We start from the raw sequence: 71,680 nt of genomic DNA on the forward strand, positions 1-71,680 counted from the left end.
TTCAACATTTTCTTTCGGGCATAGTCCTTGTGCTTGGAACTTTTGATTTTTAGCTTGTTTCTGAGTCACCTTGAATGTAATGGCAAACTCAGAAAGTCATGAAGGTCACACTCACATACTTATATTTTTATTATTATTATTATATATATATATATATATATATATATATATATATATATATATATTTTTGGAGAACATATTTTAATTTTTTAAAAAAAAAACATTCTTTAAAAATCACTAGAATCCAATAAAGTCAATGGTAGACTTGTAGTCTCCTCACCACCAAAGTTCCTCATTATTTAAATGCTACTTATTATGAGAAAGTCTTGAAAAACTTGTATCTTTACCAAATACAACTGTACAAGTGGAAGGAGGAAGATGGTCAAATTTAGAAGCTAGCAAGTCTAGGTGCTCCCGTGAAAGAATGTTGAAAAACCTTGTACATATATAGAAAAGATTAATATGTATGACTGTATTAGCTGTGTCACATGAACTTTTCTCTTTATATTATAATATTGTTTTCCCTATAAATTATGGTCCAATCTTGCTTAGCTAGCTAAAATTGTACCATGATGAAAACATCTATCATCGCTTTTCTTCTCCTGCATACCATTTTGCTCCATCCTCTCGTTCTTGCTCGACAGCTAATTGAGCTTGGTGAGTGCATTTCTTTCCATTTGCTTGTGTTAATTTCCAGTATTCAGGTTCTTTATTTTGATGCGGTGGGCATGTTGATCATGTTGCAGAAGGAAAAGGTGGCCTCAGGCATGAAATTACTAACGTTGAGGGCAATGATGGGAGCAATGGCAGGATTTGGATGCCTCCAATAAGACGCTGCTTTGGCGGAATCGGCCGTGGATGCGTGCTGCCACCCCCATCACCGGTGACTAATTGCGGAGCCAACCAACGCTGCTATCCTCCACCAACAAATTAAGGATTAGTGCTGTGTAGTCTCGCAATGAAATTGTAATCAGCTGCTGGTGGAATTAATTTTGAAGTTAATCTAAAAAACTCATTTTGTTTTTCGAAGTGCTCGTATAATGTATTAATATTATAATTATTCCAAGTCTTTAGATACAAATTCAAGAATTTTCTCACTAATTGGGTTCAAATTAAGAGATCATTTAATTCTCAAGAATGTGCTAATATAAAACATCATCAACTATTGAAATCCTTAGTGCTCCGTGAAGAGGCTTACAGTGCCAAACGTCAGAGGAAAATACCAAGGAGATTTAGTTGTTGTTTTTTTTTTTTTAATTATTGTGATTGTGAATCTTGAGGATGTCTTTGGACATGGAGAATTATTTACATCTTGGCATATCCACTGTCTATCCAATAGAGTTAAGGCATTGTCTTTTTCCTTACATTGTCTTTGTCTTTGTCTTTGTCGTTCTTGCATGGACTCGGAGTCAAGTCCGTACATCAACATTACTGTTTAATTTTCTTTTATATATATATATATATATATATATATATATATATATATATATATATATAAAAAGAAGTGTTCCATATATACATAAAGAGAAGGGACTAGCTTGACTAGTAAAGTAATTTAAATTGGAAAAACTCCAATGCCTGAGGAGTATTCACATTTGATAATCTACTGGAGAGGTGTATGTGCTGAGTCTCGGGCTAATCTAATTTTTTTTTATTAAGGCGATGCAAGCATTTTTTATATATAAAAAAATTAAGTTATTGACTTGAATTTAAGTTATTAATTTGATTGATTTTAGTAAATTTGATTAATTTAAATAATACCAATAAAAAAATAAATGATAATAAAGAAACTAACAACAAAAATTGATAATGTAAGGAAAAACTTGATTTAAGATCATTCAAGTTAGCATGTTAACTCTGCAACTAGATCGCGATATCCAAGTAACCTCATCAAAAACAAATTGAATAAAATTATGAATCTTAATTATTAAACAACCAAATATTGAAGGGGAAAACCAAAAAAATAATTTAATAAAAAAAACCATATAAAACAAAATATTCAGGTCAACCCGCTGAACATTTGACCATAGATATAGAATTGGGATAACCCCATAAAAAAAGTGAAATAAAGCACGGCGATCAATTCTGAATAAATGAAATGTTAAAAGTATAAAATTGAAAAAAAAATACAAAAAAATCAAAGTCAACCCGTGTTAACTTTTGAAACTTGTGATCTTAGTTATCAACTCAGGGCTAACCCTAGAGACAGCAAGCCCTAAAAAATAATGAAGCAAAATTCTAAATCAATAAAATTTTAAGTAATGAAATTAAAAAAAAATGCAATGAGATAAAAGATAAAAAAATAACAATAAAAAACATGGACTAAATTTTTTGACAACCTTGATTTTTTGGACTTCAAATCAAGTCCAAAAACCTGATAGAAACCTTTAGTTCTCGAGCATATGCATCTATTAAAGACCATCAACCGAAAGAAAATCACAAACAAGGATGCAATTGCAAAAAAAAGAAAAGGTTAGCTTACAAAAACAAATTAATAGAGCACTATTGAGTGGTTCGTGAAGAGGGTTACCTTGCCAGACACCACAGTAAAAATACCTCGGCGATTCAGTTTTTATTTTATTTTATTTTTGTTAATATCACCAAGTCTATTTTACTTATTTTGATTGTTAATCTTGAGAAACATTGAGAATTATTTACCCCTTGGCATCTCCACTACTGTCTTTCAGGGGTAATATTTATTTGAAGGCCCTTCTGTTTCGAGGGTCGCTTTACGGGAGGTTACATTGTCTTTGTCGTTCCTACACTGACTTGGAGTCGAGTCCATGCATCAATATTAATTCTTGTTTAATTAATTTATTTATTTTAAATGCTTTCAAATAATATACCAATCAGTGCTGTAAATGCAAAATATATTTGTTGCGGTTTGAATAATCATATTTGTCTTTTTATTTTTGGCACCACAAGGAAAGAGAGATCAAAGGAATTTTCTTCGAAGGTACGTACCGAAACGAAAGATATAGGTTTTGTCATCTACAGACTTGTTCAGAGGGTGTAGAATTTCTAGAAATCTTTTCCTAGGGTTAGGTTTTCGTATTATCCAAGAAGCATCTTTTTTTTCTTTCTCAAACCTTAAGGTTCTCATCTCCTGACTTATTAGACAAGTGGAAGTTCGATTGTAAGTGTTGTAACTATCCAAGCTTTCCAGCCAATAACAACTTCGTAAATACAACAATATCCAAGGATGTTTTAGACAACCTCAATATCGGTATCTGTATTAAGAGTATTGGCTATAAATAAAAAGGGTATAGGAGAGGCAATGGCCATGTAAAACACAATATTTTTCAGTATGAAAGCTTTAGTGATAGCTATTCTTATAGCTACCATTGCCTTCTCTCCTTTATCCATGGCAGCTCGAGAATTGGTCGGCTATGGTATGACCATCTTCTATCGGCTCGTATATATTACCATATATATTAGTACCTTTAATAAGTCATTCATGTCTGTATGAAAGCTTTTTTTTATAAAGATCTTGGTTTATTATCGTCAAACATGGATTGACTTCGTCATTTAATTTTCACATTTTAAATCAACAATATCTGTATTGTAGATCCATCCTAATACTGTTATGCAGATCATAACGTGTTTAAACGTGCGTTGACGTTGCAGGAAAAGATAGCGTTACCGTCAATATCCCATCAACCGGCGATGCATCATCTAGAAACCTGCCTCCTACCTATGATCCAGGAACTGGCAGGAGATGTCGCAGTCGCCAACGAGATTGTCCTCCCTAAAAGAAAAAAGCTTGTATCCCTTGCGAGCGTGGCTGCCGTCGCCCTTGAAAATGAAAGAGTAGTTTGATTTGGGTCCATCTAGTGGTAAAAGCTGTGAGCTCAAAGCTATCTATTACTTTCATTTCCATTACCGATGTAATTATATGGTCGTTGGAAATTAAATAAAAGCTCCGAGGGAGCCATGGCAGATATGCATATGCTACAGGTTTCCTCTAGTACTCTTGCAATCCTGTAAATGTTACTTATGTACGTTGTAGTCTTTTATTCGGAATTATGTAATCTCTGTATGCACAATAAAATTCTCAATTAGTCTACAAGCATGTTTATGAACATGGTTTGCATCATATTTCTAAAAATTTTAAATATTTTTTTGTTTAAAATAATTTTTTTATATATGTTTTTATATATTGTTTTGATGTGCTGATGTTAAAAATAATTTTTTAAAAACAAAAAACATTTATTTTAATATATATCTAAGCGAAATATATTTTGAACCGTCACCGTAAAAGAGAAGACAAAAGTTTTGAATTTTGCTTAATTACATTCAAACTGCAGAACATAATATATATACAAGATATAGAGTGCTAAGTATGGAAGGCTTATAAAGGAAAGAATAAAAATCGAATCCCTGATTCTAGTTGATCCCTGATTCTAGCTATAGTAAATATAAGAAATCGATCCTAGCTTTACATCAACTAATCCTTGATTGTAGCTTGCAATGATTATTGATTTATACTGTCATGAATCCTGTCGTTGCATGAGTTGAACATGCAATAATAATTCACATGAGTTGGCAGTGTAATCTTTTTCGATGTTGTCATGAATCCTGCAATAATAGCTTACATGAGGTGGCAATGTGATTTTTCTTGATACGCCCCCGCAAAAACGGGCTCCCATCAGTGAGATCGATCTTGTGCTTGAGAAAATTTGTGCGCTGCTTGGAGAGTGGTTTGGTAAGCAGGTCCGCAAGTTGATCATTCGTGTGAACATGGTGAACAGTAAGAAAAATTTTCTGAACAAGATCATGAACAAAGTGTAAGTCAATTTGGATGTGCTTCATGCGTGCTGCCACCCCATCACCAGTGACTAATTGCGGACCCACCGAACGCTGCAAGCGTCGGCCACCAACAAATTACTGATCAGTGTTGTAGTCTCGCAAATGAAATTGTAATCAGCTGCTGGTGGAATGAATTTTAAAGTTTATCTAAAAAACTCATTTAGTTTTTCTAAGCGCTCGTATAATGTATTAATATTATAATTATTCCAAGTCTTTTGAATTATTTCTAGTATAAATATATTTGTTAAAAGCGTTGTAATCTAAGTACATGTCAAAGGGTCTTCATCTCTTGAAAAAGTAATATGATAATGGAATATGTTTCCATCGTATTTCCCTCGACATATCATTGCTTCCCAACATAATAGCATCAAACTTGGCTTGGTCTAATAGGGCTTTTAAAGGGTTAGATCATGTGTGTTTAGAAGAAAGAAGTCTCAAGAGTGAGTGGATAAACAAATGAGATTCAAAAAGGAAAAAAAATAGAGGTGAAAAATGATAGAACCCAACAAGAGAATTAGAGATTAAGTGTAAGTTGACAACTCCATGTATAAGAGATGGTATATTACAACAAGAATCACTCACGAAGAAAGGATACACAAGAAAAACATGAGAGAGAACTTTCTTAAAAAAATAAGAAAGGGATATATGAAAAATGACTTGGAGGTTTAACAATCACTCCCTTGGTATCCTGATCTACTTAATTTGGGAAGAGCGAAACAAGAGGATATTTGATAATACCTGCAAGCTTGTTTCATTTGTCTTTCGCAAGTTTCAGGTTATGTTCTTCACGGTTCTGCATTTCCATGAAAATAATCATTTCACTCTCCAATTTGGGGGCTGATGGCTTTCTGCTTTTTTTGTTGGGCCTTCCTGCTCTGGCTGGCTTTGTTTCCTCTGTCTTCTAGGAAGCTCTCAGGTACAGCATCTCAGTGAGATCTTCAAAGCGTTGAGTAGTCCTCATTTGCTGCTGGTGATGGCCTATTTTGATTTGGATGTAGTTGTTACTGCTATCTTTTTAGCCCTCTCAGTCTTGCTTCTCTTTTGTTGTGGCTTCTTGTGTTAGGTTTCCTTGTGGACTTCATCTGTGCTGGTTGTCAGGTCTCTGCTATGTGGGACATGTTTAATGTATTTGATCTTCTCGGCTAGTTGGAATCTTTTGCCGTAACGGCCTGGCCAACATGTTGTATATTGTACACTTTGGGCCTTCCAGTTTACTTAATTCTAGAGTTTTCACCCAGGTCCTCTTTACGGTTTTATTCTTAGCAACCTCGTATGGTCTCAAAACGCGTACAACATGTTAGCAACCAGCATCATTAATAAAGCATTGGCTCTAGACGCTCGCTTTCGATGTGGGATATCACAATCCCCCCACCTTAAAACGAGTCGTTCTCGACGCTGATACCAAATGTAACGGCCTGACCCAACATGCTGTATATTGTCCACTTTAGGCCTCCCAGTCCATCCAATTCCAAGGCTTTCACCCAGATTCCCCTCACGGTTTTATTCTTGGCCACCACGCATGGCCCCAAAACGCGTACAACATGTTAGCAACCAGCACCACTAATAAAGCTCTAACTCTAGACGCTCGTTTCCGATATGGGATATCACATTTCCTATCTCTCTACTTGGTTTTTTTATTGTGCATGCTGAATGTTGTGGTTTCCTTGATGTATGATTTGATGCATCATGTACTCATTTGGATTTTATATGTTGTAGCCTTCCAGCTATGTTAGTTTGCTTTCTATTTTCCTTTTGTATTTTGTATTTTGGTTAGGTTTGGCACCTTATTGCCGATTAGGTTTCTAATCTAACAAAGCTCAGTTTCTGCTTGGTTGTTAATCTATTTTTATGGGCATGGATGTTTATGCCTAGTTAGGGAGCCTGTTTCCTTTTTATATATTTATGTATATTGAACTTGTTGGTTCTTGTATATTTTTTATCTTTAATATATTCTTACATTTCGGAAAAAAAAAAAAAGACTTGGAGGCAGGCAAATATAATTGCTAAATCAGTGAACATGTATGTTCTCCCGCACATTTATTTGTATGGCTTGTTCTAAATTGGTTATGGTAAAAAAAGTCTTCCCTTCACTTTTAAAGTTTTGGGTTGGGATATCTATTTCAAAGGCATATACATATAATTCACATTATTTTTACTAATCTTATACAAGTTTTCTTTTTCCAAATCTCTAGTATCTATATCATATTATCAAGGCTTACCAAATATTAGACTATATGCATTCATATCTATAGTATATCTAACCTTATATTTTTCAAATGGAAAAAGGCATTTTGCAATTTTATATCAATTTTATTTAACTAATTGCCTTTATTCGCCCTATCTTGTATGGTTCAAGGTTGATTCTAATGGCAACCTTAATTTTCAGTAGTATGTTTTTATATTATATTCTTACAACTACTACTGTTAATAATCAAATCAAACAAGTTATTATTTATGGTGAATCAAGCATAAAATAACTTCTATCACTACAAATCCTCATTAACTTTTAGCATTAAGAACATCTTCCTAACCACTTATGTCTGATTCTCGTCATCATATTTATACAAATTTTTCTCATCTCCATCAAGCTTTTACAACTTATCAACATCTTTGAAATGTTTTTGCTTGAACTACCTTCAATCATGTTGATCGATTTCGATCCCCTACAATCACTAAAATGATGTCTTAGTTCTCCATATTTAAAGCACTTGCCCACCATTATTCAGGGGATTACTTGGCTTGTTCATTTCAGCTTGGCTTCACGTAGTTCCGTCAGGTTTAGTGGCATCTTGTTTAGCAGGGGGTTGTTTCATCATTTGTAATGCTTTTTCCTTATCGGCAATACTAACTCTACACAACTCGTTGTATATTATCCTAAAAGGATCACATCTGCTGCTACTACTAGTTTTTTTTAGTATCACCTCAACCTTTAATGTTATATTTCTTGCCTTTATAAGCATAAATAGCATACGTACCCCAATCTTGTCTTGAATTGTAGGTCTTTACCACCTTAAAAATATCATGACTTGTTATTCTTGTATTTCATATAAGTGGTTATGTTCTGCTAGCCTTTAAAACTCAACACTATACTCATTAACAAATCTATTTTTTGAGGAAAAATCCTAATATCACTAAAATAAGTATTGTTTGTAATTTATGAGGAATGAATTGCTTAGAAAATAATTAAGGTAAATATTATTGATTATTTTTTAATCAATAGAAGAGATCAAGGAATTGAACAAATCTAAGCAATAAAGAAATTATTTCAGTCATTTAATCAAAGGTTTATTCTTGATCATTTATTACTCTAAATATTAGCTTCTGTTTTTTCAGTGAGGTAGATTTATATCGTTCATTTGACCACTATAAAGCGATGTAAAATTCACACTTATCAAATTCCCTAACACTTGCCTTTTACAAGTCCTCGAGCAAAACTAAAACATAAAAAAAAAATACTAACATTCCAACATTTTGTCTTAGAAAAAAACATTCGCCATGTATTTTTATATTATAAATAATAAAAGAAAAATGTATTGATCTTTTCACTTAACTAAAGTTTTCATGACTTCTTCATCAAAACTTGTAATTTAGTAGTATCTAGAATAATTAATGACTTGGTTTACACATAGAAAAAATTGAATTGGAAAAATGTGTACTCTAAGTTACATTTGGTAAATGTCTCCCTAACTCCTTATATATTTGCCATGAATTTGTATATTATAAATAATAAAAGAAAATGTATTGATCTTTTCATTGAAGTGCACATGAGTTTTTTTTTTGTTTTTTTTTTTTGTATGAAAGTGAAAAATCAAGTTTTTAACATATTTATTGAATTAACCTACTTATGATGGTACTAGATAGGTAGTTTGAGTTACGCTATAGGTAGTCTTAATTTTTTCCTAACATAAAAAAAAAAAAGATGTTCAAATGACTCCAATATTTTTAAAGAAATAAGAAAAATCTAAGACTCGAGTTATTGACTTGACAGGATTCAGTAAATTCGATTAACTTAATAATATGATTTTTAAAAGGAGGCATCGACGGTAAATAAAGCGACAAAAAAATAGCAATAATTAACTATAAAAATGAGTTGTCAATATCATACTCGAGAAGAAATAAAAGAATAGCCCATTGGAGACTCATCATCGCTCCACCATGGACACTTCTCCACCACTAAAAAAAGCTCACTAAGATGATTCTAATGCTATTGTGAAAGGTAGCACGATGACATTAAAAGGGATCGCACATGCTGTCAGAGCCACAACCCGGAAAGCAAACCATACAAAATATCATGAAGTGATCATCCCATGATTATATTTAACAAATTAATTTAATTTAATTTAATTCAAAAATATTAAAAACAAAAGGCTAAATTTAATGAAAAAACAATAAAAAAAACCTGAGATAACTCAGGTTATTTTTAAAATTAGTGAAAATTCTATAGAAAGCAAATAAAAAAAATAATTGAGCTCAATCTCCAATTAAATAAATGTTGAATGATGAAACTAAAAAAAAATAAACTTAAAAAAAAAACAAGCAAACACAGGCAAACCTCCTAAACCTAGGTTAATCTCCCAAACTCGAAATTTGTGAAATCCTAGAGCCGATCTCAATTAAAAAGCTCAATTCCCAACTAATTTAATATTGGAAAATAAAACTAATAAAAAAATCAATTTAAAAAATTTATCAAAGTAAAAATAAAAAAGAAATCAAAAGAATGAGGATCAAATTTGATAGGAAAAAAAATTAAAAGATGATGAAATCATAACAAAAAAATCAATTTTATCAATTATCTCAAATAAAACAAATAAAAAAATAAGAATCAAATCTGATAAATAAAAAAATTGAAGGAGGATAAAATTAAATAAAAAATCTAATTTTATAAATTATTTGAAATAAAATAAATAGTAATCGAAAGAACATAGATCAAATTTGAAGGAAAAACAGATTGAAGGGTTGCTTTGGAAATTTTTGACAATCAGCGCGAAAGTCAAGAAGAAGAGAGAAAAAAAAAAGTTATTGGCGCTAAATTGATGATCAAAAGCCATATGCGCCATTTGGTTATAGAGGAGCCACTGAGATGGTTTGAATGCCATTCTGGAAGCCACTATTTGGCCATCGTATGACCCCGCACATGCAACCTGAATGGCCCGGCCACGACCCACGTGCTGACACAAGTATACATGTGTCATCCATTTTTTTAAAAATTCTATTTATGTTTATTAAATTACTAAATCACCCCTTAGTTAACTTGAAAATAACAAAAACAAATAGGATAAAAAATAAGAAAAAGCCCTTGGATACAAGTTAAAGAAAATTTTCTTTTATGGGTATTTTTGTTATTTGACTATGTTTTTAAAAAATAAAAATACAAAAAAGTCCTTGAATTCCAATTTAAAGCGTGGTGAAGGAAGAAGGACAAAACTTGAAGGATTTATGGCTAGCTAACTTGTGGAGTACATATTATTGCTAGGTAAAGTGTTTAAAACTTATATGATCAAGTTATCAAAAAAATTAAATTGAGTGTTTTGATAAGAATTGATAGTGATATTTAGGTCAAGTATTGACAAGGAATATCTCAATTGTTAAACCGCAGAGCGAAGAAGGTGTTGAGACATCACAGACAATAGATAGGTGTCCAACGTCTATGTTTCTAATTCATTTCATTATTATATATGCAAGTTCCTTGTGATTCTGTACACCTTGTTGGGTTGATAATGAATAATATAAAGGAAAGAAAATATTATAACAGACTTGATTAGCTATTCCGAGTTAGGAATAATTAATGATATCAGTGGATTTTCATTGATATCAACATTGTTTAAATTTAAATAGCTACTCCGGGTATGAAAGCTAATGATATCAAAGGATCCTTAACATTGGCATTTCCAAAAGTGAAATTAAGATATTAAAATGGACTTAATTAGCTACTCTGGGTTAGGAATACTTAATGATATTAGTGGGTTTTCATTGATGTCAACATTACTTAAATTTGATTAGCTACTCTTGGTATAGAGGCTAATGATGTCAATGGAACCTTGACATCGACACTTTCAAGGGGTGAGTCTAAATATTATAATAGATTTGATTAACTATTTCTGGTTGGGAATCGTTAACAATACTAATGGGATGCACTAATATCAGCAATTTCAATAAAATTGATTAGTCAATCCATGTAAGAGAGACTAATGATACTAATAGGATCCTTCTAAAGAATTGGTAGAGAGAAAGAGTATTTGATTAGTTATTTACAAAGAAAAGGGAAGAGCTAATGTCGTTAATGAGAATACCTTGGTATCTGTATTTATTTGAGGATCATCCTTAGGTGATGGGTTATGACTTTAAATGGGAATAGTTAATGATATAGAGAGTATCGTTGAATGAGGTAGAAATTGATAAAGAGAAATGAATGAATATCAGTAAAGGCTTTATTATGTTATTGTCATAAAAGAAGTGAAAAATCTAATAATGCTTCCATTTTCATTGTTATTATTATTTTAATATTTACATCACATTTTTTATTTCTCCAGGTCCATGGTATTCATGTTAGTAGTGATTCCTGTTTTATTCCATCTTTTGTTAACTAAAGTATTTTGAAAAACATGTAACCTTTTGGTAACTTGTAATTTAATGATAAGCTTTTGGTATGTATATAAATGTATTTAGCCTTCTTTTGATGTAAATTTATGTTGTGTATTGTTGTATGGAATTTATAATACGGAAATGATAAATATTGTGTTTAAGGTCTATAATAATTAGATCAGAATTGAGGAAAGATTCATAGGAATAAAACAGGTTGATGTCGATAATTTGGGACCTCCCAGTATAGGGGAGTCTCTGCTAGAATTTTAGTAGATTTTTTTTATGGACTTACATAAAAAAAAAAAAAAGAATTCTCATGTTTTCCGTAATATTGTTTTAGATGTTGTCCTATAAATTGAACTGTCACAAAATACATTATTGACCTTAGAAAAGATAAAAGAAAAATAAGGTTTTTATTTGGGGGTATTTTTGTACTTTCACATAGTTTTTTTTTGTAACTACACAGGTCATGGGAGTGTTTTGGTGTTTTTTATGTTTATTTTTTAATTTTTTATTCAAGAAAGTTGTTGGCATGTCCCCATTATGTGTCAACGAGTGGGTGGCGTCTACATCATTTAGGTAACGTGTGTGATGTCATCTGGTTCCCAAACATGACCTTCTATTGTATTTTTAAAAGTGTTATCATGTCCTCTTCCTCATGGTGTGGCGCGTGATGATGTATGGTGGTTGGATTGTCGTCGATGGTCGTTTCCTTCTTCTTCTACTTTTTTTTCTTTTTCCTGCCGGACAAAGTGCTTGATTGTTGTCTTTGTTTTTGCTTTTTCAATTTCAGTCCTCATTCTTTTTATTTCTTATTTAATTCTTATTCCTTTTTATAAAACTTCTATTTGTTTTCAATTTAGACCCTCAATTACAATTTCTCATATATATTTTTTTATTTTGGTCCTTATTCTTTTTACTTTTGATTTTTTTTCCTTGACCCTTTTATTAAAGTTTTATTGGCTTTCAATTTCATCTTTCAATCAAATTTTATGTTGTTTTATTTTTTTTAATTTTATTTTTTTTAATTTGACCCTCATTCTTTTAATTTGTTTTTCCTTTTGTTAAAGCTATTTTTCAATTCAATTTAACCATCCAATTGAAAAATTTTGTTTACCCTCTAATTAATTTATTTTTAACTTCCACCTTCATTCTTTTAATTAAATTCTTTTCTTGGATTCTTTTGTGTAATTGATTTTTTTTCTTAGTTTCTTCTTTCGACATTTGATTTGTTGGAAATTCAGCTTCGTATTTTTTCATTTATAGCGATTCTGATCTAATGACCTGATCCATGAGTTTGAAAGGTTAATGTCGTTTGACTATTTTTTTCTTGCTTATTTTTTTTACGATCTTATTGTTCTATAATTTTTTTTTAATATTGGTTTTTAATTTGATTATCTTTGATTTCTTTTCTACAGGTTTATCATAGTTTCATGACTCAGGTCACGGGTTTTGTATGCCTTTGTTGGACAGAAGTTTTTTTCTGAAAATGTTTTTGTTTTATGTTTGGTTTTTGAAGATATTATTATAATTCATCTATAATTTCTTTTTATTTTATACAAAATAACTTTATTTTTTAAAATAAAAAATATTCATTTTTAAATAATATTTCTTATATGTTTGACGTTGTGTAATATTTTTTTATGGTATGGGTTTATTCAATAAATTTTATTTTGTGTTTCTATTTCTATTATCTTTTATTAATTTAAATAAACAAGTTCAGTAAACACAATCAGATAAATGTCTTATTGTATGTGATTGATTATCTTGATCTACATTAATCTCTCAAATTTTTCAAATTTTTTTTATTATTGTTAACAATTTTTTTTCGCTTATTTACATAGAATATTATTGGTGTATTTAAATAGATGTTTACATAGAATTTTCGATTTATACTTTGATTTTTTTAATGTAAAAAAGCATATTAAAATAGCTTGCTTACCTGGTATTTTTTGAAGAAAAAATTTACAACTCATAATAGAACGCAGGTTAAATAGCTAGTATATTGCTTAAAATAAGTAGATGGCATCCCAATATTTACTTTACAGAGCTCTTAAAAAAGCTCAAACACAAAATGCCATTTGGTTGTGAAGTTGCGAACATAAATAATAAAGCACCATGTTAAATTTATGAGTCGGGAAAATACAAAATTCTGGTTTGTCAAAACTTCATATACAATCCATGGCAAAAAAAAAAAAAAAATCCAAATGAGAAGCAGGCGCAATCATGTATACACTGAGACAAAAGTTTTTCTTCATAGTTCGTGCCACTGAACAATTGCTGGAAAAAGTTGTGATCTGTTGCCATCTTTTCTTCTTCTTCTTCTTCTTCTTCTTCTTCTTCTTCTTTCTTTGTATCTCACACCAAGAAAAAAAAAATCCCTTTTCAGTTCCTAGAAATTTACAGTTAATAGGCTTAGTGAGATTTCCTGCGTTATATGCCCTTCACCTTTTCTTTTTCCCTCCCAAGGCTCATGACATTTGCCTTAGAAGCACGATTTTTTAATATGGTATCAGAGTCTTGATGACCAAGCAGTCACGAATTCGAATCTTATCATCTTCATTTATTTGATAAAAATTAAGCAAAAGATAATGTGAGTTTGTACAAGTTTCAAGCTCAAATGGCTTTTCCTTGAGGTAATGTGTTAGAGAATAATATAAATCATATCTTAATATCTTATCTAACAGCTTAAACTATTGAGTTGAGATAGTTCTTTGACAATATTATGTATATTAAATGATAAATATTATCTAAATATGTGTGTTTTATGTCAATATTAAGTTATGTATATATTATATTATATTAAAAAAAATCTAAATATTCTACAAATATATTTATGTAATATAAATATATATTTCAAGTTTGATTGATCAAGTTTTAAATCGGGTTTGATAACCCTATATATTATCCATCAAGTTTAGAAAACACTCCCCTATTCAAGTTAGAATATAAGAGGTTTCCTAATTGAAAACCAACCTCGATAAATTACAAATAAAAGACATAAGAAATTGATTAAAACAATAAAATATATATATATATATATATATATATATACACACACACACACACACCTAATATGAAAGGATAACTGAGAAGAGAAGAAAATGACTGCAAATTTTTTATTTAAAACAATTAGCATTATTTATCTAAAAAAATATGGGATAATTTTGAAATTAAAAGATTTTTATAAGGATATTTTAAGGATAAAAAATAATATATATTATTTTTAGAAACATGTTCATTTTATATTTTTATTTTGAAAATACAGAAATTCACTCTATAATTATTTTCTTGATAATTTTATTTTTTATATATTTTTATCTTTACCTCTATTCCTACAATTAAAAATATTTTTATCTTTATCTTTTATGTGGGTTAGTAACCAAACATAAACTGAGAGATATTAAATTGCTTGAAAGATATGCTACCATCAAATATAGAATAAGCATCAAATATAGAATAAGCACAGAAAAACAGGGCTCAAATTAGATTCGATAACTACTCTTTTTTATCTATTATGAGGTATTTGGATTCAAATATCCATAAATTTATTATTTATATATTCAGACTCGAAGAGCCCGGTATTAATTGTTATTTATTGTTATTATCTCTCCGTGTCAGGAATGGATAATTTACACACCTACTGCGCTTTATAATTCAAAAACATCATGAATTAGTTTCTATCTTCAAAAAAAAATCCCAATTATTGTGTGTGTGTGAATCCTTGTTAATAAAATCTCTTATCATGCATTGTATCATATCTAGGTTATATAGGTTTTTTTAAAATTCAGATATTACCATCAATAGTTTTTTTTTAACAATAAAATAATATTATTTTAATAAAAATAATCCGCCAAGTTGATACAATATACATAGATTGACTTGATAACCTAATATTTTTTTTTCATGTTATTCCTACACAACTATGTTTATTTGTCACACTCTTTATTTTTTTAGAACATGTTTGGGAACGCGGTACAAATCGCGTTTCCAAAAAAGTTTTTTTTATTAAAATTTAATATGATTTGTATGTTTTGGATCGTTTTGATGTGCTGATGTCAAAAATAATTTTTAAAAAATAAAAAATATATTATTAGCATGCATTTCGATACAAAAAATTATTTAAAAAGCAATCATTACCACAATATCAAGCACTCCGATAAAAAAAAATGAATAAAAGGGATGAATTTAAAGATTTTGAAGACTTGGGAAACGTGGCACGTTCCAAGACATCTCATTTGGGAGAAAACCGGCCGGTTGTGCTGTTCCCGCCACAAACCCAGCAGTTATGTAACCGTTATTTTTGTAGGCGACCATAGAAATTAGAACCATAAAATAAATTCAATTTCTCTCTATCCCTCTCAGCAATCTCTTCAATGGCAGTTGAAACTCTTCTCTTCTTGCTGCTAGTTATCGCTTCAGTTTTCACAGAATCACAAAATTACCCTCGTGAGTATTCTGTCTTCCCCCTCTAATTTATGTCTCGAAAACATGTTCAAATTGTTATTTTCTAATTGTTTGCGTTAAATTGATGTTTGGTTGCCTAGAAAGAAAAATGGGACAAGTTAAAAGGTTTCAAGTATGATAAACTGCACAACCCTTGTTTGAGTTTTTTTTTTTTTTTAATAATTTTGGGTTCTTGAGTTAATGTGCCAAGTACAATCTCCATATGTCAAGATTCGGTGATCATCAAATAATTACGTTGTTGCTATGCTCCAAGGAGATATATTAGAGCAATAGTTTGATGAAACACGATGATGCTTGTGATTGATTTCTTGGTAAATGGTTGCCATTGTATTACTGGAGAAAATACTTTCTAATGCGAAACCTAATTGTTTTTTCAGGTGAAGGGCCTTTAGTAAGAACTGATTTAAGGCTTTCAAGACCTCTTATTGGAGAGGATGGAAGGATTTACATTTGTAGTGAAAAGACTTTGTATGCGTTTGAAAGTAATGGGTCTATTGCTTGGACCTCATATTTGAGTTATGCTTGCAATGCAAGCATGGCTCCAGTTCATGGAACTGTAGGAAAGGTAAGCAGTTTTCCTGAATTTTAGAGGGCATGTTTAGAAATCACAGATAAAACTTTGGTTGTTTTTAGGTTTCTGCCTATGATTGTTTTGTAGAGAGGTGCAACATAGACGCAATGTTTTAAAAGCCTTAGTGTTCTATGTCTGTTGATTTGTGAATTTTATTGGCAGCTATATTTGGTTGCAGAGAACAGAGTTTTGAGTATCAATTTTAGTGATGTTAGATCTTCTCCACCAGCAGTAGAAGTTTTCTTTGGCCCAGAAAAAGGTCAAGCAGGAGCAGGCGATATCATCGGGCTTGCAGCGAGTACATTGAGTTCGTCTGTATTTATCAATATTAAGAACCGAGGACTATTTGCTTATAAGATGCATGGGAAGCTACACTGGAGTGCTGGAGCTGTGCTTTACCAGTATGGATACAGTTTAGGTTGTAGAAAAGGTGTAAAAGATTGTTCTTTCAGTTCATCTCCCGTGGTTGATCGATGTGAGGCTAGTCTATATGTAAGGTTTAATACAGCTTTGAGCAACGTTTCTCCATAATGTTTGCACTGATAGTGCTTTGCTTCACAATGCTTACACTGATATATACTGCATGCTCTTGTTCAACATAACAATTTCCTTGCCGAAGTAACTTGCTAATTTTTCTAGCCGAATTGCATGTGAATGTTAAGTTTCAGGCTTCTTTGATTCCAAGCACTCTCCAAGCTTTCTTTCTTTCTTTCTTTCTTTTATAATGCATGAATCAGGATTAGTCCTTTTTGCGCACATCTTAAGCTTATGGACATGAATTTTGTTTTGCACTTGCAGATTTCAAATAATGCAGGAGAATTATATTCATTGTCTCTTCGTAGCCCTCACTTTAATTGGGTTCAGGATCTAAGCTCATTTGACAAAAACTTCACTGTTACACCTGGAAACAATGGCCGGTTGTATGTGACAGTACCCCCACTGTCACTTGTGTTGACTCTAGATGTCTTGAAGGGTAATATTTTGTGGCAGACGAGTATTGGACCGTTAGGTTCAGCAGAATGCGAACCGGTTGTGGACTCCAATGGTAAATCTGTAGTTTTCCTTTTTTCTCTTTACATAAAATTGAAGAGTTGTTCTAACTGTTATATCAGTCTTAATTTGAGATCAATTAGATGCCAAAATTGATCAAAAGCAGAGTTTATGCGCGGTGTGCCGACATATTTAAGGACTGATTGCTGCTAGATAAAGATCAGAATGACTTTGTGCCACAAATAGGTAAATATTATGGGGTTGGATTAGGCAGCAGTGGCAGGGGAAATACAAAGAAGTTAGTGATAGTGCTAATACAGGACAAGTTTAGATTAAAAATATTCGGTGTAAAGCCAGAAATTCCAGTTTCTTGGATCACATGCTGAAGCACTTTTATCATCCAAGTCTATCTACAGTTTCCTATTAACACATCCATTCTTTTGCTTCTGTCTGTTTTCTGTTCATTCTAAGACCTATTCACCTCCTAATATGAATTTGTGCCTCTTGGTGGTAAAAACATAGTCTTAGTTTCACTTAATCTGAGATAACGTTGGACATTCCAACATGAGTATCATGCTTCTGTTTTCAGTCATCAGTCGAGTGAATACCTTGAATATGATTGGTACACTGGTATCAAACAAATGTCTAGTTTGGATTCCAGTCATCAGTAATCCTCGGGGAAATTGATATGAACTTCGTCAAAATTTTGGACGGCTGTCATAACTGACAACATCAATTTGTTTGTTGCATAAATGCCATGACAGGTTGGGTATCTATCGGTTCACTGGATGGATTCCTGTACTCAATCTCACCAACCGGAGCCCTAAAGAAATACTCAAAAGCATCTGAACAAGATTATGTTATTCAAGTAAGCCCTCATTTAGATTGCTCCGGCAATGCTGTTTATATGTCCCAGACTGAGATGGAAGGAAAAGTTGTCCACACAGTTGGTGAATCTACTTGTGTCTCAGCAATGAAACCAAAAGGTGTACTGTTCACTATGTTGGTTCCTGCAACTGGTGTGATCCACTGGTCTGAAAGCTATCCTGGTAATTTTAGTCTTCATGTGGCATAATTTATTCCTGCTTCTTAGAATTTCATCTAGCTTCAATGTTATCTTATAATGATCTATTTCTTAGTAGCTCCAAATGCTTTTATATTTTGATTGTCAGGTAAAGTCTCATCCATGCTTTCTCAAAGTGATCTGAAAAACTTTGTACTGGATGAGGGACTTCTTCTTTCTTTTATAGCTGCTTCAAGTAAGTTTCTATTCACAGAGCATATGTGCCAATCTGATGGCCTTGTGAATATGTAATTAATCTGTTGTTTCAAAAGAAAAGGGAAATCCAGATCATCATTTTATTAACACTTTCTACAAGAACGTGTCACCCTTTTAAGAGAACTGAGCATCTGATGGTTTAAAGCCCACTTCTTGATCTTGTAGTCCACATCATTTTTCTATTTAATCCTAAAATCTGAAGTGTTTGTTTATGAGTGTTGTGACTGAAGTGGAACTAGTTACAAAATGTATATAGACATTTGCATAAAATAAGTTTTTTAAACTTGATAATAAGCTCTTATATGAGTCATGTCTCAGCTTTTGTGATTGTGAATGTTGCAGGGACTGGCAAACCACTGCCTTGCCGTAGCAAACGTAATTGTTCTTGCAACTCTCTTTTCAATTTTTATCATTCATGATGTGAATAGCATGTAATCTTTTATTTGTTTCCAGATCAGAAGCTTTTATCTACTTGCTCACAAGCAAGGCCCAGGCATCATAGTATCTACACAGGCAAGACGCAAATTCTTCCGAGTAGAAACACAACACTTGAAAAAAGCTAATATTACTCGTTCTTTCAGGTAATGAAAGGACAATACTTCTGTTCTTGTTACTTGAATCCATACTCTTGGTAATTTTAGCTGGACTTGTACGATTCTGCTGCATATTTTGGACGAAAAAGAAGCTTCAAGATCAAGGCTTGGGAAGTTTCCTTGAAAAGAGAGTAAGATCAATCACTCCCTTCTATCCTTTTCTGACTTCTTTCATGTTATTATGTTGTTGACCTTTTTTATTCCTATCAGCGTTCTCTCCAACTTAAGAAGAAAGAATTTGATAGGACAATCACGCAACTCGAGAAGAAGGCTGCAAACGAAGCAGTGGCTCATGAAGTCATTGAAGAAATAGGGGATTTGGTACGAGAAAGAGAGAGCATATCAAGGAAGCTCTCAACAACATACAGTTTAGGCAGGGATGGAAAGGGCTTGCGGTCAGAGTCTCTCCTTCCAGTATATGATGGGAAATCAAGGAGCTATTCTTTTCAAAGTGCAAGGAAAGAAAGCGTCACTATTTTTCACACACTAAGTAATACATCTTCTGGAGAAAGCAGCAAAGAGAAAGATTCCGACCGGGACTTTCACGAAGAGAACCAGTCCTCAGCTAAGGGAAAGGGAAAGGCAAGAGCACCTGTTGAAACAGAAAGTTCAAGTGATGATGATATCTTTGAGAAAGGCTACCATAGAAGTTCATCAGAGCCAACATCAAGCTCAAAAGGGTATGCCAATCAATTTTTTATGGAGCAAGAGCTGACAGAAGAGGAGTTGAATGATGAGGGGAAAGTGGTGGAATCAGCAACAGGCAGTGGCAGAACTAGAAGCATGTGGTTAAAGAGAAGAAAGACGTTGTCTTCAACTAACTAGATTGCAGACAGGTGTGCAATATGCCAACAGTGAAGTTTATACACGTGTAAGGCTAGACAGCCTTTGATAGTCCTGCAACATCTGTAGTGATTGTCTTCAGAGGTTAATGCAGACATGTTAAGCAAATTCGTGTTTATTGTAAGTGAGAATAGGTGAAATTAATGTTCACTTCAAGCTTGAAAACTGTTGGTTTTGATTTTGCTAGTCCAAGTGATTCGTCTTTCGCTCTTGAAAGAGCAGCTTATAGCTGCTGCACTTGCATATAAAGAGTTCTACGTTTTGAATTCTAGACCTCTTCCAACAGAGTCTTGGAGATCTTACTTTATGCCCATCAGGGCAGCTAAATCTTGAGATCTACTTGTAGGATCCTTTGCTAGGTTCCTTGCTTGCCTTCTCAACTCAGCAAACAGTCCTCCTTTACTTCTTTCTTGTTTCCATCAAAAGTTAGTCCTAAATCCTCTTTTTTATTTTAAATTCATCCTTGAAAGGACACAGAACAACTTCATTTCTTAAGTTGGACAGCAATGATGGATTCTAGTATTTAAGAAAAAATATATATATATATATAACAAAGGCATGCTGTTCATATCTGTCGGCTTCCTAATAATGCATCACAAGTCCATGCTACCACACAGCCAAAGATAGCAGCTACTTTGGATTTGGATTGGACTGAATAAAACTCCTACACAGAATTTTGAGTTAGATTGTAGGTAGGCTCGATTTTTTATTTCACTAATATTCTGTTTGGGAAAACATCTCCGATACTCTATAAGTACTTCGCGGTGTATATATGTTTTACTAGTTTAGTTATCTGTGTTATGTTATGGTTAGATCAATATTTTTTAAACAATGTGAAAGAAAATGTGCGGTTCATGTGAATTTATTTGGTATTGTTATTAAATTTGACTCGGTAGGTCAACTTTCGAACTTCTAAATCCAAATTCTTACCTGGTTTGAGCTTAAAACTAATTTGTATGAGAATTGTTTTGACATAACTTAATAGACTTAATAGGTCTGAAAGCAACATAAATAATTAATAAAGATCATTGTTTAGCTTAAAGATAAATTAAAGATATCACTTTTTTACTTAAATATTAAAATAATAATATATTAGGTCAACTTGAGTTTCATATCTTAACATTTTAAACTTACAACCCGAGTCATGAACTCCATCAGATTTAACAATTTTATTTTTAAAAAACTATTTTATACTTAATGATATAATAATAAATTTAGATACCCACAAAATTGAGTTTTAAAACTATTTTTTTTAGATTGCAATAATCTCATAAAAAATAAACTAAAACAAATTATGAAGATCAATTTAAAATCAATCAAATATTAAAGATAAAATTTAAAAGAAAATAAGACAAGGGATTCAATCATAGGAGAAAATTTGGAAGATGGATTTAAAAAAAAAAGAAAAAAAAGGTCTAACCCAATGAGTCAATCTTAAAACCATTCAACCTAACTCCTAGTCTAGCCTGGGTTTAAAATTTAATTTGCATAGGAGTTACCGTGATGTGACCTAATTAACTTTGTAGATTCAAAGACAACTTAGACAATGGATAAAAAATATGATTTGGCTTTTAAAAAAAATGTTAAAATGATATTTTTTTTTTAATATTGAGACAGTGATATATTAAATCGACTCGGGTTTCAAGCTTAACTTACTACACTCGTGATACAAATCGTGGGCTCTACTAAATTTAACAACTTTGTTTTTTTAACTATTTTTTTACTTAATAATATGATAGCAAAAATAGATGCTTATAAAATTAAGCATCAACTAAATATTGAATGTGTTACTTAAAACTGTGATAATATCATAAAAAATAAACTGAAAAAAATTATGAAAACTAATTTAAAATCAATATAATATTGAAGGATAAAATTTTAAAAAACAAACTAAAAGGAATTCAATAAAAATAAAAATAAGAGTAGCAAAAAAATGGTTCATATAAATAGTGAAAGAGATAGGTTCACCCCATTTTTTTTAGGAGGACAGGTAATATGATTTTCAAAACAAAAACAAACAACATATAAAAATAAAAATAGAGATCGCCTCTACTAATATGTATAATTGTTTATGGATTTATATAATTGTTTGTGGTAGTAATTTTTGTAGTATGTGCAATGGAGTGTGTTTTTGTAAAAAAATAATTTAATTAAAAATATATTAAAATGATAATATTTTACTGTTTTTTATATTAATATATCAAAATTATAGAAAACACTTAAAAAGCATCAGTTTAATACTTTTTAAGAGAAAAATAATTTGAAAAATAAGTTGAATAACATTACCAAGCAATGCTAAAATATATTTTTCCCTAAAACACTCATTTTTCATCTTTTTAGTATAGTAAAATAATCTAATTGCCACCATAATCAATAGAATATAAACTAGTTAAAAGGGGTATAAATGTATTTTCATTTAATCATGTACAATAAATTGATAGGTATGCCATTGAGATCAAAAAATTAAACCGTAGGTTCAAGGGTCTTTTAATCTTTTTATTTAGGTTTTTTTTTGTAATTATCAGGGTAATTAAGGATTTTTTTTTCTTTTAGCATCAATTAAATATTAATTAATTTGAAACAACTTCTAGTGTGTGCAGTGCACGCACCAAGGCGTGAGAGGCATGCACGCTTTTTGAGTGGCACATGAGATACCTTCCAGTAAAAAAAAATGCTATTCCACCTTGTTGTTGGATGAGTCACCACTTTCTCTTCCTCCCGATATGGCACTTGTAGGTAGCAATGGGATCGTTTGTCGTCGATTGACCTTTTTTTCTCTCTCTCTCTTATCCTGAAAAATATAGGTTGGTCCTGTTTGTTCTTGATATACCAACTTAGGTCCTTATTCTTTAGATTTTTAATTTTTATCATTGACTCTTTTGTTAAGGTTTTATTTATTTTCAATTCTAATTTGTCATATATAGTTTTTTTTTTCAATGTCATTCTATTTATTTTAATATCTAATTTTTTTCTTAGCGCTTTTCTAAAAAAATTTATTGTTTTTGACTTCATCATTCAATCCAAAATTTATTGTTTTTGACTTCATCATTCAATCCTCTCTCTCTTTTTTTTCTTGTTATTATTTTTTTCTTTTCAATTTAACCCTCCAATTAAAAAATTGTTCTTGCCCTCTGATTTATTTTTTATTTTTATTTTCACTCTTATTTTTTTAATTGCTATTTTTTATTTTAGATATTTTTGTGCATTTGATTTTTTTTTTCGATTTCATCCTCTTGCATTTGATTTGTTAGTGATTGAGTTTCATGGTTTTTTCATATATGTTTCTTTTGGTCTAGTGACCTAAGTCACAAGATTCTAAAGTTAATGTAGTTTAACATTCTTTTCCTTGTATTATTTTCTTTTTTGATTTTATCATTCAACATTAGTTTTTTTTTTAATAAATTGATTTTGTCATTTTCTTCAAATTTTTTATACCGAGTTATCTTGATCTCATAATTTAGGCCACATATTTTATGGGTTAAACCTGATTAGTTCGCCTCTTATTATCCAAGTTATATCTATCACGCTATCTAGAGTTGACTTGTGCTGAGTTTTTTTATTTTCTTTTTTTATCTAATTATATACTTCTAAAGGTTTTTTTTCCAAGTTGTTATGGTCTTTTTTTAAAAAAAAAAACTTGTTCATGTATTATCATTGTCAATTTCTTTATCATCTAATTAGAATAAAATTAATTTATTAAACTTGATTAGGATTGTAATTTGAGTCTTTTTTTTTAATTTCTTTAAAACATGTTTACGGAATTTTATATATATATATATATATATATATATATATTATGAGATGTGTTTGAGTCATGATTAGATAGGTTAATAAAAAAAAGATTTGTTCTTAGAAAAATCAAAATAAACTTTTTATATATATATATATAAAAAAAAAACTAGTTTTAAGATTGTCACAAGTTAATCCATGTTTTTAACTAGATTACAATAAATTAATTCTCTTTATTTTTTTATGAAACCTAACCCAGGTCTCAGGTTGAGCAACCATGCTGGTCCGGTTTCATAACACCGATCCAAACATGTGATTTCAGGAGTATTTAAAAGTATGATAATAGTTGATTTTCAAAGTATTTTTCACTCGAAAATATATTAAAAAAATATTTTTTTATTTAAAAAAATATTTTTGATATCAGTATATTAAAATGATCTAAAAATAAAAAATAATTAATTTAAATTATAGAAAAAAATAAAAATAAAATTTAAATTTTTTTAAAAAATATTTTTAAAACATAAAAACAAATGGTTTTTTTTTTTTTTTGGAAATCATAAAGTCCCTCGTCACGCGGACAGCTAGGATTTCACAAGAAGGCAACATCTTTCCCGAATACCAGAAAATAAAAAGCCTAATATACACCGCGTTGCAGCATACCATCGTCTCTCTCTATATCCCTCTCCGTGTCAAATAATTAGGTAATAGAAGAGGAAAAAAAAAAGGCCGCTCATTTCGTAGAAACCGAAAATTAAAAAATAAAATCAAAAACAGATCCAAAAAATTGGGTAGCCTCAGCTTCTGCCTTCTTCTGTTAAGTTATGCGCTCGTGTGTGCAAGTGTAACTGTAACTATAACTGAACCAAACCTCACTTCCAAAACCCTAACACTCTCTCTCTCTCTCTCACTGTATTTTCTGATTGGTTTCTGAGAAAATTCAGGTAAATCATAAGAAAACAACTATTACTCCCTCTCTCTCTCTCTCTCTCTCTCTCTCTCCAGCCTGTTTTTCTCTATTTTTCCTCTTGTTCTTAAATTTGCGAGTTAATTTCTTGTTAAGATGGTTAATTTGACTGAGTTATAGTTTGTTTGACATTAATTATTGAGTTCATTGGAGCATTGTTGTTTATGTTGTAGAAATTAGAAATTTATTGATTGGTAACTGCAAGTATTTATTTTCTTTTAGTGACTATAGTTTTTTTATAAATTTAGTGACTATAGTTTTTTATAAATTTAGTGACTAATGCTATTTTTTTAGCTACTGGAATCAAGAATTCTTTTTTTTTAATTGGTAAATTTTAGACTATTATTGGCTTAGATTAGTTGAGATGAACCATTTTTGGTGTTTATTTGTTTTCCGTTTCCAAATCTTCCGGCTTTACTGCGGTTTCTTTGTTTTGTTTTGTTGTTTTAGATTCAATTGTTATTTTATATAGTGCAAATACAAGACTGATATTTATTGATATAAATATTAATATGTGCTTCTGTGAATACTCAATTAGGGTTTCATTCTTAATTTCTTTTCAGTTAAAAGTCAAATAATGAGTCTTTTTATTGCAAGAGTTTGTTACACAGGCACACACACAGAGGCATAGGTGATAGATATTGGTTTTCATTTTAAGTAAATAGGTTTTGTCTCATGCAGGATATTTGTGGAGATTTGGTCTGTGGATTTGCTAGAAGTGAAGCTGCTTTTAAATTCAAGTATGGGGACTGGGAATGATGAGCTTTTGAAATCTGATTTAGGGCTAAGTGATTCTCACTCCCAACTAGGTAGTAATGAGACTAAAGAAAGTAAGGATGACGAGGAGAGTGTGGAGCTCAATGAAGATGCTGTTGGAAATGATGAACGAATGAAAAATGGGGAGAGTGTGGAGCTCAATGAAGGTGCTGTTGGAAACAATGAAGGTACAAAAAATGGGGAGGGTTTTGAGCTCAATGTAGGTGTTATTGGAAATGATGAAGTTATAGTCGATCCAGGGTATTCTGCGCTTAAAGTAGGTAATACTGGAACTGAAGAAGCTGCAACAGATCAGAGTAATTTGGTGCTTGAGGAACGTGGCATTGGATCTGAAGAAGTCCACTTTGCAGTGGAAACAGAAGTTGACATGGATTTGGTTGATTCACCTGTTAGGCAAGTGAATATTGAAGTTGTTGATGCTGATATAGTTTCTAAGAAACCAAATATTTCAAGCATCACAGGGAATGTTGAGGATTGTTTCCTTGATACACAAAATAAAAGTCTTATCCAGCAAGAGAAGGTTGATGGCAGTCGTATCCTTTCTTAACCTCTGATAACTTAATCCTTTTATTTGTATTTTATCCAACTCAACTCTAGATGGACCCATTAGTTTTGAGGACCATAATTCCAGAAAAAAACTTATCTTCCAGAATTATATGCTGCAAATAACCTTAATAATTGAAAGTCAATGTGAGGAATGTTATATCCATGAAAATCACTTTTACAGTTGCAGTTTAATCTGATTGCTCCCTTTTTGGTCATGTTTTCCCTAATCCAATATGCCAGATGTATCAGGTGTTAAGAGAAAAAGGATAACATATAATGAAGAGCAACCTTCAGTGCATGTCATGTATAACTCCTTAACAAGGTCAGGGTGGAAGTGTTCATAATAACTTTGCAAATTCAAGAATTTAAAACTTTATGTTTAGATTTCTTGTTGAATAGCTGTGACTGTTATCATTCTGGAATTATTGGAGCCATTATGTCATATTATTAGAGTTAGCTTGGATTCTCATTTGTTGAATTCCTTGGTGATTGTTTTGCTCTTCCCAGAGCTAGCAAGAAAAAGCTTGAGGAACTGTTACAACAGTGGTCAGAGTGGCATGCTCAACAGAACTCTTCGTCTCGTGTAAGGCTTGATATTCTCTGCTATTTAAAATTGCGGTAATATGTAAAATTTCACCTTTTTATCTTTTCTAGTTTAGGTGGCTTGGTTTGGCTTGACCACTGAAAAGTTAGGAAAGTATTTCCACCACATGATCCAGAGTGGACTGGTAGAAAATCTAGTGTAAATATTCTTACATTTCCATTAGAAAGAGAATTTTTCAGATATCCTATTGTGAATGCTGACAATCTGTTGCTATTTTCTCTGATGCTTCATATTCTTTATCAAACCAATGACTTATCTAAACTACGTATCTCATTCTTTCAGGATTCTGACGAGATGCTACAATCTGGTGAAGACACTTACTTTCCCGCTTTACGTATTGGCATGGTGAAGTCCTCTGCAGTGGTAATTTCCTTCTTCTTTTTTTTCCTTTGATCCTGCATGCATATAGTTTTTAAGTTAAAGGACTAGCCAAGTATTAATCATGAAGAACTTTTTGTTCTCGCAACATTAGATGCTTCAGGATGTATTTTCTGTGATGCAATTAACCCGTTGCATTATTAATAAAGCTAGTTGGATTACAACTATATACCTTTGTTAAAGGAAAAAATATAGCAAAGATATTTTCCATCATAAATTTTCTAGTTTCATTTTCTTGTGAATGGGATTCTGTTTTGGTATATGGCCTGAACCCTGGTCGAGCTCTTTGTTGAAGGACCTTAAAAAAATAAAAGAAAGGCCCTTCAATTTTGATATGGAATCCTAAAGTTTGGAAGTGGATAATGTGGTTCTTAGATAATCTCTGGCATGTGTTACTGCACCTTCAATGCACTGGTGTGCAATTATTTGAGCTATTTCTTAATTCTAAAATCTAAAAGGCACATATTGAGCTTGTTTATATTCTAAACAATGACCACAGAGCTTTCGTAGTGTAAGATTTTAATAGGCATATATTAGCCAACCATGCTCTACTTGGAACACTGTTATCACTCTGTAGGTAATTTCATTATCCATTACCATGGAAAATTACATGCACGAAAGTACAAATATTTTCTGTTCGAGTTCCCAGTTTTTATACAATTTGTAATTGTGGGATTTTTCTTCTTTTCTTTATGGGGTTTGGAGTTTACTTTACACTTCTCAAGCCATTTTTACCTGAAAATTTTCACTCATGACTGCACTCCACTCATTGTAGAGCAGATGTGAAGGCCACGCCATCATAGTACAATGATATTCTTTCTTTTTTGAATTTATATTCTCTAAAAGAGATTAAAAGTTAGGATTGCATGGCTTTTCTGTTTCAACCGTTTTTCATTTGATGTTTTTTATGTGTAGACCTTCTGGATTGAAAACCAAACAAGGAAACAGCAGGACAATGCCATAATTCCTCTGCAAAGTAATTATGTGCCTTTGTATGATCGTGGATATGCATTGGGTTTGACTTCAGCAGATGGTCCAATTAACATCGAAAGGTAAACGATCTTGACTCATGTACCATTCACAAATTTCATGTTTTGAATATATAACCTTTTTGGTTTGTGTCCGACATGCTCATAAGTTGCTCAAAACTTGTTGATTGCTATGTATGTTGAAAAACTTGGGATATTAGCATTCGTGATGATTTTTTGATTGTGATAGGGGCATTGTATGTCATGGGTTGGCAAAATATAATGTATTGGAGAGTAGTTAACCACAAGGGATATCCATGTGGATGCGTGTTTATCACCGAGAATCACTATAACCTTGTTTTTCATTTCCATTGGCAACTTGGAATGTGTAACTAATTACAGACTTTAATGAAAAGAGGATCTGAGAAAGATCATTAGAAACTCAAGTTTGTTCAACCCATTAGAATAGTTGCTGCATTCATATCCTTCATCTATATAACAAGGATCTTGCATTTTGCATCAGATAATAATCCATTGATGATTTTATGGGGCCAATTTTCCTGGTGCAAACCTGTCAAGACATAGTAATTCATTAATTATAATTCTATTCTTCTGTCAGTTTTCTGATTCAACCAGTGATTCTTCTTATATTATATATTTATTTTATGAGGGTTCCTGCACATTGTTTATCATATATTAGCTATTGCCTTCCATTTCTATAGAGGCTTGGAGATAGTAGGTGATGCTGCACGTTGTTATAACTGTGCTTCGTACAACCACTCTTTGAAGGAATGCCCTAAGCCTCGTGATAATGCTGCTGTTAATAATGCTCGCAAACAACACAAGTTCAAGCGAAATCAGAATTCTAGTTCCCGCAATCCAACACGCTATTATCAGAGCTCTTCAGGTGGAAAGTATGATGGTTTGAAGCCAGGTTCTCTTGACACTGAAACACGAAAACTTTTAGGTCTTGGGGTAAGAGCTTACTACATCGTATCATTAGTTTCTCCTATCACACATGAACCCCCCCCCCCCCTGTTTCTACTGACTAGAGCCTTGTTGGCTCAAATACAGTAGCAAGTACAGGAGTGCACAATGCATGGATTAGACAGTGTGATGGATCTCCAGCTGAAGAGTATTGACACTTTGTTCATGAGATTTGTTTTTCCCTTTTTTTGGAATTTGTTATGCAGGAACTTGATCCTCCACCATGGCTTAACAGAATGCAAGAGCTGGGATACCCGCCAGGATATCTAGGTAATGCAGTCCATTTCACCTCTTTGTCGGATATTGCTCTGTTGATTTTGGTTTCCTTCTACATTGTCTGGTATTCTTCTTTATGTTTGGATTTGTCATTTTTTTGCCAATTTGCTCACCAGGAAAATGTGGTCCTTTATAGAATTTGAATAAGGTATTCAAGGATCATGACATAAATTCTCTCCTGTTGCCCTTGGTTGTTGCATGGATTGGAGGCCTAGTTTCATTTAATTTATGTTAGTGGATTTGTAAATGTAGAGTGACCGACTTTGTTTGGTAAATGTCATCTAAGCTAGTGTGGTTGGAGGCCAGCAAGGATAAGAAAAGCTAATGTAGCCCAAAGAAAATTACGATTCCAAATTCTTGCAAATATTTTGCACTTCATAGCTCAAATAAGCTTTAGCTGACCTCAGCTAGTTTTTGGATTGAGGCTTCGTTGTAGCTGTTGTATAGTTCACCTAAGCTGATAGGCTGATGCTAGTGCACAGTGAGTACCAAATTTACCTAAGGTCAGAGAAAGCTATCACTATCCATCTTCTTGCTCTTTGGAGATTTTGGTCCGACAAGTACCTGAATTTTCAATGGAGGCAATAACCATATTCCGAGCCAATTAAATTTAATGTCTCTGCTACTGTAAATGTAGATCAAAACTTTGTTTTCCCTGAACTTGAGGCCATGCATATTAAAGGCAGTTAGGACTCCAGTAGAGATTATTGAGCATGTTAGAAATGATGCTTGAGGTAATCACCTCCCACATACAAGAAGAGACTACTGAGCATCATGATAATTCCAGGTTATGCTATTAACTACATTTGCGGTTTTGTTTCCATTTGATAAGCTACAAATTGCCCCATGTTATTGGTGGTGAAGGTTGTTTTGTTGTCATTGTCGCTGCCATCCCCAATAACTGAAGTCATTGTTTTTGGCAGCTTTTATTTATTCACAAGTATTTTTGCCATCATAATCTCTTTATGCTCGTATTGCAGATCCCGATGACGAGGACCAGCCATCAGGGATCACAATATTTGCCGATGGGGATGTCAATGAGGAACAGGAAGATGGGGAGATTACGGAAACAGACCCTCCTCCTGAACCACAGAGGAAAATGTCAGTTGAATTTCCTGGAATAAATGCGGCAATCCCAGAAAATGCAGATCAAAGACTCTGGGAAGTTGGGCCTACAAGTTCTGATCCATGGAGGCACCGATCGCAGCATAGATTGAAATATTCTTCAGAAGCTACAGGTAGATGGCATCATCACGAGCAAAGACAGTATAGGGATGATGGGCCTCCAGGTGTTGATTCGGTGTTAAGCCCATCCATGTCTAGTTACCCTCCAAGGTATGGTCATTATGATTCTAGTTACAGTTCTGACAGCCCAAGAGATCTGACCCCTGCCTTTGGGAGGTCCAATTCTGATAGAGGAAGGAGCTCTTTGGTACATGAAGATTTTGTAAGCCATGGTTCCACATCAAACTCATCCTTAAGAAAACGTTCTTCGCCACAGGATATCGGCTCAGCGAGGTACAGGACTGATAACAGCCCGGATGACTATGACACGGATTATTCATATCGGGATTATTCATTCGATCGCCATCGCCATCGTAGCAGGCGGTAAAGGGGTAGTAGACGTGATTGTAACAAGGTAGCCTGGATGCGATATTCCTTGTAAAATACCAGCTTCCGTTTCCCTTTAGTCCTTGACTGGAGATACACATTCGATTTCTTTCTCCAGGAGAGGGTTGTATAGCACAGTACTAGCTGGTCCTAACTAGCTTAGATGTTTTCTGCAATATTCCTCCGGTGGGAGTTTGTTTAGTTATTTTGGTATCCATCTTTGTTGCTTCATACAAATTGCAGATTGTGTTTATCAGGAATCTCTGGAGGATCTCTTGGATTTGTGTTGGGTTTCATTATGTAATGAAACAGCAGCACTAAGAGAAATTTGACAAGAAGCTCTACATAGGGAATAGACTCAAAAGTAGCTGTATTATGCCTAACCGTGTAATGCCCAACAAAGGGAACCTGATATAACCAAGGAAAAAGATGGCAGTTGAATGATGTGTGAGACTACATCTTCCTCAATCTGCTTGCAGATCTATATATAGACAAATATGTCAAATGAAGAATGGTTCTCTTTAATGGATTGCAAGCCATGAAAATATTCCAAACCTGGCCACTTCATACTTTAACACAGATCATCAAGCAAGCTCCAATCATCACAGGATATGCAATGGTAGGCTTAAACAACAGAGAATTCACCACCTGGTTCATGGGTTCTACATCATAAAATTAAGCTTTCATGTTATTAAGCTTTGGAACTCCATCATGTAGAACTTGATCAACCAAAATGCCTACATTATTCACCCATTAATCTTCCAAAAATTTATCAACTATCCTTCCCCGGCCATCCACAACTCACTCTTTATAAGAAAACCTTCCGCCAAATATTGGAAATGGATTCTTTTCTCTTTGGAACCAAACCCAACTGACTAAAAGTCATTATATCATCTTCTAAAAAAATTTAAGAAATCAGCTTGGGTCATTAATCCCTAGATAATCTTTAATGACACAAGTCCTTCAGTTCATCAAGTGCACTCTTATGTACTCTATTGTATCCCCCCAACAAAACTTTGATGCACTTTGTCAATAGCCTCGCGCACACACTCAGGGGAGATGAGTTGTCTACATTGTATACACCAGTATAGTATGGACTACAAAAATGCAGAGAGCGACTCTTCGAGCTACAGAAAAATTGTTTATTTTTCGAAGCTGACAATTTGCTCTAAACTCTCTCAACAATATCTTTGAGGTCAGATATCAATATAAAACCATCTCCATTGCTGATTGCATTTGATACCTGTTTATAAGTGTTTTTGGAGAAGAAAATATTGGTTTTGAAAACCCAATTTTTTTTACCAAATGAGGCACACAACTTCTTTAAGCATCCCAAAATAACATCAATATGATTTTTCAGAGGACTCCACAGAGTATTTAATCACCAACGAAAAACAAATGTGAAATGCAAGCCCCATCTTTTCCAACCCTACAGGATTCCATTTTCTAATATGCACTTGTTATGTAATTAAATGAGTAAATTCTTCCATGCATTATACATAAAATATACCAAGAAAAAGGGTCGCCTTGTCTGATGTCATGTGAAGGACTGAATTTTTCTGAACCTGCTCCATTATAAAGCAACTGCGTAGAAAAGGACCATGAACATGGCATGCAAAAACCGAAACAATATAGATCTCTATCAACGAAACAACATAACCAAAGACCAAATTAATAGCATCTTTAAGCCAAGTATGAAATCCATAAAAACATGAAATGCACAAACACAAAGACGTCTTATCACAGTCTCTTTCATCCACCACTGACCCAAACATCATTAATTAGCATGTCTTTCCCTGAGAGCATCAAGAACCCGAAAAAAGGACTTTAAAAGCTCAACAGACATCCACCACTGACCCAAACATCATTTAATTAGCATGTCTTTTCCTAAGAGCATCAAGAACCCGACAAAAAAAAAAGGACTTAAAAGCTCAACATACGGCAAGAATAAAATCCAAGGAACAACTTAAAATAAAACACATCTCTCTCAAAATCCTCGTCAATCACTTTGTGGGCAACATGTAAAGAAGACAGTCCAAACTAATTAAAACACTTAACTAACCCTATCATCTGCCTCCTATCATTCACACTGCTACTGCACAACACTAATTTATTTTTCGAAACACGATTACACATAGATGGCTCAGTAAAGGACTACCCCATGGATGATGGAAAAGGCTTAAAGTCTAATTCAGTTAGTTCCCTGACACTAAACCCATGGATGCAAAACAACTGGAAAAACTCAAAGCAGGGACCTAAACCAGAAGCAAACATGGTCTGTGTCTGATCCATAAATGGAGGTGAATTAGTTGCACGATGAACCGCTATATAATTCCTTACCTGCACATAAAAGGGGCATGGAGAAGCTTGGGAATGCCTTCAAAAGAACCAACCTAACCAACTTATACCTAAGTCAGCAAGCTACAACAGCTATTCCTTCTCCAAATTTTAAACCTTTTTAAGATGAAAAACAACTAAATTCAAATTTCAACCCCAAGAAACACACAAATAACCCAGCACCATGTAGCTTGCAGCCAAATAGAAGAAGATAAATCTGAAAAAATGAAAAAAAAATTGATGCTTGAGCAACAAAAAACGTAAATCACATGTCAAAACCTTGCCATGTTGCCTTTGATGCAAGAGAAGGCCACTACGGCAGTTACCTTCCAACTCTGCTCTGAGTCCCCACGAACTGCATAGAGAGAGTTGTTAGTACAATTATAATTCATCAAAAAAAAAATCCAGCAACATCAATAACAATTTAATGCAATAACACAGAAATGGCTCCCAAACCGAAGGATTACAATCCCACAAAAGAAGAAATTAGATTAAAATCTAAAACCCAGCACGAAATAAAGTGCAGATATATCCTAGAAATAAAAACCCATTAACCAAAAACAACAAATAAAAAAGAATCCATAATTTCCCAACCAGGAATAAAAAAAGATCATGAGAAAGTAGGATTTCAAAGGATACACCTTCCTTTGTTTTTTTTCACAGATTCCTATCTACATTGAAAGCACCATCGTAGCACCACCGACCTCATCATCGTTGGTGCAAGAGCAAGACCCTCTCACTGGATCCTTTTCTTCTCCATAACAGCCTCTCTCGTATGTCTTTCCCCTATCTGTTTGGTTTCAAAAAAGAAGAAGGTAAAGAAATAGATTAGCTGCCAAGAAGTCAAAAAGCAAAGGAAAATCATGGCCTCCAAACAACCACGCCTCTCAATAAATGGAAGGGACACAGAAAGCAGGAGAAGAAATTGAACATAATATCGCGAGATCAACAAATTTTCTGGCGAGAAACACTGCATAAATCCACAATAAAATACCTCACAATACACAGTATTTATCTGATTTTTTTATATGTATAATTTTGGGTTCATACAAAAAGAAATAAGTAGTGAAATTGGAAATTGACAAATTTAAAACCCTTTGTAGATTAATGATAATAATATTTTCTTAGTGAAAAAAAACCAAAAAAATAAAAATAAATTGTCTTACCAAAACGGATAAAATTAGCAACATAAAATTTTATCACTAAATTTGGAATTAAAAAAAACTTTTATAGGCAGTTTGTTTTAGGAATTGAAACTGCGTTTTCATGATTTTTAAAATTTTTTATTTTAAATTAATATTTTTAAATTATTTTAAAGTCAATAAATTTTTAAAAAACAAAAAAAAATATTTCCATGTATTTTTAAGGAAAAACAATCGCTATTACACTCTCAAATACTATCTTAATATTTATTTTTTTAATTTAAAATAAATATCAAAATATCCCTAAAAATTAAATAACCAATACAAATTAGTATATTGGCACGCAATCTAGCACGGGTCAATATCAATTTTTTAAAATTATAAAAAAATATTAAAAATATAAAGGATGTTTTAATAAAGTTATTAAACCTAATCAACTAAGTTAATTTTTAAACCTCCATTATGTTTTTTGTCAAATTCAAGTATCTTAGGTCTGATAATTAAGTTTAAACAGCAAAAAGTAAGTTTGAGAGCATTAATTATAACTTATTCTCTTCTTCTCTTGTTCAATAAAACTAGTTAATTGATCCTTAAAATTTTAAAATATAGTTTTAGGTACACTTTTGCATTGTTATTTTTGAATATTTTTGAATTTTATTATGGACCCAAGCTCCTGGGTCTGCTAACCATGCCAGACCCAGGCGCTTTGGGTTTGATAATTATGCTTAAACAATAAAAAATGAGCTTAAGCATTAATTATAACTTATTCTCTTCTTGTCTTGTTCAATAAAACCAATTAATTGATCCTTAAAATTTTAAAATATAGATTTACGTTTGTTTTTGTATTGTTATTTTTAAATTTTATTTTCGACCAAAGTGCATGGACCTAGCAACCATGTTAAACTTAAACGTCTTGGGTTTGATAACTATGCTTAAACAACAAAAGTGAGCTTCAGAGCATTAATTATAACTTATTGTCTTCTTGTCTTGTTCAATAAAACCAATTAATTGATCCTTAAAATTTCAAAATATAGATTTAGGTTCGCTTTTACAAAGTTATTTTTTAATATTTTGAATTTTATTTTTGACCCACGTGTCTAGGCTTATTTTTAAATACCAGACCCAATATAGTTGCTAGACCCACGATGTTTTTGTTGGCATGGATGCCGAACCCAAGGCGCATATATCACAAAGTTTTCTTTTGTGATCATATATCTCAAATTTTCGTATATACTAGTAGTTATAATATAGAATAAATTCATTGTAACAAACTTTGACAATTAGATTATGTAACAACATCTCAAATTTAAAAAAGTATTGAACCTTTTAAAAAACTGTCTAATACTTGGATGGAACACATAAAATTAATATTTTCATCCATAATATTTACAAAAGAGAAAAGTTTATTTTTTAAGACTTGAAATAAATAACTTAGAACTCAATATTGTTTTCCTATTATTTTCTCTTCAAATATAATAAATTTATAAAATAAGATGCACAAACAAAAAAGAATTTGCAGGTAGGTTATATTGTATATAAATGAAAAATCATGTTTGAATGAGGCAATGTTTATTTTTGCAGTCCAATCATGCTTTTAAAAAATTTTAAATTTTTTGATCCAGGTGCTTGGGTTTGGTAGACCCAGGCGCGGGGGTTGCCAAACCCAGGGGTGCTAGTCTGACATGGTTGTTAGGAAGAGGATAATTGTGCACTTTATATGTTAGGAGAGAGAAAAGAAAGAAAAAACACAAATAATCGATCACCGACGGTAATTCAATCATTATTAGTCTACACGCGTCACGCCATGTGGAAGAGGACATGATTGTGCATCGAGTGAGATGGCGGATGACCATATTTAATCACCGAGAAGCGTTACACACACCTCTTTAATAGCACGGGTACCACCTATTCGCTGTGGAATAAAAGGAAAGCCGAAGAAACGTCGTGAAAATAGAAGAAATTAAAAGTGAAACTAGGGGTGAGAAAAAAAACTAAAAAATACATTAAACCGAGAAAACCAGAAAAAAATAACTGAAAAAACTGAACCGCGAAAAAAACTGATTAGAATTTAAAAAAAACGCCAGGTTTGGTTCGGTTTTATAAGCCTGAAACCAAAAAAAGGGAACCGAATCGAACCCAAACGGAAAAAAATAAAAAAAAACCGAGTTAAATAGGAAAAATCGGTTTGAATCGGTTTTTGTTCTAAAAAACCCAACCGAACCGAAACCGGTCGATTTGAACCGACTTTGGTTTTTTTTTTTTAATTTTAATTTGGTTACTTTTTTTTTGGATAAAAACCAAACCAAACCGAAAATGATCATCCCTAAATAAAATTACTTTTATAATTTATAATAAAAAATCTCTTCATCTATAGTGATTTCTTTTGTAAAAATAGCTCTTGTTATAATTATATTTAACCTGGACATCTCCAAAATAAAAAGAGAAAAAAAAACAGTATATAATTATTAAAAATTATTTTAAAATCCGGACCTGACACGAATAATAAAATCCAAACCTAGGAAAAAAAAACGGATTTTCTTTCTATTTCTGACGTTAAATATAAAGAGGGATAGGAGACATTATTAATCTATTTTAACACAAAAACCAGCTTCTTTTAAAAAGACGAAAACAACCCTAACACCGACCCGCACATGCATCTGCTTTCCCTTTTCAAAAACCCTCGCTGGTAAGTGTCCCTGTAGGGACAACCACGGCCTTTTCAATTTCTAGGGTTTTCAACTCCGATTCTTCTCTCTTATTCAATTCCAATCGTTTTTCTCTTTTATTGATCATGATTGATTTTTTCTCTGATTCCTGGTAATTAATTTGACCTTTTTCTGAGCTGTTCAGCCGGTTCTTAATCACCGACCGACATTATCGAAATGAGGGTTTTATTGTTTTTTTTCTTTTCTGAATTGATGGTGCTTGTAAATGATAATGTGTTTCTTTTGAATTTGCAGCAGGAGAGGAAACCCTAATTAATTAAAGATGTTGACAAGGAGATATAATTTGGAAGGCAGTGATTTTAATAACCTTAAAGCTCATTGCTTTTCCAATTCAAGTTCACTGAATAGTCTTTTGGATGATTGGCGGAAAGACCCTAACATTGATTTTTTTCGGGGTTTAGTTAGAAACAACATGTAAGTTTCGTATTTATTTTTAATTTTGTTTTTCATTTAATTTTGTGTTTGTTTATTGTATGTGAGATGCTGAATTTGTTTTTTTTAGCGTTGAGATTCTCGAAAAGGATAGGAATTATCAATTGCAATTACAAGGATGGGATTATGTTAACGTGTTAGAGAACCAGTTGTTTTTTAAGGCTGTTTCTGAGGTAATTTCTTGTTATCTTTTCTATGATTAAGTGATGTTAAGATGGTTTTATATGTCTGTTTGTTTTTGGTTTTGGTTTTGTTGAGGTTTAAAGATGGGTTGTTGTTGTTACCGTTGCTGCATTTTAGATTATTTTGAAAATTCTTGCTGTTTTGAGTTACTCTTTGAAATGAAATTGTCTATGGTTAATACTAAAGTGATCTTATGAAGGGAAAAACTGAATGTGGGATTTGTAGTACTTGAAAAAAATGAAGAATCAGTTAGGCTTGCACTGCTTATTTTTCGAGAGCATTAAAGTGACATCATTTGTATTTGTGCGCCTTTGTAGGAGGAATATATCAATCTGGACACTCTGAGAAATAGATTACAAAGTTTAATCCTACAGCAACACAATGATGCAAATTGTGGTCAGCAAGGATCCAAATTGACAGCAATGCAAACTTTGGGTTTGACTCAGAGGTGCAGTTCAGATGAAGGAAACCCTATTTTCAATAGTTACCCCATCATTGGCAACAATAATTATAATCTGATGGGGGCTGAAGAACAGGATCATTTTGGCTTCCAAAAAGGTGAGCAATCCATCCATTTTTATAGGACTTACTGAGAAAATGGATACTCTACTTTTATGTCTCACAATGCAATTTCTTTTCCATAGGATTATTTAACAACGAATTTAATCTAGGAACCACAAGTATGTACAATGCTTTCACTGTGGCCTCAAAGCAGATCGGTAATGAGATGGATTCCTCTCCTGATATAAATTCGTCCATCACCACTATCTCTTGTGGCGATGGGTTTCCCGAAACTGGAACTTTTGACAGTGGACCAGTTTTTTCTCAAGGAGATCATCCATATCATCTTGAGGCCTTCAAAGACATTTTTCAGCAGCAACATTTTGATCAAAGTATGTTTATCTGCATTTCAACTAAGAAGTCTTAGTTTTTTAAAAGAATATTTTATACCTTAGTTGAGGTAATTGCTGCACATAGTATTACTTTATGCAATTCTGTAATAGCGAGTCATTTATTGGAATTTATAAATATTGAGTAAGTGGTGAATGACGGACAACTTGTGCTTGCACACCAGTTTATGCAAAATCTAAGTCACACTTCAGTATGTTTTCTTTATTCCTTGCTTTGGTTATTCTAAACTGTGGTTATTCTTGGTCGCTCTGCTTTTCTTTTTACTTGTTTCTTCAAGGTCTTAAAGTATGATTGTGGCTGATGATGCTTTTCAAAACTTTTGTTTAGCTCTTGGCAAGTCCAATGTGAAATATCCTTAGTTATTGGTTCTCTTAATGGATCAAGGAGAAATGGACTTGTATTGCCCATGTCATATTAATACAACATGATCACATTTGCAATATGGTACAAGCTTTTATCACTATAATCTGGCATTTCACGAATAGGGCTTCCAACTTTGTGATTTGGTGATGTCCTGGTGTGTTTGATTCTTTCCTGTCATCCTGTTACTTTGAGATTTTTTTTCCATGTTGGCATACGCCCCGTTCTTTGTTTGTATCAACATGCTTGTGTTTATCTTTTATGTGGCATTCCTATCAGATCTCTAGCTATTGTTTTGCTCGTTCTTTTGTATGTTTTGGTCATCACTTTGTGCTCATGAGTTCAACCATTTGTGTCAGGCAACTTGAATTTGGTGAAACTTGGAAGCTTGACAAAAAATGAGAACCATTATGGTATGCCTTTGTCCACTTTAGGTGAATGCTTGGAGTATTCAAATTCAATTCTGCAGATCCCAGATTACTCTGGAGTCTCAAGCATTCTACCAAGTTCCAGCACAAGGTTTGGCATAACAAATTCAACTCCTGATAAGCTACTGGAATCTAGAGCACAAGTATTAGAACAGACCCAGCAGCAGTCTTGTCAGTTATATGGACAGTTTAATAAGGCATTGGAGGTCAAAGTACCAAGTCACTTAAAGGATCACAATAAGTCTTGCAGGCCAACATCTGGACATAAATCTATGCATTCTCAGCTCCCGCTCCCTTCAGAACAATCACACGGGGTTCATGTGCCTTCAAAAAGTTCTGCACCTCTTCAAAAAGTGGCAAATTTAAATAACCTGCCATTTTTTTCTTCAAGAGAAAAGGTCTTAGCTGCTTATGTCAATTCCAAGAGATCAACGATCCCAATGGTGGACTGCCTAGATTCTTTCCTTAAGCATTTCCATTCAACAGTGTGTGACAATAGCAAGTGCTATTGTGAAAGTCTTCGCCCACTGTTATTGCATTTTGATAACTGCCTCCACACTGATTGCCTTGTATGTGCTCCTAGCCGAATTCTGTGTAAAACTGATAAACTTGGTCAGAACTCTAAAGAGGTGAAGAGTGGTCATAAACGGGAGATCATTGATACAGATTCTAGTGGTTATGGATCTTGCTGTTCAGGAGACAAAATGCCTCCTTCAAAGTGTCAGAAGATGGAAAAATATTCTTATTACTTTTCATCTGGAGATGGAATCGCATCTGTGGTTGCTCCATTCTTGGTTCAATCTGATGGTCTTGGAGGACCCCTGCCATTGAAGCAATTGCCTGAATCTCCTGTATCTATTAATTCTGATTTTCTTGGGGTGAATAATGAATCACTGATGAATTCCATGGAAAATCCTACAAGCTCTGATCAGATCAGGAGCAAAGCTGCAGATAGTTATCCCAGATTGATTTGTGAGAGTGTTTCTGCTCCTTTTAAGGAGCACATTGTTGGTTGTAGTTCAGGAGAGATGGACTCCAGAAGTTCTAGTGGAGTTGCAGATGTTATGAAAGGTGACTGCAACCAATTGATGAATAATTGTATGCCTATTGTCTCTGAAGAGGTTGGTGCTGCTTTTAACAAGGAGGCGATCCAAGTCATATCTAAATTTCATTTAGCCAAACCAGCTATAGAGCATGAGCTAAATGCAACAGTTGCTGAACATGAAGATGGAATGAAATCAGAAAGTTCAAAGATGAGAGGTGCTTCCTTAATTGATTTTTTCACACCAGAACAGATAGAAGGACACATGTCCAGTCTTGAGCAGTCGATGTGCCAGGTGAATACATCAGCATTACTATATATATATATATATATATATATTAATCTTTAGAGACTAGAAGCACATTTTTTCTGTAGATGTTTCATCTTGATGCTGAAATTGAAAGATTAACATATCATATCGGCTTAATTCGGAAATCTTGCTTAACCTCTCTGAGTGAGTTATTTGAATGCAAAAAACATGCACAGAAGAGAAAGAGCGAAACAAATGAACATATCCTTTTAATTGAACCTTTCCCAGCTATCTGGGCCTAGCTACAGAATCTTCTTTCTGATGTTTTCTAGACGGGGCCATGAATTATGATAAGAGGTTACCATATTGCTTCTGAGTGCTCGCAACTGTTTTGCTCACTTTGTTTTTCTTGTTGTTTCTTTTCCTTTACATTGTAGCTTAGGTCATTATTGCAAATGAGCAGAGATTTTACTTGGTGTCTTCAGTCAATCCTCTAAGAGTGAAAATAGTTGTGTTAAAAATGGGAAGTTATGTAAATAAACAACAGACCATGTGCCAATCACCGTTACTATGAGCCTTTTGATATGAATGGAAACTAGGGAGTCCAGTGATATATATGCTTTGGTGTAACCTTTATAAATTTGATCAATCAAGCAGGAAAAAAATGTCATGGAAGTTAAGTAGATTGGATCTGAAGTCTAAGTAGCTGCAGATCTACTTGGGCAAAAGCTTGAGTCTGTATCCAATGTGTGAAGTTGTGTGTTCATATATTATTTCCTAGAAAACATGTAGCTTCTCACCTGGAGTTCAACATTTGCTCTTCTTTTTCTCATTTTGTTATTACAATTATCTATTTATATTGTCTGCTGACTTGAGGATATCCAATGTGTGTAGCTGTGTGTTCATACTCTTTTTGATGAACACTAAACACATTTGTGCATCTTCTTTTAGAGAAAATCAAATGAAGAAGACAAAATAATAAATCATGTCAACGAGAATCGATGCCAGTTATGTGCAGAAGATAAGCTTTGGTTTGCCCCAGTGCCTATATATTGCTCGTGTTGTGGTGCTCGTATCAAGCGGGGGGTGATTTATTACACCTCATCAGATGAAAATGGCACGCAGCCTTGCTTTTGTTCCTTATGCTTTAAGAGTTCTCCACCTAAGAAGATCACATTCTATGGAATTACCATTCTCAAGGAAAAGCTTCACAAAAGAAAGAATGACGAGGCAACTGACGAACCCGTAAGCTAAGCATAATAAGTTTATTTTGTTAAATCTGTTCATTTACAAGGGACCTGCTCTTAAGTCTGCTGTGCTCTTGTAGTGGGTCGAGTGTGATAAATGTAAAAGGTGGCAACACCAGATATGTGCTCTGTTCAACGATAAAAGAGATATGGAAGGAAAAGCTGAGTACATCTGTCCCAAATGCTGCTTGAAAGAAATGAAAAGCGAGGAGTACATGCCATCAACTAAGGCTGCTATTTTTGGTGCAAAAGATCTGCCTCGTACCAACTTGAGTGATTTCATAGAAGAAAGACTTTTTAGGCGTCTTAATCAAGAGAGAGAAGAAAGAGCAAAGTTTATGGGAATGAACATTGACGAGGTTAGTTCTCAGATGCAAATTTTTACAAGGATACTCTGTTTTTATGTGCCTTGTTGTGCATAAATAGTTGATAAATTGTGAACTGGTTGTCCATTGTAGGTCTCAGAATATGAATAGAAAGCAATGCAATTAAATATGAATTGACCCATATTTAATTTGATTCCTTCATATAATTTAAGCTTCTAAAAGAGCAAGCATTTGTGGGTTTGAATGGGAATTTTTTGTTAAAGAACGAAAATGGATACAAAAATAACAGTTCTAAAGGACTAGATATTTATGATTATATCTTTTCACTCAAATCTGTCTTCAAAATCTAATTTATTATGATCAATGTTATGGACCTTTTAAGTGTGTTGTTTTCTTGAAAATAAAAATGAACGTAAAGATAAACATTTGCTAGAATTATGTGGTAATGGACAGTTCATGCTTAGGTCTGATTTTTCTCTTTTGCATTTTTTTGTTATTGTTTAGTTTACAATGGATGGGGTTTCTTTTATACATGCTCTACAAGCTTAGCCTAGGAACTAGTTTGATATATATGTTCTATTGGTTTCCAGGTTCCAGAAGCTGAAGATCTTGTTCTAAGAGTGGTGCTATCTGTTAACAAACAGTTGAAAGTGAAAGAGAAGTTTCTGGAAATCTTCCATGGTGAGAACTACCCTGCTGAATTTCCCTACAGATCAAAGGTAAGAGGTTGCAGTTAACAGTTAACCACATGCCTAATATTTCTTCATGATAATTCTTTCTGGACAATTTGGGAACTTCTTTAAACTCTCAAAAAATAATAATGGCATCCCAAAATTGTACTATACAGCAAGGACCTTCCTTGATCTTTCCCAAAATATAGGGGTCTTTACCAATTTATGCCTCATGTCTTAATTTGCCAAAACTCATAGAAGCGCAAATATTGATAACCATTAGCACAAGGATGTTAAGCGTTCCTTTATTTTGGTTTCTGTAAATTCTCTATCTTTTAGTATTGTGGCTGTTTATGTGGTTTATGATACAACCTCACTGCTGGTTCTGTTCCCTTTTAGGTGATTCTTTTGTTCCAGAGGATTGGAGGAGTGGATGTTTGCCTTTTTGGCCTTTATGTCCAGGAGTTTGGCTCAGAATGCAGTCAGCCAAACCAACGCAGTGTTTATATTTCATATCTTGATTCTGTCAAGTACTTCAGGCCGGAGACAGAAACTTCAACTGGAGAAGCTCTTCGTACATTTGTTTACCATGAAATATTGGTATGGTACTTCACATCAGTTACTACTTATTTGGTATTTGTTATTTATTAACTGGAATGACTCATTTTTATTTTTACTTATTTTTGCATCCTCAGATAGGGTACCTTGAATACTGCAAGAAACGAGGTTTTGCAACCTGCTATTTATGGGCCTGTCCTCCTATAAAGGGAGAAGATTATATCTTATATTGCCATCCAGAGAACCAGAAGACTCCAAAGTCTGATAAGCTGCGACAATGGTCTCTCTCTCTCTCTCTCTCTCTCTCTGTGTGTGCGCGCGCGCGCGCGCGCGCGCGCGTCTGTATGTGGGTGTCTGTTTGTCTGTCTGTGTGCGTGTACATTTGCAGGTTCAATGGCAGTGCAATTCCCTTGACATTTGAGCATAGATTAAGTTTCAATCCTATTATCCGTTCACATCCTAATTTGCCATTAAGCTAGTTTATGTGATCTAAATGGCACTGATGTCATCCATTAGGTGTGCAACACGTTTACATAATGTTTCAAATATTAGTCTGCTTTTGATGGAAGAATGAATATGATGCAAAAATCTAAAGGCTAAGAATTAAATTGCTCTTTTTCTATCCACAAGGTTCAATATGAAAATCATTGAACCACATAGACCTGCACTGTCACTAACTTGCATTTCCATTTGTAGTGGTGGTTTGAACTGTCTCTCAATGTTGTTTAGGGGCACACTGGTTTTATTTTGGTTTCACCATTTTATAGCAACATAACCCTGTCCTTGACTTGGGCCCACTGATTTTTGTTTGCTCAGATCCCCATGGCCACTGCTTTGTTTGACTTTTTTCCCTTCTCCCTTCTAAGTGAATGTTTTGACAAACTAAGCTAAAATATGCAGGTATCATTTGATGTTAAGAAAAGCAGCCAAAGAAAATATTGTGGTCAATTGTACTAATTTATATGACCACTTCTTTGTCCCTACTGGACATTTTTACTCGAAGATAACAGCAGCTCGTTTGCCTTACTTTGATGGTTGCTACTGGTATGATGCTGCGGAGGATATCCTCAAGAACATTGAACAGAAAACTGGAGTATATGCAGAGAGGAAGGTGAAGAAAGTAATGACAAAAAGAACTCTAAAAGCCATGGGGCACACAGAGTCCTCTGGTGGTAACACCAAAGCTATTCTAGTAACAAATCATGTAATCCACTGATACTTTTTTTTTTGTTTCTATTTGTTTTGTTAGATATTTCTGTTCATGCAATCATCGTAAGTTTATCATTATCTTTGTGACTTCATAGTCAACTAAGAGTTTCAATGAATAATTTAGGAGTTGATGGGGCAAAACTGAGAGCTTAAACTTGTTTGTTTCTTATATCTAACTAGGTAGGTGCTAAGTGTATTGCAAAATAGCAGAACCATCTCTTATTTAATTGTTTCAATTATCTCTTACACATGGAAAACTTTGTAGTGCAGAAGCTATATCTATCAAGGTAAATCATATCATAAAGCATAGTTTAGACTCCTGAAATAATAAAACTAACAGTTCATGATATTAGTTATAGTGATATGGTTTCTTAGGGCAATAATTCAATTTTTCAGATCACGTCTTAGAGTTTGTCAACCGTCCCAAGCATCTAAATCTAAGCTATTTTTATTGGCCTTTGATTTTATACCTATTATTTTCCAAAGCAACTGGAATTACAGGAAGGGAAAATGTGTAGCAGCATAATTTTGCATATGCATGGCCTACATGTTACTTGTTTTGACACTTGTTTCTTTTATGAATTCCGAAGCTAATTGAGTGATTGCTTTTTTGTTACTTAACTATGCTATTCTTTAATTTTTGTTATATTTCCTCTCTCCCTTGATCAGCTGAGGGGTGGTCCCATGTGTGGTCGCAAGGAGGACTTCATGGTTGTTCATTTACAACATGTATGCACTCATTGTCATGAAGTGATGTTATCTGGAAGCCGATGGTTTTGCCGACAGTGCAAAAATTTTCAGCTATGTGAAAGGTAATTAATGTAAATGGCACCTTAAACCATGATGGTGCTTGTCATTTTACTTAAAACATTGTTTCCCACTATTGTCTGACCAAATGGTGGAATTATTACTTGGAAATTAATTGTAGTTCAATACGCATTTGCAGATGCCATGTTGTAGAGAAAAACCTCAATGGGGAGGACTCGCACTCCTTAAATAACAAGGAAAAACATTTACTCTTTAAGGTGAGAATCCCTGCTAAAATTACAGGATGATATTTGTAATTGCAAAGATGACACAATTGATACCTATTTCTTTCTTTTCTTTTCTTTTCAGGTTATAGTGAAGGGGATACCATCCGATACTGAGGATAATGATGCTATTTTAGAAAACTGGCATTTCGATAATAGACATACTTTCTTGGGTCTTTGTCAGAAGAATCATTATCAGTTTGATACGCTTCGCCGAGCCAAGCATTCATCAATGATGATCCTGCATAATCTTCATAATCCAACACTGCCAGCAGCTGGGACAATGTGCAAAATTTGTCATAAGGATACTGATACACTGGATAGAGATGTCTGTGCTGCGTGCTATCACAAGAAAGACAGTTCTTTGCATGTCTATAAGTTGAATCAATGCTCTCCAGCAGCTAATTATGGAACTGAGAATGTAGATGCTCATCAAGAAGCACTTCAGGCATGATGAATCTCCCTCACATGTTACTGGTCTTTAAGCCATTGTTTTAATACAAATGATTCAAGTTCTTCGTGTTCGATTTTATTTCTTCTCATGCATACATAGGGGATGTAGGACCATGTGTGTGCACGTGCATTGCCAGACATGTAATGGATTTAGAATATTAATGCTCTGTTTGACATTTTGCTAATTTGGTGGCGCAGCTGAAGGAACAAAATCTTTCTAATTTGGTGGCACAGCAACAAAAGGAACTGCTAAATCTTTTAATGCATGCCACTCATTGTCGAGCAACAAGTAGTGACCCCTGCTCTTACCCAAAATGCCTCCAAATTAAAAGGTTGTTCTGCCATGCAAGGAAGTGCAGCATTCGGTCCTTTGGGGGCTGTCAACACTGTCAGAAGGTATGGTACTTGTTGAAGCTACATGCGGGAATTTGCAGACAAACAGATTGCCGTGTACCACGCTGCATGTGAGTTCACAGTTTCCATTTCCAGTGTCACTTCCTAATCGCGTGAGTTTAAACTATACTTGATTTGCCAGATCCATGTTTTTAAGTGTTTGTTTTAAACTTTGTAGAGATCTAAAAAACCACATGGAGCTGGAGCCTGGAGGATGATTAGTCGGCAGCAAGCACCTGAAAACCAAGTGGCAAATGATTATCCCAACTGTATATATGAACAGACTTGTCGACATTCCTAACCAAATACTGCGTGCCAGAAAAGAGTCAATTGTACAGTTAGCTAGGCTTGAAAGTTACGGAATTTTGTTAGTGGAAGAGGAAAAGGTCTGTAACCTAAGCATATAATTAATATTGTTCTTTTTAAGCTAGAAGTTTACCCTAGACTGATAAGATAATCTCAATCTTAGGAAGTTTTTTTCTTTCTAGTCTAGGCTTATTTATGCTGTCAGCATGGCAGATCACTGGTCTCTAGTCATGTGCAGCTGTATCTATACATTGTATATCATCGAGTATATATAAATATTATATTATATTAATTAAGTATTAAGTATAAAGCTAAAAGTATGTGGGAAAACACTGTTTTCCCACATCAATTAGGATTACAATCTACAGTGTTTGTTTATATTTTTGTTATTGATTTTGATGGGTCATTGTTTCTATAAACCTACATCATTTAAAAGCTAACACAAGAAAGTCATAATCCAAGATGAGATTATGTCCTTCTCAGTGCTCAACTCTAAGTTGGGTAGGAGCATGACTGTGTCCAATTTTCTGTTAGGCTAGGGACGTACCTGTACTCAACTTTATGTTGTGTTTGGACCCAACTTTATGTTGTGTTTGGAAGTGTCCGTGCCTAACTTTATGTTAGGTTAGGGACATGATTATGCCCAACTCCATGTTAGGTTGTGGCACCATCGTTCCTGACTATTCTTGGGTGCAATCACGAGCTTTACCCGATTCCTTCTAGACTCAGGGTGTGAGTTGTACCCAACGTTCCTCAGGTTAAGTGCGCGGTTGAAGGGTCACTTTACACTGAGCCTTCCATACCCTGAGTCTGGGTTGATAATTATGATACCTATCATAATCCCATTAAATACGAACAAGCAGTTCATACTTACATTAATTAAATGTGATGGTAGGAGTAATGAGATAATATTATTTCAATCATACCAGATTACTTTTCTACCATTTCTACGTTGTATAAGGCAGTTCAAATCAGGTAATATAAAAGAAAATGGCAATATACAGGAAATGAGAGAGACATCCAAAGACATAAACACATTTTCAACTTTTTCCCTTCACCTCTAGATCTTCTTCCCCAACCTTTTCTCAATCTTCATAAAGCTTATTAATATCTTCATTAATGTTGTTTTTTTTACATAAATATTCATAGTACTGACTTGATCTTCAGAGGGTCTCCTATCAATATCCCAGGGGATTTTGTGTAGGCATTTATTCTAGAAGAGTTTTATATCCCCCTAAGAGATTTGCCAAAAGAGAAGCCTACGTAGTCTTGAAGTGGAGGTCATAGAACTCACCATAAATGATGTATAAGAATTTCTAGGAATAATTAATCCGAGAATATCCCCTGTGATTTTTATAACCTCATCAATTGGCATCATTTGTGGGGACCTTACAAAAAGCTAATTACTTCTTCAGCAAGAAAGTAAACTTTGACGTGCGGTTTTATCTAGCACACCACCATGGCCGATCCACACACACTAGGGCATATCATGGATGCCCACATTGCTGCTGGTAAGTCTGTCCAACCCCAGATTGAGAAGATGGTTGAGCATATACATTTGCTTTCTGAGGAGGTCATCAGATTGAGAGGACAACTCACAATTCATCCTTAACCTCATCACGATATGAAAGAGACTAGACAAGAAATCAAATAAAATATTAAAATAAGAGGAAACACTTTTCCAGGAATATAGGAATCAGTATCTAATGACTTTGACAGTTCTATTAGAATAGAAATGAAAGAAAAAAGGAATGACATAATAACATAATAATAAGATCTGAATCTCAAAACACAAAACAAAAAGGGGATATAGAGAAATTGGTAGACGCTACAGATGTAATTGGATTGAGCCTTGGTATGGAAACTTACTAAGTGATAAATTTTAAATTCATAGAAACCCTGGAAAAAAAGGGGTAATCCTACGCTAAATCCTATTTTTCAAAAACAAACAAAAAAACGAACAAAGGTTCATAAAGACAGAACAAGAATACAAAAGGATAGGTGCAGAGACTCAATGAAAGTTGTTCTAACAAATAGAGTTGACTACGTTGCATTAGTCAAGTAAATGAATCCTTCTATTAAATAAAAGAATCATTCTATTAAAGTTAAAATTCTAGAAATTCCAGAAAAAAGTGTCACACGTGTGCGCACGACGTCGCGACGATCGTTCAACCCTCAGGTGTGTCGTCTGTCTAGGTAAATATGGTAAGACAATGAATTCTTGTCTTTTTCCATGGAAAAAAGGAATGAGAGTCGCCACCTACTATTTTGGTCACTAGGAACCCTAACTGGTCTCAGAGATCAGATACAGAGACTGGTTGCGTAAAAGGAAGGTATTAACACCCCAATTACACCTTATCTAAGGTATGCTGCATTGTTTTAATGTCTGATAAAATCTAAGGTTTTGTTGCGTTTTCTAGTCTTTGGTCAGTTTTAAGGGTTCAAGAAAAAACCCTCCACAATAAGGAGGTTCTTTATCTTATGGGTAAAAGGCTAACCATTCTAGTGTCCACAAAAAGAAATTGATATCCGGAATGCGTCTTATGTGTAAGGTCGTACCCCGGATACTAAAAGACACAAAAATTTTTTTTTGTTGTTTTTTGAAATTTTGGCCAACGTTCTCGTGACTTTAATAAACTGGTTATTAAAGCTAAAATATATGCTAAAATATCTCTTTTTTGGTGTATGGAAAACACAATATGATTTTTTAGCTTTGAGATACTTGGCTGTATGCACAAAACATTTTTTCTTTTTTCTTTTTAAATTTTTTAATTTTTCAAAAGTTGATGAAAACCGGGTATGTTAATACCAAATTTATATTTTTACAACGTAAAATACAGACTGATATTAAGCAAAAAAAGGCATAGATCAAAAAGTGGGGAAATCACAAATATTGAAAAAATATTTTTTCTTTAATTTTTTTGAAATGGGCCGGACCTTGCCCAAATGTATGGGCTGGGCTGAACCCAGCCCAACCATAAACCCAGCCCATCTGAACAGTGCTCTCCACTGTTCACATGCTACGTGAACAGTAGAGGCGTGGCAGGGATGATGACGGTTGCAAAGAAGGTCGACCTGTGGTGGCGTCGAGGCGGTGCTGTTGGCGGTGGTGGTTGTAACGACGCTGCTAGTGGTGGCTGGGGGCACGTTGGCGCGCTGCTGACTTCTTTTTCTTCATTGTGCAGAGGCGAGAGCCTCTATTTTTTTTCTTTTCTTTTCTTCTTTTGCTCGACGAGCTGCTGCTGCTGGTGGCGATGGAGAGGAGGCGCAACAGTGACACTGCTGGGTTGAAGGTGGTCATCCTCCCCCTCTGCCCGTACCTTTGCCTTCTCCTTTTTTTTCTCTTTTTTTTTTCTCTCTTTCTTCTTCTTCTTTTCTGGTTCTCCTCTTCTGCTTTTTTCCCTTATTTTTTTTTTGCCTCTTCTCTGCCTCTGTATTAATAGGAAGAGAAGGGCGGTGAAATGGCCTGCCTCTGTTTGGTCAGGGGACAGGGAAGGGCGGTTGGGGCGGCCTCTGTGCAGCTGCCCCAGCGCCGCCTAAGGGCTTGTCCCCTCTGTTTTTTTGCGTTCGTGGTAGGCCACCGGTCAATATTTAGGCAAGTGGGGTGTTTTTTCGGCGTCTTTTTGGGTCCTTGGGGGAAGAGAAGGCTGTGAGAAACAGGGGAACAAAACTTTCTTATTCCCCTATTTTCTGCACGTCCAGGGGAAGAAGAAAGGCTATAGTATCGTTCAAAACGACTCTGTTTTGGGTTTTTTTTAACAGTGTATGAAACGGTGTTGTTTTGACCAAAACGTGCTGTTTCATTTAAATGAAAACGACGCCAAACTTATGTCAAAGTACACATCAGTCCTCAATTTGTGATTTTTTCAATCGAGGCCTTAATTGAAAATTTTGATCAATTCAATCACATCCCTACCAAGATTAACAGTCGGCCTTGAAGTTGGCCGCCTTTTCACTTTGGTTCTTGGTTTCTGATTTATGCAATTCGACCCTCAATTGATCAACAACTTCTAATTTTCTTCAATTTGGTCCCTGATGTAGTCAATGTCAGCCCTCCTATTTACGCGCCTTTTGCAGTTTAGGGATGTTCTTCATCAACATGGCTCTCATCGGTCAATGATATACCGTCAAATTTCAATCTTCGTATTTTTGAACCTCCTCAACCAATTCTTGACCATTTTCTGAGCATTCTGGCATCCTCTTTTTACTGTTATATTTTTTGATAATATTTTTTATTTTTTGTTTTTTTAAGAGAGAAAAAAATGTAAATTGGAGAATAACCCAAAAATGGGTTATGACAAAAAAAAAAGATAAAGTAAAGTATAACCCTATATATATATAATACATGGGCATACATATTGAAATATTATCTTAAAGGATTCTTCCAATGTATCATTTCTGGGTTCAATGGAATTTATAGGTATAAGAAGAAGCTTGCCAAATAGAGAGTTTTTCTTTCGACCATCTTTCGATTGTTAATACGATATATAAGTACCACTACTACAAATAGTACTACACCGATAGTGAAATATCAATTGCTTGTTGAACCTTGTGAATTGCGTGAAAATATGATACTTCAAATTCAGGAGTCCAAGAGTTTTATAAAACGTTCTTGATGGAAAAAAAATGTGAATGAAAGATCCCACTAAATTGAATTGGGTCCATGAATCTAAGAAATAGTGAGAATTCTTGATCTCTCTCAATTTGAAAATCTAGGATTTGAATTGACATCATTTCATTGATTCCTCCTAAATTTAAATTGCATTGATTTATCATAAATATTTTATTTCAATTGGAATTTTGTTATTCACCATGTGCGAGGATCCCCGCTAAGCATCTATGGTTAAATAGTTAAAACGCCTAACTCATAACTGGCGAATTCGTAGGTTCAATTCCTACTAGATGCACGCCAATAGGACCCTCTAATAAATCTATTGGAATTAGCTTTGTATAAATGCAATCTCATCATCCATACATAACAAATTGGTGTGGTATATTCATATCATAACATATGAACAGTAGGAACTAGTCTTATTGAGACTAGAACTCATACGGAAGAAAATAGATTTATGGGTGGAATCGCAATAGTTACAAATAAAAGTATTCGGTAATTATTGAAAAATCAATATACTTCTAATATCGAATCAGGATCAACTAGGACAAAAATAAAGCATAGGGTCGAACTCTTCTCTAATGTCAAGGTAATAGCTATGAATATCTATCGACTCCCGGGAAAGGGTAGAAGAATGAGACCTATTATGAGACATACAATGCATTATAGACGTATGATCATTACACTTCAACCAGGTTATTCTATTCCACCTCTTAGAAAGAAAAGAACTTAAATCAAAATACTTAACAACATGACGATACATTTATACAAAACTTTTACCCCGAGCACACTCAATGAAGCCGTAGACAGTCAAGTGAAATCCAATACACGAAATAATTTGATTTATGGGCAACATTGTTATGGTAAAGGCTGTAATGCCAGAAGAATCATTACCGCAAAGGATAGAGAGGGAGTCATAAACGTCTATACTGTAAAATCGATTTTTGATAGAAAGAAAAATACATATATGGTAGAATTGTAACCATAGAATACAACCTTAATCGAAATGCATGCATTTATCTCATACACTACGAGGATGGTGAGAAGAGATATATTTTACATACCATAGGGGCTATAATTAAAGATACCATTATTTTTGGTACAAGCTAATTTTTAAGGTATGATTAAACTCTTTAAAACAAACATTCATGTCATTTAAACTAACAAATGACTATAATGGATGCATAATAAACATTTTAAATAGGAATTTAAAAGATAAAATAGAGGGGGGATGGGTGTGTTCATTAAGCTACACCTCCTCATCAAAGTTAAAGATATACCTTGTTTAACAATGTTGCCTCCTTTACTTCAAATTTCTTTCTCCTTATTCAAGCTTTAGATCTCTAGTATTTCTGCTTCCAATCTTGGACTCACAAGCTCTACCTTCTACTTTTTTCCTTTCATTTCTTATCAATATTTTATGGCCTTTATATCACGAAACTTTAGTGTTTAATTTTCTCTAAGCTTTCTCTTTTTCTTTTTCTGTTTCTTTTTTCCAAAAATCCCCCTTCTCTACTCAAGAGTAGATGCTCTTTTATAAGAAAAATAAAACAAAAAATTTCAACACCATGATGGTTTTTTCCAAGAAGTTGTTATGAAAGATTTTTATTCTTTCTTTTTCAAAACCTTCCTCTCTGAAATAGGTGGTGCCTGGTCCCCTTTTGTCTTTTAGCAAACTAAAATCACACATAAGAAAATAGTCGTTGAGTCTTTTCTATTATGGTGTGTTTTTCTTCAGTCATAGATGATTGAGTTAGGTATTTTGTCAAGATCATTGTGGAGATTAAGTCATAAACGTATTATTTTTTGACCTAAACCTTATAGAGGGGATATAAATTTGTCATTAGGAACGAACCACACTTGATTTAAAGGTCTAAAACTCCACATTTATTGATTGGAAGGTAAGCTCTCGATTAACTTGAATCTACCAATACAGAGGTGGCTGATTAAGGACAAGATATTGTCGAGTTCATTAAGCTAAATAATGTATAAACATGTGATGAGGATAACTAGTCCTTGTAGAGGAGATGTTTCTAAGTCGAGTGGTGGATAACCAATCCTTTAATTTGATTGTGTTTTGCCCTTTTGTTCTTGGTTTGCATATTATGTAATTTCACCCCTATTAATTATCAGACTTTCAAGTAGACCTTTTATTTAATTAATTTTAGTCCCTGAACTCACAAGCCTTATTTACTTTGGTTATTGGTTTTGAAATTCTTCAACTTAGCCCTCAATAAGCCTTTAATCTTTAAATTTCTTTCAATTGAACCCTGATTGCATCAATTTAGCCTTTCCAAGTTTTAATTGTGCCCCTAATCTTTTAATCTTTGCAAATTGATCAAAATTAGGCTTCCAAACTTGATTTATCTTCAATTTAGTCCTTGATTGAATCCATAAAACCTATTAAAAGTTAAATTAGGTCCTTAAACCTAATTAATTCTTTTGATTCTGGCCAAATTGACTTTTAAACTTAATTTCTCTTCAATTAAATCTTTAATTAAGCTAATTAAACCTATTAAAAGTTTAATTAAGCCCTTAAACTTAATTAATTCTTTCAATTTTAGTCAAGTTGGATTTCAACCTCCACTTTCTTTCTATTAAGTCTTTCTTCAGCCCATCGTGTCAAAGTATCTTAGTCTAGTTATTTTGGTCAATTGCAGCTGGAGGGCTTATCTCCTTATGTCCCAAAAATATTTTTGGGTTTTTTATTATTTTTTTGAATAAAAAATAAAATGTATTTTTTTTTTATAAAACAATTTCTGGGGGATCAAGATTGAGTTATGACAATATATTTTGGTATTTTCACGTAAATGACGAGAATTATATTTATTATGTGCTCTTACACTATAAAGTATTTTAATATCCACTTCTTATCTAAAAATCTTATAACATGGGTTTTATACCTTTTATTTTTTATTAGCTAAAATAGAAAACTTGTAATTATGATAAAAGTATGCTTAATACTCTTTTTATTCTTGCAACAATTCTTTCTCTCTCAAACTTCTCCTCCTAGCCATTTCTAACACTTGGGAAAAATATTTGGAAGAGCATGTTTTTTCTCTTATTTTTTGTTTGTGAGTAATGGCTAGTTGTTAGGATTTTCTTATAAATACCTAATTGATTTTCATGTAAGATCTCTCTCACACTCCTACTATTTTACAATCTTACATACTTGATACTTTAAAAGCTTTTATTGCTCACTTTATTCTCTTAAAGCTTTAAATTCCATATTAAATTAAATCAATATTTCACATTTATGGGTTAGATTACATTTCTGTAAGGACTTGGGGTTAATTTTTATAATCTTCTCTTATATAAAGTGTGAATATTCTTTTACGAGAAATAAACAAATTGTAAAAGTGTAAGTGACACTTGAACCATTTGGGTTTATCCTTTAGGTGTAAGCTAAAAAGAGGTTTTCATTATTGATCCTTGAAAAAGATTATATTAGAGGTTTTTTAATCTTGATCCTTGAAAAATATTGTATGTAAGGTTTTATAATCTTTAGCTTGTAAAAAGATTAGGTGATAGGTTTGATTTTAAGCTCGTAAAAGGATCAGGTCTGGTCTTGAGCTAATAAAAGAATTGGGTTTAATCTTAAGCCCATAAAAAGATTGAGTAAGGTTTGATCATAACCCTGTAATATGATTTAGTTTGATCTTGAGTTCAAAAAAGAATTATGTTATATCTTGAACCTAAAAAAAGGATTAGGAAAGGTTTTCAATATTTGACCTATGAAAAGAATTGTGTAAAGGTCCTTTCACCTTCTAAAAAGATTGTATATGATAATGAATGCTTGAATGAAGGTTCAATGAGTGGAGTAGGTGATCATCCAAACCATTATAAAAATTGGTGTTTCTCTCGCTATCATTATCTTTTTAAATTGATGCTCATTGATATTGCTTAGGTATTTTGGCTATCTTGGTTTAATTGGACATCAATTTTTTAAAGTTTTATAAACTTAGATAAAGTCCTAATTCACTCCCCTTTTAGGCTATTTAAGTCTTTTAATTGTTATCAAAGCTTGGACTCCTTATTTGAGGTTTAATCACCTAGGAGAAAAATATCACGACATCAGAGGGTCAATGTTTAACTAGGGCTCCCTATTTTAAAGGTAATAATTATACTAATTAGAAAGTTAGAATGCAAACTTTTCTAGAGTCAATTGTATTGAGTTGTGGGATATTGTTGAGAATGATTATATTTGAACCACAAAGATTGACTCTAATGGTAAGGTTATTCCAACACCTATAAGTTAGTGTGATGGTAAGAAAAGGCATAGTTACAATGCTAAGGCCATGATACATTCTTTTATGCTCTTAACCATATGGAGTTCACTAGGATTAAGAAATGCAAAAAGACTTATAAATTACACATGAAAGAACTAGTTAAATTAAAGACTCTAAGTTGATAAGTTTTGCTAGAGAATGCAAACTTTTTAAAATGAAGCCACATAAAAGTATTCAAGATATGCACACTAGATTTATTACCTTTGTATCTGTTTCTCTCTTTCTATAAAGAAACTTTAAATACTCAGCCTAAATATTAATATTTATAGAAATAACCTAAAAATAAATTATTAGATACAATGATATAAAGAGGCATCCTAAGGAAATGTTTTAGTCATTATATGTAAGGGTAAGTTAGCTATCTCAATTCACCTCAAAAGAGTCCCTCGCTACTCTGTTAACAAGCTGTAATGGGATAAATCAAGGCCTACATGTTGGAAAAAGTATTAACCAGGATGAAGCACTATCACTTTACCAATTTTGACCGAGAAAACTATTCATAAAAGTTTGGTAGTTTCACGAGTGTTTCTCGGGTTAATGACTAATCAAAACACCGATAGTTTTCTAGTACAACATAAAGCAATGTATGTGCAAATTAAAAGTTTTGTGTAGTGAGTATACAGACACTAGTCCATATCCAATCTAGACATGAGAGAGAATTGCATGAAATAAAGTACAAAAACAATTATATATATATATATATGATAACTATGAACCCTAACTAGTCTTTAAAGGTTGTAGGTCATGTTGTGAGAAAATACAATAAATAACATAAACAAAATATAACTTGAGGCGTGTACAAACATTGTCTTTAAAGATATTTCTTCAACACAAGGCTATCCTCCAAGATTCAACAAGTTCCTCCTCTAAAATGAGGGTTATAGAAACAACCAGACCAAGATCAAAAGGAAATATCATCAAGCCTAGCAAACACAGAAAAATAATACTATGGTTTTTTTCTAGCACTCTTTGGCTGTAAGAGTGCTTGGTATATATAGGTTGCTAACATGTAACAATTAGACAGAAAATAAATTAGAAAATTAAAGAGTTGTAATAACAATTACAAAAAATAAAAGAGTTGTTAGGGAATTAAAGAGTTGGAACTGTTAAAAAAGTTTTAAATAAAAGAGTTGTTAAGATTTTATGACTGTTAGAAAATTAATTTCATCTGTTTAAAAAATTGTTGTTTCATTAGACAAAAAGTTCAGAAAGTATAAATTTTGCCTCACGCGTGGGGAGGGGGGTAATCAAAGGTTTTTCTCATGGCGACTAAACCTTATGCGCACAAGTCCATTATTCTTTCCTTGTTGGTTACTATCTCATATCAAAGTTCATTATATAAACACTATATAAAAATTTTATTTTTTCAATGTGGGATAAAAACCTTTTGAAATAGTCTTCATTATTTACAAGAGGTAAGGGGCCGGTTATGTAAAAAGAAAAAATAAAATCACTCTAAAGCATCTTACTTAAGATAAACTACTTTATAATTTTTTAATTGTTATAACCCGATTTTAACCCCCTCAAAAAACAAAAAAAAAATCATCCAAAAAAAAGTTTTCAAGTCATAATTTCCCAAACAATGTTCCAAAATAAAATTGTGATTGAAAAAGAAAGAAAAATAGAAAAAATACTATAAAAAAAAGGAAAAGAAAAGGAATTGAAGAAAATTTCAATTAGGGATGAAATTATGAAAACAATTGAGAAAAAGTTTGAAATTGTCTAAAAATTAAAAATTAAAAAACCAATGACTGAATTGAAAAAGACATAAAAATCAAGAGGCTGTTTGTAATGCAATCAATGTTAGATTTAGAAGAAATTGAAAGAAAAATTTTGAAATTAGCTAAAAATGAAAAGTTAAGTATTGAATAAAGAAAATAAAAGTAATCGAGAAAAAAGTTTGAAATTGGCTTGAAATTGAAAATTGAAAAGCCAATGACTGGATTAAAAAAGACACCATAATCAAGGGACCATTTTAAATGCATTTAGGGTGAAATTGAGAGGAAATTGAAAGAAAAAAGGTGCAACTATAAAAAAAAAAGTTCAAGGACCAAACTAGAGAAGACAAAAATAAAAGGGCTGTAAAAATGTGAAATTAGAGACTAAATTAAAAGAAATTTTGAGAAAAATATTGAAATTGGCTAAAAATATAAATTAAAAATCCAACGACGAAACAAGAAAATGTGAATTGCTTTGAAAAACTAAAAATTTGCATTTATTTTAAAATGATGTTGTTTAAAAAAAAATAAAATGAAATGGCATATTTTGACCAAAACGACGTTATTTCACTTAACAATTAAAAAAAAAAAGCCTAATATGATGTCGTTTTAGGTATGCATGAACAATACTTCTTCTTCCCTATGCATAATATAACCTACACCCTTTTAATTTTCATGTCTTTTGACTCGATTTTTTATACTTTTCTTTCTCTCTCCCACACCTCCCAAAGATAACAGACAACATACCATCCTCCTCCTCTACATATGTACTCCATATTCAGTAAAATAAAAATTTACGTTATAACCTCTGAGTTCACTATGAAACTAGTGCAAAAAAGCCAACTTAACCATGCATGGCTATAGGGTACATCTATGGTGGATGATTGAGACTAACTCAAAGAAACCAATGACCATTATGATTCCATCAAGACAAGTTCTAGGATCTTCCTCATTGCCTATAAATAGACAAGAAAAGTAAGAGAAAAAAGGACACGAGCTAGAGAGAAAATACAAAAAGAGAGAGAGAAGAAGAAATAAAAGAGTTTCGAGCTAAAAAATGGTAGTTTCGAGCTAGTAGGTAGGAGAATAGAATGAGGAAGAAAATAGAAAGAGAAAGAAACAAAAATAAGAGAAACCCAAAGTTAGGAGAGAAAGCCATCAAAAACCTCTCCATTACCCTACCACTACAATCTTCGCCACCAAAAACCACCGACAACTACCATGAAAGCTTTTCACGTCTCTAAAACCACCTTTAAAGTAAGCCACAACCTCTTTCCCCTCTTTTCTTTTTATACTATGGTTTTGCATGCATGACACTATTCTCTTTGCCTTTTTCTAATTTTATTTCTATTGACTTCATAATCATGTTAATTTCATTTCATAAAACTACATGTTCTCATTTTCACGAACGTATAAACATATAAAAAATCATTTTTAAAATCTGCAACCTTTCACTCATGCATTTTATTTTATTTTATTTGGCTTTTATTTTATTTTTACTAGCTTTGCAATAGTGTTAGATTCATTTCATAAACCATGTCATTGCACTTTTATGTATGCATGTGTGTGAAACAATTCGTTCTTGAAAATCAACAACTTTTCACTTATGTATTATTTTATTTTATTTTTACAAGATATGCAATAGTGTTATATTTATTTTATAAAATTGTTCTGTCATATTTTTTACAAACACTTGCATGTGTAAAGATTCATTTTTTAAAAATGGGCTACTTTTCATTCATTTGTGCATTTTTTTTTAATTTCATTGTAATAGCATCATTATCATTTCATAAAAAATGTGGTGTGTTCCTTTTTCTATATGCATGTGTGTGTAAATATTTATTTTTTAAACAATAATAAAAATTATATCAACGAGTCTTCTATATTTAGAAATGAATGTTGAATTTTTCATGAATGAACAAGTCAATGAGTCAAATTTTTATTAATGGATAAGTCGATGAGTCAAATTTTCATGAATAGCCTAATCAACGAGTCTCTTATTTTTAGGGGTAGACATCGAATTTTTTTTCGTGAATAGCCAAGATGACGAGTCTCTTATTTTTAGAGGTAGAAAACAAAGCTTGAAAAAATAACTAGGATAACTAATGGCATGAAAAGAATTTAGAAGAAAACACATAGAAAATATAGCATTTTATTTGAAAAGACACGGTAAAAGTGATGGTTATCTTTTCTTATATATAACCAACCTCTTATCCAAATATCTACATAACATAATTTAGGATTCTTAGTTTTCTTTAACTACTAGGTGTTTTTCAATTCTCCCTTTAAATTGTGAAGGTCCTAATTCATGTTGAGGTAGAAACATTTATGATAAAACATATATATAATGCTTCCGTGCTAATTGTTTGTCAAAACTGGTATTGATATGTTTATTTTTGCTTGCCTAAACATTTAAGATAAAACATACATATGAGTCTAATTTTCATGAGGACAAATCAAGACACCATTGGATCTTGATTGAAGGCTGGAGTGTTTGGTGAAGGTGTGATATGGGTTGTGATTGGATCATGTGATGGTGTTAGTGTGCTGTTAGTGGTTGATTTATAAGGAGGTATGGAAGCTGTGCAGTAGTTGGTGGTTATGTATGACTTTGAAAATGCAGAAATGATGGGTAGCGACTGTTTTTTAACAGGTGTTTACTGTTTCAGTAAGAGAAGGCTTGGAGATGGTGTTATGGGAGATGGTGGTCGGTACTCTGTGGCTGCAGTAAGGCTACTGAATTCCAATGAGCTAGGATAAAGTATTGACATTTGACAGTGGCAACTAGGTTTGTGAGGGAAAGAGGTTTTCATTTTTTATTTCTTTTTTATCTTTTTTTTTACAAGACTCCCTCTCTTTTTCTGTATTTTCTTTCCTTTTTGATTAATCGTGAGTATCTGGATTAGTTTACGCATACCTCGACTAATCCTTTGAGACTCTAAAGTTAATGACTATATAAACTTCCAGTGGTTCTGAGGTTGGTGACACTTGAATTTGTGATATTTAGGGAACAAATTTAAAATCTAAACAATTAAATTACACATCTCAAGACTTTTTATAGTGATTTTCTCTAGGGTTATCTAATGTCTATAGTGTTTCTTTATTTTTTTTAATATTTGGTTTTTCAATGTATTTCTCTACTCTTTTTTTTTTTTTAATCGTATCTCTTCTCCTTGGTTCTGGACTGTTTGCATTTATTTATAGTCTTTATTTTTCAAGTCTTTAAATTTCAACTTTACAATCCCTTTCTTTTCTCTTCTTCTCTTTATTAAATTTTTAAATCTTTGAATTTATTTTTCCTTTTATCTTTTGACCCCATCCTTTTCTCTTTAATTTTTAAAATTCTTTTTTTTCTTTAAATTTGAAATTTATTTTATCTCCCCTAATTATTTCGAAAATGGATATAAACTTTATTTTAATCCCTTTTATTTAACTCCCTAATCTTAAAACATTTTTTCTGATTTTTTAACATGTGCTTAAAGGGGTGTTAAAACCAGGTTATGACAGACATCATTGTTAGTAGCACATAAACTGTAGTAAGAGTTGGTTTTAATTCTCCCTCTTCTGAAAAAAAAACAAAAAACAAAAATTCAAATAATATTTATTCTCTCCTCCCTCCTTTAAACAACCTATCCATGAAAAGAGACTTATTTGGACAGCCAATAGTGAAAATTACATTGATAATAACCCTTGTTTTTCTTCATTTTTTTTTATTTCTATTCATTTTTAACGTTTTTTTTTATCTAATTACTAGATTTGATATCTTCAGGGGTTCAAATAATTATAAAATTCGATATGTATAATCTCAGATTCATGGTTTTGTTTGATTTTTTTTCCCCTTGGTTTGTTGAGTTTTTTTGTTTTTATGATTTGTTCAAAGATTCTAATGGATAGAAAAATAAATTAACATTTATGTTTGAATTTCAAGTAATGAAACTTGTTGGAGAGAGGCTTCAATATCATCTCGCAATCTTGATTCTATTGCCAACAATGGCAACAATGAATTTCTAGAATTGAAATTCATTGAAAAGTTGATAGTTAATGTTTTATTTGTTGGATCTATTTTCATTTAATAGATTTGATTTTTATATTTATTATTTTTATTTTAGTCATCTAAGAATTATAATAATAATGTACTATCACTAATATTAATGAAATTATATTTTTCTATAAAAAAGAACTATTTTTTCTAAAGAAATCAAATTAATTTAAAATGTGAAAGAATCTATCACTCGGTTGATATTAGTATTTTTCATCATCTTAAAAAGTTTTAGATTTTCAAATTTATTCTTTTTTATCTTTCTAAAAAGTTCTAAAATAAAATATAACTTTCATTAAAAAAAATAACATATTTAGAACCCCATCCAACATGGTAAAATCTTCCATTATCGATAAGTTATTATTTATGTCAAAATAAATTAATATCCCAAATTTTATATATATATATATATATAAAGAACAAATCAGTAAAGGATATGGTTAAATCATTGTAGTTACACCAACAAAACACCATAGATATCAAACTTGGCCTAGGAGTTGACTTGACCAAAGGTCGGGTTTTGGGTTACATTAGTTGACCCGAGTTAATCTGAAAAAATTTAAAAAAAATACTTGAGATTTTAATATTTCATATAAAAAAATTAAAAAACAATCCATGTTATCTCGCTATACATGTTGTAAATAACAGAGTTTAAAAGGTTATTTCAAAAAGATTTTTTTATCCTACATTGAAAATATACTATTTTATTCTTTTAAGTTGAAGTCTTTAAACCAAAAAGATTTTTTTATCAGACATTGAGAAAATATAACATTTTTCTTGTAAACATAGAATATTATACTAAAAAGTTTCAAATCCCATATCGAAAAATAAAATATTCTTCTAGTATTTATATAATAAACTTTGAAATGAATTAATAACCAACTGAAAAATTAAAAAATATGAAACAAAAGGGTTTATGGCTAGGAGAAAAAATAATTAAAAAAAACAGTTTCTACCAGATTTTACAGTGCCACCCGAATTCTAGGTTGACTCGGTGGGTTTAATGGTTTTTCCTGGGCCAATTGCAGACCTGAGTTTTGAATGAAATAGACCCGTCCAAGGTCCCGGGTCACCCAGGTCCTGGGTTGACTCGCCAAGCGGGGTCTGATAACTATGCAAAACATTAATAATTGGAATAGTGTTTTTTTATTAGTTTTTTTTTTCAATTTTACCGTTTACCAAACCAATCTTCTTCCTTTTTTCTAGTTTTTTTTTTTTTCAAATTCATTCTTTAATATTAGGTTGTTTTGAGAATTGTTGTTATAATTTTTTCTATTTTCTTTCTGTTAGGTTGTATATCAATTTCATGGATTTTTTTTTCTCAATTCTAACCTTTAATTTTAGATCTATTGGAAGGGGGATTTCATATTTTTTATTACTTTCTATAAATTTATTCTAATCTCATGACCCAGACCAAGAGTTTAACAAGTTAACTTGACTTATTTTTTTGGACCACCTTTTCTAATTGATTTTCTTATTTTATTTTTCAACATTGGAATGGCTTGAAATGATGCTTCCTGATGTTTTTATATTTTGTTTTCTATGAAATTATCCTAATCTCATGACCTACGTTGACTCTATTTATTTTTTTGTAATTGTTTTATATTTTTTAGGGTTATCGTGATCTAATGATTCGAGCTGCGGGTTTGACAAGTTTATTTAGGTTGACTCTGTTTATTTTTTTAGGTTTTTTTTTTATAATTGAATATTTTTTTTTAATTTCACCCTCCAACAACTCAATCTACTTTTATTTTTTTAGTTAGTTTTTTTTTTCAATTTTATCTTTTAACATTAGGTTGTTTGGGAATTGAGTTTTGTTTTTTTTTTAATTTGCTTTCTATTTAGTTATCCTAGTCTCATGGATTTAATTTTTTTTTTATCGATTTTAACCTTCAACATTGGATCCGTTAGAAATAAAGCTTTGTGATTTTTTTTATTTATCTTTTATGAAGTTATCTTAATCTTATGATCCAGATTATGAGTTTAACATGTAAGTTTGGGTTGACTTGTTTTATCCTTTATTTATTTATTTTTATTTCATCCTTTAACATTAGATTGATTGAAAATTGAGCTTTGTATTTTATTTTTTATAAAATTATCCTGATTTCATAACCCGTTTTATTGGTTTGATAGTATTACTTAGGTAGGTTTTTTTTTGTCATTTTTTAATTTAATATTCTGTTTTAATTTTGTCTTTCAATATTAAATTAATTAAAAATTGACATTCATAATTTATTTTGATCTATTTTTTTATAAGGTTATTATAATCTCATGATTATGATTAAAGATTTGACATGTTAATCTAGATGAATTCAATATATCAATATCTTAATATTTAAAAATAAATATCATTCAATAAATCACTATATAAATAATATATTTTTTTAAAAAATATGTTTATACATCACATTTTAAGTTTATAGTTATTTTTTTTACTATAAAACATGTTAATAATATTTGGATTTTTTTAATTTAAAAAATAAATTAATATAAACCACAACAAAGCAATATCCTAAAACTTAAATATAGATACAGCACTACATATCTGTTTTTCAATTATTAAAGTAAATGGAATTGGAACAATTACGGACATAGCAATTTTCATTAAAGAGGGACATAAGCAGACCAACAAACAACGTAAACAAGAAGACTTGCCCCCTTTATTAAAGCCAAAAGACAAAGAAAGAAAGAAAGAAAGACACACCCTTTGCATCTATCTGCATTCTCTTTTTTTCTTCCATTTCTAGTTTGGCAAAGAAACAAGAAAGCATCAATCTTTATTTGATATTGTTTTCAAGTCATGGCAGCTTCAACAGCAGAGGCAGCCAGATCTTCTTCTTCTTCTACTACAGGTAGTGGTGGTGGTGGTGGGTCATCAGCAGATTCCTATGTAGGTAGCTTGATTAGCTTGACTTCAAAGTCTGAGATTCGTTATGAAGGCGTTCTTTTCAACATCAACACTCAAGAATCCACCATCGGCTTAAGAAATGGTAAATATTTTGATCCTTTTTTTTGGGTTTTTCTTTATACATTTGTGTTGGGTTTTGCTTTCTGGGTTTTTGTTTTTTCTGGTTGTTAAGACAGAGATTCTTTCAATCTCAAATGGGTTTTGTGTCATTGTGATTTTGTGATGTGGGTTGGAGCTTTAGAGTTCTTTTCTTTTTGCTACAAGTCATGTATGTATGAATGTAGATGTTGAAATGCAAATTGTATTTAACACTGGAAGGTTCATTTGTACTTGGGAGAATTTCTATTGGTAAAGAAAATTTTGTGAGCCCTGTTCAAAGTTCTATGCCTGGTGGAAGGTGGTAAAAGATATCAGCATTGACACATTTGATATGGGCTTATATTTGAAGAATAGAGGTTGTGTTGTATAATAGGATTAAATTAAGGCAGGCATGGTTGCAAAATCTGCTTCATGGCACTCTTGGAATTAGACATTTTTGTTTATGATTCAAGGTTATGTTATTCATCTTTGAGAGAAAGGATGCCATTTTGAAAAGAAAAAAAAGGAAAGAAAAGTAGGGGATTGCACTCTATTTTGTGCAATGTTCAGTAGTGTTTTGTTTTAATTGGAAGAATCTGTTGGTTATGTAAGTGATATGATAGCGTTGATAAACTATTGCAACATTAACTGTTCCATAGAATGTCCTTGAAGTTGCATATGACATAAATGGAAGTTTGGAAATAGAAGAAAACTGGACCACAGAATTGTATTTTACTTGTACAAAAATGGAAGTTATGACTTAAATGGAAGTTCATAACATGCAGATATCAGACCATTTTCATATGAAACCTGTGATATTTCCGTGGCTGGAATGTTTTTCTTGAGCATAACAATAGCTTCTTGTTTTTTGTGCGCCTGCTGAAATACCTTATATCATTGTCGCAATATTATACATTTTTTTATAGACATTTAGTATTATACTTATACTGAAACCATAATGTGGTAAGTTTGGGTCACAATCTTCTATGTTTCGTGCTAATCCTAATGTAAATTACTGTAGCAGCAACCACATTTTTCTGGAACCTATGCAAAATAATATGTTTTTCAGCCACTTTGACTTTCTCGTATTTCTGATGATAATGAAATTGTCAGCCTCAAAAGATATTAGAAGTAAATCTATGGCCAAGTTCTGCCTTCACATTCTGTATTTTATTCCTTCTCGTTCTTTTGGATACTGTTTAAAGATGTAGAGCATGTCTGTTGGCTCTAAATCACATTGCTTAAATTTGCAGTAAGATCGTTTGGAACGGAAGGGCGGAAAAAGGATGGCCTGCAAGTTCCTCCAAGCGATAAAATTTATGAGTTCATACTCTTCCGAGGAACTGATATCAAGGTATACTGATTGTCTGCAATGAGAATCATTTGCTATGCATATGAAAATTCAAAGTCTGGACAACATGTTAAAAGGATTTTTCTGGGGACATGCATAATGTGTATAATGATTATTCTTACTATCACTTCTTATGCTTCATTTCTCCTTGGATAAACTATCTGTATTTATTTGAACTAGAAAACATGCATGGTTTCACACAACGACACTCTTAGTTTTTGGTCAATACAAGCTCTTAAGTCACCACTTGCATGGAAAATATCTCACATTTCTTGCATTTTTGTTGTACGGTATGTAAGTTCAAAGTTGTTGTTTCTGGTCATTCCTGCACCATGTTCAGCATATTGACCATTAATCAACTACACACTTTAGCATTGTATAGATGGTCTGCCATGAGAAGTACAAGTTTGAGCTTTTTAACCACAGACAGACAAGATTTGTTTGTCATGGATGGGTTTTTTGACACTCTGCTACCTACTCATTGGACAAGCAAAACGTTGCTAGCTGTTGGTAGTTGTAAGGTTTTGTATTTTTTTTATCTGTGTTTTCTCTTTAATTTACACTCCTCATTAAGTTCTGGGTTAAGTCTGGTCAATATGTGCTAGGCTTGAATTGGGGAATGAATTCATCAACCATGCTGGCCTGACCTGGACAGGGAATTATATGCATGTGAAGCACCTGCCTCTCTGCTGGCAACAATTTTTGACAATGTTGCTATCAGTTTCAGCTGGTTATTATTAAAGCTTTGCCGTAAACCAGCATGCATAAACATAAAGGCATCCATCATTTGTTGAGTTTCGGAGGATCATATTGAATATTTAAGGAGTTACAATAGAACCTCATTGATTACACTGTTATGGGCCAAACATTTTGTTAAGGTGGCATTTGATACTCCATATTTAAGTTGTTATGGAATAGCTTTACAATTCTTTTTTCTTCTTTGGTGCATTTGGTCACAGGATTTGCAGGTCAAGTCTTCTCCACCTGTTCAGACTGCAACACCTGTGCACAATGATCCTGCAATCATCCAGGTGAAGAAAATGACGCTGGTCTCATGCATGTCTGTCCATGGATCGATTAGATATTATTGATTTTGAGGTGATAAAATTATGGCAGATTTGGATATTATTATGGTCTTGGAGCAAATTTACCATGGGACCTCCGGTACAAGTAGTACTGCCTCTCCCCCTTTTCAAGGGAGAGGTCCAGAGGTCGAACTGCAGAGAAAACTCTGTCTAGCAAGGGTTGCCCCCACTTTGTAACTCACATGATAAACTTAAGAAAGGAAAATTGCTAATCTAAGTGATTTTGTTTGCATATGTGGACATGTGATTCCAGAAGTCAGTTTCATTAGTTACTTGGTTTAACTTGTATAAAATCTGAATAGTGCTTATTGTATCCAGGCTTGACATGGACTGATGAAAAGAATGTCTTGCTTTACATAAGCACATTATTGTTTATTTAAATTCCCTTGTGCAGTCTCAGTATCCTCAAGCAGCAACTGCATCCATGAATTTGCCGCCTTCTGGTAATGGATCTTTAACAGATCCAAGTTCCCATGCTTCATCCAGTGGTCTTCCCAGGCCAACATTTCAAGGTAGTCTTCCCCAATATCAGCCTGATGCGAGTTTAGAATCATGGGGTCCATCACATCTCCTTCCAACCACAAATGGTAGTGGGCTTGCCATGCCAATGTATTGGCAGGGATACTATGGGCCCTCAAATGGAGTTCAGGCCCCACAGCAAGCTTTGCTTCGACCCCCACCTGGCTTGTCAATGCCACCTTCCATGATGCAATCTGTGCAGTATCCTGCCATGAATGCATCCAACACTTCAGCTTCTCCATTGTCAGAAAGCCCCGCACTGTTGCCACCATTTAGTACAAGCACCTTAAATTTGCAGACTTCTACTCTTCCTTCTTCACGGTCTTCTGCAATGGTTTCAGACTCTACAAATTTAACTCGTGATAGGGTTTCTACTCAAACACTTCCTAGTAACTTGCCATTGGCATCCCCATTGACTACTGCTGTAGATAAAATTGCTATTGCATCGCCAGGTTCTTACCTGCCCAAGACAGTCCCAGATCCAATAATGCCTTTTAAAAGAATGTCTGAACCTCCATCCTCCATCATGAGGACATCAAGTTCAGTTTTGAACGAGGGAAAAACACCTCTGGTAACACCGGGCCAACTTTCGCAGCCTGGCCCTCCCATTGTTCCCTCACTGCAGTCTTCACAGATAGCTCAAAAGGATGTCGAGGTGGTGCAGGTATCATCACCAGAATTGTCAGCATTGCCACCAACAACAGCTGCAGCAGAAGTACAGAAACCCATATTACCTCTACCTTCACAACCTGAACATAAGGTATGCAAATTTTCTTAGAGCTCCATTATTCTTGACTTGAAAAAATTTGAAGTTGGCCTTTTTAAATTGATGTTCCCTGGTTCCTAGTTTGGTGATAAATGCTTATTTACAAGTTACTCACATTATTGAATTGTAATCTACCTCATCTGTTTCTTTTCTCCTTGAAGGTATATGGAGCACCTATGTACACTTATCATACTAGTAGAGGAGGACGTGGAAGGGGGAGAGAAAATGAGGTATGTGCTGTCTTCCTTGCATTTCCATATTGGCAGATTTAACCTTTTATCTCTTTTTTTATGTCGTCATGATTCGGCAATTTGACTTTGATGCTGTGTAACATGGCCAATGTAAAATAAGAACCTTATCTTCCTTCTAAAGAATATCAAATGGGAAGTTTCTGAAAACATCCTACTTTAGTCTCACATGCTCTAATTTCTTTCTCTCCGTTTCCCTTGTTATTCATTATTATTAGTTGTTATTGTTTTTGCTTTTTTAACAAGCAATTACTAGTTCTAGATACAGAGGTGGTCTTAGTTCTTAATTTCTCCATTCCTTAAGCACTGCTAGTTCATTGCTGACTCTAGAAAAGTAATTTGTCTGTTTTGCTTTTCTAAACCGAAGTAGCTGTAGCCAATATTCTTTGTGGACTTTGAGTTTTAACAAGCCAACCTTTGGGATTGCAGATTTCACGTTCTGCTACCAGATTCGAGGAGGATTTTGATTTTACAGCAATGAATGAGAAATTCAATAAGGACGAAGTATGGGGTCACCTTGGTAAGAGTCACAAAGCTCAAGACAGGGATGATTTGCTAGATGAAGATGATGTTGGATCATCGAAACTTGAGACCAAGGTATACTCTCTCTCTCTCTCTCTCTCTCTCTCTCACACACACACACACACACAAAAAAAAAACTTTTTTGAAAGGATTTGCTGTTTCAAATCCTTTGTACTTTTGCTTACTCTGTGTTTCACATTCTGCAGCCTGTTTATGTGAAGGATGACTTTTTTGATTCCATATCATGTGATGCTCTTGATGGTGGATCACGTAATGGGAGAGCTAGATTTTCCCAGCAGTCAAGAAGAGATACTGACGTATGTGTTGTCTCTCTATAACCCTCATCACTTTGCTTTTTCTAATTTAGAATCTAACCTGATAAAATTTGTCAATGTTTTTGCCGCTACTAAATTATGTGGGGATTGTCTTAAGAGTTCTGTTTTATTTTAGAACAGTAAAAGTTTCAAAAACACTCTGAACTGCTGAAATGATAAATTTTTGTTTTCAATTATTGCCATGACTCTTTGTTACCATATTAATTTTTGTTTCAATATTGATGGGCTTAATTTCTCTTGATTTAAATTTGCAGACATTTGTTAATTTCTCCCACCATTGGGGTGGTCGAGGAGGTTGGGGACCTAGCCGAGGTGGTCGATCACGTGGTGGTTATTATGGAAGAGGCTATGGTTATGCTGGTCGAGGTCGAGGTTATGGCATGTCACCCGGTTCCTTCTAATTATCACTCGAGTTTACAGTGTAATGTTAAGTTCCTGTCAAAGTCTCTCTATAACCGACACTGAGTTTATAGTGTACTAGTCGGTTTGGTGCTTGGACTTTGCAATGCAATATTAACCTGTCACCAAATGGTAATGCCCTGCTGGTTGTGTACCTGTTTCTATAGTCGCTCACTTGGGAATTGTTCTGGGAATAAACAAAAGAACCCAAAACAGAGAAGGGATTTTCAGTGAGTTGCAAGTCAAAATTTATGACTAAATTTACTTGCGGGGTTTTCCCCGCATTTTATGTGTGGCGCCGAAGTAAAATTCAAGACCTAGCAGTTCTCTTTATTCCTTTTGTTTTTCTTCACTGTAGCATGCAAGAGCATGTCAGCAACTGTGTCAGAAATGGTAGAAAATTTACTTTCATGTTTCCCATGATTACACTTGATATTATAATGGAAGGAGAGCAAATCCTCCATGTTCTTTCGAGGTAACATCCGATTAGTGAAATTCCTCTGCTTCCTCTGTTCACTGATTTGCATGCTAACAGCACCACTTCATAAACTTTTTTTGGTTGCGCCACTTTATTAGACTTGGGCAGCACATGCAGAGGCATTGCTTTATGATACTATGAAGGGCATATATTTCGTGAATTTGAAGGACATCGCTTTTTGAAGACGCAAATGCTCATGAGAATCTGGGTATCAAATACAAGTGAAGCTTCAAGCCTTTTATTCTCAGGTTTGAACCAAGTAAAAAACCAGTTAAGAACCAAAATGAAGCAAGTCAACAGCAAGAATAGCAGTGGCACATGTAAGAATAACAATCCCATCGGAGCTGTAATGAAGTATCCAATTGGGAGGAGACAAAAGAATTTGGGGATGAATCAAGCATACATGATATAAACTTGGATTTATTCATATTATATCAAACTCTTAGATACATATTATTTTTCCAAATACTCAAACGCTCGAATACTATTATCTTTATCTTTATTTTTATTTTTATTATTATTGTGACATATACTAACACAATACATTTAAAAATATATTAACTGATAAATAAAAAAATTATGAATACTAATTAAAGATTAAAGTGGAAAGTTAATTTTCTCACCAAAAAGTAAATGATAGATATAACTTTGTAAATATTATTTTAATATTTTTATTTGAATGAATTAAAATAAAACAAAAAAATTAATTAAAAAATAGAAGGTGATTGGACAAAATTCCCTTTCAAAAAATAGGTCAAACTCTATTGGGTCAAGATGGCTAGGTCTATACATTTTATTATCTTCTTTGTCATAACTTATTTTCTACCCTTATATTTCTGGAAAAAAATGAAAAACAAAATACATTTTCAACATGGTTTGGTCAATTTGTGGTCATTTCATAATTTTTATCACCTCACATGATGTTTTTGTATTTACAATTCTTTCAAAAAATAAAATAAAAATTTAATCAAACAACAAGAAATTCTTTTAGTAGGTCAGATGTATTGTAAAACTAATAATAAGGATTGATTTTAAAAAATAAACTTTAAAAGAAAAAGAGAGGGAAGGAGGGAGCACATTCTATTTAAAAAAGAGAAGGGAAATTTTAGAAGACACTAGAAGGTTTTGGAAAATACAAGAAAACTATGGAAAGATGTGGAAGAGATTAGAACCCAAGTGTGCAAGGAATATTTTGATTAGTATAAATAAACTCATCCTTACTCGTACAAGGGGGAGTACAAGGGGGAGCCACGCAGAAAAATCCATACATAATATTTGAGAATTAGCCTAAAAAAATCATAAACACTCTCTCCCAAGAAAAAATAAAAAAGAAGAAAAACTAAAAACACGCAC

The 71,680-nt window shown here is 32.9% G+C and overlaps 4 protein-coding genes and 3 long non-coding RNA genes across 10 annotated transcripts; 6 read left to right on the forward strand and 1 right to left on the reverse strand.

Annotated features, from left to right (window-relative positions):
• The first annotated feature begins 359 nt into the window (after positions 1-359).
• On the forward strand, positions 360-1,112 carry LOC133698338 (uncharacterized). The gene is made up of 2 exons (XR_009843094.1): positions 360-657; positions 747-1,112. It is a non-coding gene; the product is annotated as an uncharacterized LOC133698338 (long non-coding RNA).
• A 1,909-nt stretch (positions 1,113-3,021) lies between these two features.
• Positions 3,022-4,069, forward strand: LOC133698974 (uncharacterized). Its single transcript, XR_009843219.1, has 2 exons — positions 3,022-3,392; positions 3,628-4,069. It is a non-coding gene; the product is annotated as an uncharacterized LOC133698974 (long non-coding RNA).
• An 11,945-nt stretch (positions 4,070-16,014) lies between these two features.
• On the forward strand, positions 16,015-20,299 carry LOC133700077 (protein GAMETE EXPRESSED 3). Its single transcript, XM_062123640.1, has 8 exons — positions 16,015-16,423; positions 16,592-16,921; positions 17,228-17,474; positions 18,184-18,468; positions 18,592-18,722; positions 19,041-19,073; positions 19,258-19,422; positions 19,502-20,299. The coding sequence occupies exons 1-8, from the start codon at positions 16,211-16,213 to the stop codon at positions 20,114-20,116; spliced, it is 2,019 nt and encodes a 672-aa protein (XP_061979624.1). The 5' UTR covers positions 16,015-16,210; the 3' UTR covers positions 20,117-20,299.
• A 4,262-nt stretch (positions 20,300-24,561) lies between these two features.
• LOC133699236 (uncharacterized) lies at positions 24,562-31,179 on the forward strand. The gene is made up of 9 exons (XM_062122405.1): positions 24,562-24,804; positions 25,509-26,137; positions 26,391-26,472; positions 26,658-26,733; positions 27,037-27,117; positions 28,048-28,184; positions 28,823-29,075; positions 29,294-29,357; positions 30,344-31,179. The coding sequence occupies exons 2-9, from the start codon at positions 25,570-25,572 to the stop codon at positions 30,973-30,975; spliced, it is 1,893 nt and encodes a 630-aa protein (XP_061978389.1). The 5' UTR covers positions 24,562-24,804; positions 25,509-25,569; the 3' UTR covers positions 30,976-31,179.
• A 1,069-nt stretch (positions 31,180-32,248) lies between these two features.
• Positions 32,249-34,402, reverse strand: LOC133699237 (uncharacterized). 2 transcript variants are annotated; one of them, XR_009843257.1, is made up of 2 exons: positions 34,016-34,402; positions 32,249-33,666 (listed from the first exon to the last, which is right to left on the reverse strand). It is a non-coding gene; the product is annotated as an uncharacterized LOC133699237 (long non-coding RNA). The 2 variants fall into 2 exon arrangements; XR_009843256.1 differs by having other exon boundaries at positions 33,953-34,402.
• A 2,647-nt stretch (positions 34,403-37,049) lies between these two features.
• On the forward strand, positions 37,050-47,272 carry LOC133699231 (histone acetyltransferase HAC1-like). Of its 3 annotated transcripts, none has more exons than XM_062122397.1 (17): positions 37,050-37,139; positions 37,414-37,593; positions 37,682-37,784; positions 38,112-38,352; positions 38,439-38,687; positions 39,426-40,831; positions 41,738-42,031; positions 42,114-42,392; positions 42,950-43,078; positions 43,430-43,630; positions 43,726-43,868; positions 44,489-44,792; positions 45,467-45,609; positions 45,744-45,822; positions 45,914-46,276; positions 46,480-46,745; positions 46,853-47,272. In XM_062122397.1, the coding sequence occupies exons 2-17, from the start codon at positions 37,442-37,444 to the stop codon at positions 46,890-46,892; spliced, it is 4,392 nt and encodes a 1,463-aa protein (XP_061978381.1). In that variant the 5' UTR covers positions 37,050-37,139; positions 37,414-37,441; the 3' UTR covers positions 46,893-47,272. The 3 variants fall into 3 exon arrangements, with proteins under 3 accessions (XP_061978381.1, XP_061978380.1, XP_061978382.1); XM_062122396.1 differs by lacking the exon at positions 37,050-37,139 and adding an exon at positions 37,154-37,270; XM_062122398.1 differs by lacking the exon at positions 37,050-37,139 and adding an exon at positions 37,154-37,270 and having other exon boundaries at positions 38,466-38,687.
• A 16,995-nt stretch (positions 47,273-64,267) lies between these two features.
• Positions 64,268-70,330, forward strand: LOC133699753 (protein decapping 5-like). Its single transcript, XM_062123183.1, has 8 exons — positions 64,268-64,628; positions 65,878-65,978; positions 66,935-67,006; positions 67,455-68,339; positions 68,507-68,575; positions 69,023-69,190; positions 69,322-69,432; positions 69,705-70,330. Exons 1-8 carry the CDS (start codon positions 64,439-64,441, stop codon positions 69,849-69,851), a joined length of 1,743 nt encoding a protein of 580 aa, XP_061979167.1. The 5' UTR covers positions 64,268-64,438; the 3' UTR covers positions 69,852-70,330.
• Positions 70,331-71,680: the final 1,350 nt, after the last annotated feature.

Source organism: Populus nigra, chromosome 7 (assembly GCF_951802175.1).
Source record: "Populus nigra chromosome 7, ddPopNigr1.1, whole genome shotgun sequence".
NCBI classification, from domain to species: Eukaryota; Viridiplantae; Streptophyta; class Magnoliopsida; order Malpighiales; family Salicaceae; genus Populus; species Populus nigra.

Coding starts and splice junctions, on each gene's coding strand:
- LOC133699236 (XM_062122405.1), top strand. CDS start 25,570: ATGGGGACTGGGAATGATGAGCTTTTGAAATCTGATTTAGGGCTAAGT. Junction 26,734..27,036: donor AACAGAACTCTTCGTCTCGT/GTAAGGCTTGAT, acceptor TCATTCTTTCAG/GATTCTGACGAGATGCTACA. Junction 28,185..28,822: donor GGTCCAATTAACATCGAAAG/GTAAACGATCTT, acceptor CCATTTCTATAG/AGGCTTGGAGATAGTAGGTG.
- LOC133700077 (XM_062123640.1), top strand. CDS start 16,211: ATGCGAAACCTAATTGTTTTTTCAGGTGAAGGGCCTTTAGTAAGAACT. Junction 17,475..18,183: donor ACCGGTTGTGGACTCCAATG/GTAAATCTGTAG, acceptor ATGCCATGACAG/GTTGGGTATCTATCGGTTCA. Junction 19,074..19,257: donor ACTGCCTTGCCGTAGCAAAC/GTAATTGTTCTT, acceptor ACTTGAAAAAAG/CTAATATTACTCGTTCTTTC.
- LOC133699753 (XM_062123183.1), top strand. CDS start 64,439: ATGGCAGCTTCAACAGCAGAGGCAGCCAGATCTTCTTCTTCTTCTACT. Junction 65,979..66,934: donor TCCGAGGAACTGATATCAAG/GTATACTGATTG, acceptor ATTTGGTCACAG/GATTTGCAGGTCAAGTCTTC. Junction 69,191..69,321: donor CATCGAAACTTGAGACCAAG/GTATACTCTCTC, acceptor CACATTCTGCAG/CCTGTTTATGTGAAGGATGA.
- LOC133699231 (XM_062122397.1), top strand. CDS start 37,442: ATGTTGACAAGGAGATATAATTTGGAAGGCAGTGATTTTAATAACCTT. Junction 43,631..43,725: donor TTGTTTACCATGAAATATTG/GTATGGTACTTC, acceptor TTGCATCCTCAG/ATAGGGTACCTTGAATACTG. Junction 44,793..45,466: donor CTATTCTAGTAACAAATCAT/GTAATCCACTGA, acceptor TCCCTTGATCAG/CTGAGGGGTGGTCCCATGTG.